The sequence below is a fragment of the Hylobates moloch genome, unplaced genomic scaffold, assembly GCF_009828535.3.
Source record: "Hylobates moloch isolate HMO894 unplaced genomic scaffold, HMol_V3 SCAFFOLD_10, whole genome shotgun sequence".
Taxonomy (NCBI): Eukaryota; Metazoa; Chordata; class Mammalia; order Primates; family Hylobatidae; genus Hylobates; species Hylobates moloch.
Window position 1 is genome coordinate 18941979 of NW_026652285.1, and position 70652 is coordinate 19012630.

A 70652-nucleotide genomic window follows, 5' to 3' on the forward strand; every position below is an offset into this window, starting at 1 on the left:
CGTCTCTACTAAAAATACAAAAATTAGCCAGGCGTGGTGGCACCTGCCTGTAATCTCAGTTACTCTGGTGGCTAAGGCAGGAGAATTGTTTGAACCTGGAAGGCAGAGGTTGCAGTAAGCTGAGATCGTACTTCTGCACTCCAGCCTGGCTGACAGAGCAAGACTCTGTCTCAAAAAAAAAAAAGAAGAGAGAGAGAGAGACCAGGAAAATGACTACCAGGTGGGTCTGTGGACCTAATGGACATACTGTGAAGCTGGTTATGGCTGGGACTATACTTATTACTTGACCCCATATTCCACCACCCTAACAAGGTGCCATGATGATGCTTCAGTTTCCTTGGTATCAATGTCAATTTGGACTCTATGTTCAACAGTTCTCAAAAGATCTGCATTCTTTCCCCAGTGTATGATTACTCAAGTTCTCCCCGTGGAAGGGCTGGTGGAACCTTATCCTGTCCATATGCCAGCTGATGCAGCATCCTTCTTCATTCAGTACATTCTAGATCTTAACTTAGGCTGGAAACTGGACAAGGAATCATGACTTTTTATTGGGTGGTTGATGTTTCAAAATAAGCTCTCGGGCCGGGCGTGGTGGCTCACGCCTGTAATCTCAACACTTTGGGAGGCTGAGGCGGGTGGATCACCTTAGGTCAGGAGTTCGAGACCAGCCTGACCAACAAGGAGAAGCCCCCATCTCTACTGAAAATACAAAATTAGCTAGGTTTGGTGGTGCATGCCTGTAATCCCAGCTACTTGGGAGGCTGAGGCAGGAGAATTGCTTGAACCCTGGAGGTGGAGGTTGTGGTGAGCCGAGATCGCACCGCTGCACTCCAGCCTGGGCAACAAGAGCGAAACTCTGTCTCAAAATAAATTAAAAAAATAAAATAAAATAAGCTGTCTTTGGCTGCCCATCTATCTTACCACTAGGAATATTATGTTCTATTAACCATTTCTGGCTTGGCATGGTAGCTCATACTTGTAATCCCAACACTTTGGGAGGCCAAGGCGGGCAGATCACTTGAGTGCAGGAGTTCAAGACCAGTCTGGGCAACATGGTGAAACCCCGTCTTTACTATTAAAAATACATCTTAAGAAAGAAAGAAAAAAAAAAACACTGTTTACTTAGTTCTCTGCAGCAGGACCTCTGGCTGCCTCCCTGACCTTGCTGCTCAGTATCAGAATCGTGCCCACCTTCCGACAGATAAGTGCCGCTATCAGAGGCGTTGAAACCAGAGCAACTCCATCTTGAATAGGGGCCGGGTAAAATGAGACCCACTGGGCTGCATTCCCAGACAGTTAGGCATTCTAAGTACAGGATGAGATGGGAGGTCGGCACAAGATATAGATCATAAAGACCTTGCTGATAAAACAGCTTGCAATAAAGAAGCTGGCTAAATCCCACCAAAACCAAGATGGTGATGAAAGTGACCTCTGGTGGTCCTCACTGCTACGCTTCCATCAGCGCCATGACAGTTTACAAATGCCGTGGCAATGTCAGGAAGTTACCCTACATGGTCTAAAAAGGGGAGGCATGAATAATCCACCCCCTGTTTAGCATATCATCAAGAAATAACCATAAGAATGGGCAACCAGCCGCCCTCGGGGCTGCTCTGTCTATGGAGTGGCCATTCTTTTATTCCTCTACTTTCTTAATAAACTTGCTTTCACCTTACTCTATGGACTCGCCCTGAATTCTTTCTTGCGTGAGATCCAAGTACCCTCTCTTGGGGTCTGGATCAGGACCCCTTTCCTGTAACACTGCCACTTGGCCTTGATTTTGGGCTCCTCTTATCCCCATTACTATCAGCTCCCCCCACCCCCCAACCCCGCTCTGTAACAGCAGCTCCCACTCTCACGGCCTCCCCGAGGATGGCCAACGATAGACTTCTCGATGCTGCTGCTCCTCCTCCACCAGCACCTTCTTTATTGCTTTGGTAAGAGTGTTTTATGGGCTCTCCCAGGGAACATAGTCAGCTGGGGAATTTGCAGGCCCAACGCAGGCTGATCCGGTTGAGCAATCCCTCTCCTTTGATCCATTTGATCCCTTCTGCCATCTGCCATACTGTTTGAACTTTTCTCCTTAACTTAGTTTGGGCCAGTGCTGTTTCTAGGCTTCCAAGAGCCATTCTAGCACCTTCTCCTGGGGTCCTTGCCAGGGGATAAAATCCTGCATCACAGGAGCACACTCCTATTCAATATTCTTTCCTATCAAGCTTTATGTTTTGATCCTCATCCTCAGAATCCAGTCCCATCTCTACTCTCCTGAATCCTGCCAGCACATGTTGGCAAGTTCCTGCAGCTCCTCCAGGGTACAGTCTCATTCCTTCCTCAGCAGCAGGTCCAGCGCATCCCTGGCCGGTTTTGTTGTGACTTGATAGCTATTTGTCTGGTGGCCAGGAGGGAGGTGCATATCATCTTGCAAAGCAGAGGCCCTGCACCATCTTCAAGCATGAGAGGAGTTTTAGTCCTTAACAGTGGGCAGGGGGCCACTTCTGCAGGCCCAATGGGTTCAGTGGAATCTGGAGATTCAAGATTTTTTTAGTGCATTGACCCAGATGTGCCATCCCAAGTCTCTGAGTTCTGGTCTTTCTCTACTGGGGTATGACCTGACAGAGCAGACGCACTCTGACTGAGAATCCAACCTCTCTGAAGCTGTATTACCCTTATAATGAAGTTTTGGGCTGACCCTTAGCTTTTTCTGCCCTCCAGCTACAGAGTCTCTATATGCTGCCAAGAGACTTTCACACTTTGTCTCAAACTGATGATTAAGTACTCTCAAACTTTCACTGTCTTCCTTTAAGCATTGCTAGTCCCAGAGCCATCTGATTTCACAGCCCTTATATTACTAATTCACTCAAACCTCTCAAATGCCTGGGAATTTGCTTCCACCAGTGCCTCCCTTCCATCAGTTTCCCATCATTCCTGTACATCACCAGTGAAAGTTTAAACAAGTACACCATGCTAGAATGCCAGGGGCAATTAGCGCTCCACCTTCCAGCTCCAAACACCTATTTTAGAATCTGCTTCCTAAAAATTACTCTTGGCCTCAGCTGCCTCATGTCTGGGTCCCTCCTTGCCAACAGATATGTGATGGATATTTACATGCCAGAAGTTTACCAGGCCATGGTCTCAGAAACAATACTTGTAATGGAGTGAATGAAGCAGGTTGAGCAGAGGGAGAAGTGGAACTGGGTTGCAGTTGCAGCAGAGCCTCAACTGATGCTAAAGGGAGCTTTGGACCTGAGGTGGCCCTTCGGAGCTGTCTCAGATCTAGGCAGGAGGACTACGCTTTTGTACTTCTGCACTGACCAATCATTGGCAGATCACATGAAGCTTGGGCTAGGCAGAGGATAGTCTTTGGATGGGAATAAATAAAGCCTGGGCATTTACGAACATGAAACAATGCCTGGAGGCTCAGCTGCGAGGGCTGTGAGCCGTCAGCAGCCAATCTTCCCTACAGCTGGAGAATGAGTGGTCTTGTTTCGAAGGGGAGAGAGAGAGGTAGTGCACTCTAGGAGCCACTGACCTGAGGAAGGGGTTGACCCAGCAGAAGACAGAGAGGAAGGGCATAAAGACACCAGGTTCTTGGTGACATCCTTTGAGCTGCAGGATGAAATCCTGCCTGAAGCCACATTTCAAGTTATACGTTTCAGGTAAGCATGTAGGCAAGTTCTCTTTGTTTAAGCCACGTGAGTTGGGATTTCTGCTGCTGGATAAAATCTTGCCTGAAGCGGCATTTTATTTGCACTTTTCTCTAAAGCATGCAGCAAATTCTCCTTGTTTAAACCATGTGAATTGGACTTTCTATCACTTGCAACATAAAGACTCTCCATGGGCTGGGCATGGTGACTCAGGCCTGTTATCCCAACACTTTGGGAGGCCGACAAGGGAGGATTGCTTGAGCTCAGGAGTTCAAGACCAACCTGGGCAACATAGCGAGACCTCATCTCTACTACAAATTTTTAAAAATCAGCTGGACATAATGGTGCATGCCTGTAGTCCCCGCTACTTGGGAGACTGAGGTGGAAGGATCACTTGAGCCCAGGAGATCAAAGCTTCGGTGAGCCATGATTGTACTACTGCACGCCAGCCTGGGTGACAGAGTGAGACCCTGTGTCAGAAAAAAAAAAAATAAAAAGGGTATATCCATGAGTCCAAGTACAAACTTTAACAGTTTATTGCCTTTTTAAAAATCAAAAGCTGGCCGGGCGCGGTGGCTCACGCTTGTAATCCCAGCACTTTGGGAGGCCGAGGCGGGCGGATCACGAGGTCAGGAGATCGAGACCACGGTGAAACCCCGTCTCTACTAAAAAATACAAAAAATTAGCTGGGCGTGGTGGTGGGCGCCTGTAGTCCCAGCTACTCGGAGAGGCTGAGGCAGGAGAATGGCGTGAACCCGGGAGGCGGAGCTTGCAGTGAGCCGAGATCGCGCCACTGCACTCCAGCCTGGGCGACAGAGCAAGACTCCGTCTCAAAAAAAAATAAAAAAATAAAAATAATAAAAAAAAAAATAAAAATCAAAAGCTAAAATTAAATTTGTGATTTGGAAAATTTATTAGTAAAAAAGATTTCTGCATAAATTAATGATGGTTCTTTTCTTGCTCCATAGTGCCACCTGAATACGGAGTGAAAATTACTTATGGAAATATTTACAAGCTTATACTGCAGTATAATTGGTGCTTGTTTGAGTGCTTCATTAATATTTAATTTTGCATCATTTCTTGAACTAATTTATTGGCACATTTTCAGCATTCCACTGAAAGACTTAACATAAATCACATTAATAATAAATGGCATGAGAGCTTTTTGTATTTCTTTTCTGAGCTATCATGTAAAGATAATTTTCTATGACAGGGAATTCTAAATGTACTATTAAAGATAAGACTTAATGTCTACTTCAGCAACCAACAGGAAATACAATGTGATTTTAATTATATTTATGTCTTGGGTTTTGACACAGTGCTTTCTGTTATTAACTCTTGTGAAGTGTACGTCTTCATAAAGTGTTTTCAGCCATCCATGAAAAGACAGACTTGCTCAGACAAGTACTTGAAACTAAAATGAAACTATACAAGCAAGTCCATGACATGAAGCAAGACAGATGTTTCTTTGTGGGAACTGGGGCCGGTCATGCTTGTCCGAGTGGCAAGGACCTAAATTCTTCAGGTGGCCAATATTTCTGTAGTCAGACGGTCTCCCCAAAGCCAGAAAGAGTGGAACCCACAAATTCCCTTGTCTCAGAAGAGAACATCAGCTTAGCTTGGCAGGGCTGTCTTAGGAGCCTGTCTCTGCAGGCTCACCATGCTCATTTCTAAATGTACACCTGCAAAAGCATGAAATTAACACTTTAAACAAGTCACATTTGCCAATAAATAATTCAAAAGTTTTATGTGGAAAAGAGAAAATATGATAAACCACTGAAAGCATATCTTTAAAATGCATGTCATAATTAAGAATTAACCACCAAAATTAAAAAAAAAAAAACCTTAAAATAGTTTAAAATTCTTTTTTTTTTTTTTTTTTTTGAGATGGAGTCTTGCTATGTCACCCAGGCTGGAGTGCAGTGGCGCAATCTCAGCTCACTGCAAGCTCCACCTCCTGGGTTCACGCCATTCTCCTGCCTCAGCCTCCCCAGCAGCTGAGACTATAGGGGCCCGCCACCACGCCAGGCTAATTTTTTGTATTTTTAGTAGAGACGGGGTTTCACCATGTTAGCCAGGATGGTCTCAAACTCCTGACTTCGTGATCCGCCCGCCTCGGCCTCCCAAAGTGCTGGGATTACAGGCGTGAGCCACCGCGCCTGGCCAAAATAGTTTAAAATTCTTAAAAAACATTTATGGCAAAGCACATGGATACTGAAATTAAATGCAAAAATGATTCCCCCCCCCATATTGCTTCTAGAACAGTCAGGATTCTTTTGATTGCGAGTGACAGAAATCCAGTATAGAAGGCAATAGCAGATTAAAATGACCAAAAATGCCTGTTTTGTTACAAAGTAAGAATAGCGGCCGGGCATTATGGCTCACACCTGTAATCCCAGCACTTTGGGAGGCCAAGGCAGGCAGATCACTTGAGTCCAGGAGTTCAAGACAGCCTGAGCAACCCCGTCTCTACGAAAATAAAAAAATTAGCCGGGTGTGGTGGTGAGTGCCTGTAGTCCCAGAGACTTAGGAGGCTGAGGTGGGCAGATCAATTGAGCCTGGGAGGTCGCACCACTGCACTCCAGCCTGGGAGACAGAGCAAGACCCTGTCTCAAAAAAAAAAGATGAAATTCTTCCTCCCCTCCCCTACATCTCATCCCCACTTCCAAGGGGATCCTAGAGGGCTGTCATGGTTATTGGTTTTGTGTGCTCATCAGCCTTCTTCTGGTATTAGCACCCCTGTTTTGGAGCAAGTGCACCCACCTCCCTGGAGTCCTGGTGAGGGTGCTGTTAATCACAGTGCCCACTGGCTTCTTCTCCAGTGTGGACATGTGACTCAGGCTGAGCTAGCTCCTAGCAACTGCTTTCCTGTTCTGACAGTTGCCACCTCCCCACTCCCCATGACTTGAATTTGTGGAGTCACAGCTAATCCCTGAAGCCAGAAAGAGTAGAACTCACAAATTCTCTGATGTCAGAAGAGAACATCAGCTTAGCTTGGCAGGGCTGTCTTAAGAGCCTGTCTCTGAGGGCTCACCGGGCTGGTTTCTAAATGTGCACCCACCATCTGTTGGATGATTCATACCCGGCTGGATACAAAGTCGGGGCTCCATTCGGGTCTTTGGACTTGAATTCGTTCCAAAATCAAAGGTGTCAAGATTGGTGGCTTAAAATTCTAGAATCATTTTGGGAAATGAGGACGGCATTTGCCCTTGTACAATCTCTTGATGTGTCTCCCATTTTTATAAAAATGAAAAGGAAGTTCTGAGAGGCTCCCTGAGGCAACTCCTTCCCCTTCTGGGATTGTGCCCAGACCAGAGACTGAGGGCCCCTGAGGGGCTCCCACCCCCATTCCTCTCCCCCTAGACATGCTGGACAGGGCTGATGGGCTATCTTCCCTCTTCCTTCCTCCCTTCCTTTTCTTTCCCCACTGTTTTTAAACTTCAGGTGCAGACATTTGAGTTAGTTAATCATATTCCTTAGTTCATGGCACTTTCTCATCACTAGTCCATGTAAGTCCCTTCTCTTGTTTGCAATTATTCTCTTTTATCCACATATCCTATCCCAGTCTCCAGCCCCTCCCCATCATAGGCACATGTTCTTTTTTTTTGTTTTTGAGGCAGGGTCTTGCTCTGTTGCCCAGGCTGGAGTTCAGTGGCATGATCACGGCTCCTGCAATCTCTGCCTCCCAGGCTCAAGTGATCCTCTGGCCTCAGCCTCCCAAGTAGCTGGGACTACAGGCACATTCCACCAATGCTAGCTAATTTTTGTATTGTTTTGTAGAGACAGAGTTTTGCCATGTTGGCGAGGATGGTCTCAAATTCCTGGGCGCAAAGTGATCCGCCTGCCTCGACCTCCCAAAGTGCTGGGATTACAGGCATGAGCCACCGCGCCTGGCCATAGGCTTATATTCTGTGAGTCTTTCATTTGCATGTATTCTTGTAAAGGGAGTATTGATGTTGTGTATTTTTTCTAGGCATACATTTTAAACATTCACAAATGCTATCAGGTTATATATCTCATTTTGTTGCTTGTTTGTTTCACCCATTCTTTTATTTCTGAGATCTATCCATGTGGCCCTGGGTGCATCTAACCCATTGCTTCTAACTTTCCAAAGTACTCCATGGTGTGTATGCTGAGTAATCTTCATCTGCCACCAGGGCCCATTTCCCACCTTCCAGTTGGGTTTGATCTTTGAAAGGCACCATCAGGAGATCAGAGGGTAGGCAGAAGTAAGGTGGGATATTGATTTAAGTAGACAGGCTGGGCATAGCAGTGGTGGCATTATTCTCCCAAGAGCCACAGCTCCTGCCCAGAGGCTCTCTCCTACAGCCTGGGGACCGCCTCCTGCCCTTACCCTCAGGCATGGTGGAGGCAAGAGTGCCCCATGGATGCTGGTCTGAGGGTGCTTCCCTGCCCCTTGTTGATATCCCTAAATGCCACCCATACCATATACATTATTCCATCATGGAACTCTTCTCGGTCGTCCTGCGGAGTCAGACTTATTCAGCACGGATTTGCCACGTGTTCCTCTTTGCCCACCTGGTGGTAGACTCCTGCATTGCCACTAACTCCCTGCCACCACACCTATCTCCAGGAGAAACAGCTTCACTCTTCTTTTCACCTCTGGTCCTTTCTTTTCCAGGTAGAGTGCATTCCCCTGACTCCTGCAGCTGTGGCATCTAGGAGAGGGGCCCATCCTTGTCTTTCTAATCCCCTGACCCAGCGGTTCTCAACCAGGTGTCATGTCAGCCCCATGGGACATTTGGCAATGTCTAGGGACATTTTGCTGGTCATGACTGGGAGATGGGGGTGGTGAGATGCTATGGGCATCCAGTGGGTAGAGGCCAGGGATGCTGCTCAATCCATTCCTCCAAAGCATAGGACAGCCCCTCCATGGCAAAGACGTATCTGGTACTGAATGTCAGCGGCACTGAAGTGGAGCAGCTCTGAGTTAACGCAAAACCACTTGGACTTTAGATTTAATCCTTTCCTGGGCTTTTGATTAGTTCTTGGGGAGGTGGCAGGAGATCTCCTGAGATCTTGCTTCATGCTGCCTGTAAAAGCAGCTTTGTTAGGCTAAGCTCCTGGCCTCACTCCGCCCTCTCCCTCATTCCTCTCCATGGCAGGAGGTGTGACATCTGATTCTCAAGTTTCTGAGTTTCCACGGAGGAGCCAGGCAGGCCCTCCCAACTCATTCCTTCTGGGTGGGAGCTGGGTGCCCATGGGAAGCCCACATTTAGCGTAGTAAGCTACAGAGGAACATTTGCCCAGCACTGCCTGTGACCAGGGGACAGGTCAGCCTGGTTCCGGGTTACAATGCTGGGAAATCTGTTGTTGTTGCTCAGCTAAGCCATGCTCTCTTCCAGCTGTGACAGTAATAAAGCTGACTTTATTAAAAAATACATTTTTTTTTTTTTTTAGAGATAGACTCTTGCTCTGTCACCCAGGCTGGAGTGCAGTGGCATGATTGTAGCTCACTGTAACCTCAAACTCCTGGGCTTAAGCAGATCTCCCACTTCAGCCTCCCAAGTAGCTGGGACTACAGGTGTGCACCACCATGCCTAGCTACTTTTTAAAATTTTTCATAGAGATGGGATCTTGCTATGTTGCCCAGGCTGGTCTCAAACTCCTGGCCTCGAGTGATCCTTCTGCCCTCAACCTCCCAAAGCACTAGGAATATAACAGCCAAAGCTGACATTTTGATTGTCATCTACCTAGCTTCTTTGCCAATCTCTCATCTGGTTCAGAGCTGCAGGAGAGAACATCATAAAGTGTAATTCACTGGGACTCTTCAATGCCAACAGTCACTTTAATATCACTGAAACCTCCCTCTCTGCCTCAGGCCAGTCCAGGCAAACACGCAGTAGGGCACCAGGATTAGGAGCACTGGCCCATTGTTAGTGCATGGGGATTCTCCATTGACACCTGATAGGAGAAAATGGCCCTAGCCAGGTTAGGTGGAAGCAGCAGAGTGTTAGCTCAGGTGTCTGACCAGCATAGGTAGTGCTGAACACAGGGGCTCAGATGATTCGCTCAGGACCAGTTCCTCTCTTCCCATTGCTTGGCTTCTTTCTTCTGTGTTGACCATACCCTCAGGCAGGCTCTCCCCTTAGAGTGGCTGCCAGCAGCAACCAGACTTTATATTACAAGTTCAAATCCTACTGAGAATAGCAGGAAGTCTTTTTTTCTGAGCATCCCAGCAGTGCTGTGATTCTGTGGCCTGGGATGTGTCTGTCTCCTGAACCAATGATTAATCAGAACCAAAACCATCTTCCCCACACTTGTCCCGGACACTGAGAATGGAAATCATACCTCACAGTCTCGTGTAACATGACCCGGTTATGCCACTGTCTTCATTTGCATTTCTCTACTCTTCTGGGACTGTCCTGCCGAAGCAAATGGTTCCATCATTCATTGCAGCAGCTTCCAGGAAGACCTATCAGCTCTTCAGTGGAAAGCATCAACAGTTTGAACCCTAAGATTCTTTAAATGTTGTGGTTCAAAATCCTAGCCTGCTTTTCCCACCAGTCCGGGACCGTTGTATTGTGATCTCTGCCCTGTCTGAAGCAAGCCAACTCTCCCTCCCGCAAAGACTCGCTTTAAACCAAACTTCCAGTTCTCTGTACATCCTGACCTTATCTTTCACCTCTGCTGGAAGCAATAGGCTCAACTTTGTCTTATCAGCTGGTCGTGATGGTAATGTCTGGGGAGCCCACTTCTGACACTAAGATGGTAGAATCCCCCAATGGGAAGGGGGCTGAGCCCACGAATAACTCTTGTAAGTGCCAATGAGAGGGTCAGCTTCAAATATGTCCCAAGTCCAGAGGGCACAGAGGCTGGGGCTGCATGACAGCATCAGTGAAGTAAGAGCTTTCCTGCCTCTCTTTCTATCATCTCTGTCCTTGAACTTCAGCCCTGGATGAGTCAGAATCCTCTGTTAACAGAAAAGGAGAGGAGTGAAAGGCTGGGAGGGCTTCACAGTTGGGCTTCTCTGGAAGTAGATGCAGAGGTGGAGTTTGGCCTTCAGGAGGCTTATTTCTTAGGAAACAATACCTGAGTAAGGGAAGAGGATGGAGCAGGTGTGGGCAGGGGCAAGGTGAGGTGTGATGGCTTGTGGGGAGCCTAGTTAAAGGATAAACTCTGGCATATTAAAATGTTAATGAGGCCAGGCGCAGTGGCTCACACCTGAAATCCCAGCACTTTGGGAGGCCGAGGTGGGTGGACCACCTGAGGTCACCTGAGGTCAGGAGTTCGAGACCAGCCTGGCCAACATGGTGAAACCCCATTTCTATTAAAAATACAAAAAAATGCTGGGCACGGTGGCTCACACCTATAATCCCAGCACTGGGAGGCCAAGGCGGGTGGATCATGAGGTCAGGGGATTGAGACCATCCTGGCTATCATGGTGAAACCCCATCTCTACTAAAAATACAAAAAATTAGCCAGGCATGGTGGCGGGCACCTGTAGTCACAGCTACTCAGGAGGCTGAGGCAGGAGAATGGCGTGAACCCAGAAGGTGGAGCTTGCAGTGAGCCGAGATCGCACCACTGCAGTCTGGCCTGAGTGAAAGAGCGAGACTGTGTCTCAAAAAAAAAAAAAAAAATTAGCTGGGCGTGGTGGCGCATGCCTGTAACCCCAGCTACTCGAGAAGCTTAGACAGGAGAATCCCTTGAACCTGGGAGGCAGAGGTTTCAGTGAGCCAAGATCATGTCACTGCACTCCAGCCTGGGTGACAGAGCGAGACTCCAACTCAAAAAAATAATTTTTTTAAATGAGTTTATTTGACCATTCAACAATTCATGAATTAGGCAGCACCAGACCACAAGTGGTTCAGTGCTCCCCAGAGCAGGCAGGAAAGAGACTTTTATAATGTGGCTGCAGAAAGATAAATAAGACAAATAACAAATAACATTGTTATTTGTTAGTAACAATTAACAAATAAGACAAATAACAAGTAACATTTGATGCTTTCCATTGAAGAGCTGATAAGGTCTTTCTGGAAATTCTGCAATGAACAGTCAAACCATTTGCTTGGGCACGACAGTCCCAGAAGAGTAGAGAAATGTTAATGAAGGCAAAGACAAATAACATTTTCCATTGGTTAAAGTAGGAGGTCCCTAGTTAGAATTTAGTTAGTGCTTTTTCATTGGTAAAAACTCTAGTTTGAGGTTAGTTGGCAGTTACTGATTGTTTAAGCTTGAGTTTATGTTGAGTTGAGTTTCAGTTTGCTTACATAGAAAACCAAGGCACCGGAACTGTTCCAGCCTAATAGCCTCCCAGATAATTATTTTAATAACTTAAATGGCCAGCCCTTCAACCCCTACCTCTATCAGTCATTGTACATGGACCCCCCACGAAACAAAAGGCATGCTGTTGGGTGAGGCAGCACTTTGCAGCTGAGGCGAACCCTGAAGAAGATTCAGCCCTCCTGGAGCTGGGATAAGTCCTTGCTTGGAGGAGCATGGGGTGACACTTTTCTGTCCCACCACTGAGCAGAAAGCAAGCAAAACTGATGGCCCTGCTTCTCTCCAGACAACGGCTTCTCCCTGACACGGGTCCTAACTTGGACAGAAGTGTTTGTAGGGGAGGAAAAAAAAAATTTTCCTTCTACTCATCTTAGGCTTATTAGCTGGGGCTCCTATGCCAAAAAACAGATTAACAAGAGAAAAAAAACAGATTATTAACATGCATATCTCAGATAAACATGGGAAATGCCCAGGAAATGAGTAAATTCCACAGAAGGGACTTTCAGCATCTTCAACAAAGAACAGTACATTTTTAATTTAATTTTATTTTTTATTTTTATTTATTATTATTATTTTGAGATGGTGTCTCGCTCTGTTGCTCAGGCTGGAGTGCCATGGTGTGATCTCAGCTCACTGCAGCCTCTGCCTCCCAGGTTCAAGCGATTCTTGTGCCTCAGCCTCCAGAGTAGCTGGGACTACAGGTGCCCATCATCACACCAGGCTAATTTTTGTATTTTTAGTAGAGATGAGGTTTCTCATGTTGGCCAGGCTGGTCTTGAACTCCTGACTTTAAGTGATCCACCCACCTCGGCCTCCCAAAGTGCTGGGATTACTGGCATGAGCCACCACACCCAGTCACAATAAATTTTTAGACAAATAACAAGACCAGGGGAAAGGACTTGGAATCTCTGGGGGTGGCAGTTTGTGAGAACGCAAACAAATTGTATATAGAGGCTAGCTTGTAAGGTTTGTTATGGAGATTCTTCTGTTGCTGATAAGGGTCTAAAGCTGTCCCTGATGGCCAACCTTTGACCTTCCTGGTAGATAGGGGGAGGGTGCCTTTGTAAGTTTATGTCCTACTTGTAGGCAAATAGCGGGAGAGCAGAGGCCTCCTTATATCTGCTTCATCTCAATTGTCTTAAACTCAAAATAATCCTTGTGCCAAAGGGGCACAGTTTGAGGCAGCATATTCTGGTCTCCTACATCTCTCTGCAAGGGGAATTGATGTTTTCACTCTTTTGCAGACTGAGACCTTTTAATGACTAACTTGACACTGTTCTGTGACTTGAAGGGACTGGAGAAAAGATGGCCAGAGTTGTCAGGGGCCTGCCTGGGTTTCCAGCCACAGAGGGGAAGAACTAGCCTGGCAGGATTGAGAGGCAGTTAACCGTCTCCCTGCAGCAAGTGTGGGGGGTCAAACTCACCCTCTTTACAAGTCAACTCAACTGCCCGAGTTGGGCAACTTCACAAAGATGAGGTAAGTGAACTGGACCTTTAACAAGGAAAGGCACAAAAGGCCGGAGGAGAAGGAAATAGCCTGGCTTTCTATTTGTGCACCTGGGGAGATATGCAGCCCTCCTAGATTAAGACCAAACCCCTCAAACAATGAAAGAGATTAAAGGCCCTGGCACAACGAAACAAATAAAAGGGCCAGATGCGGTGGCTCACACCTGAAATCCCAGCACTCAGGGAGGCTGAGGCAGGTGGACTGCTTGAGCTCAGGAGTTCAAGACCAGCCTGGGCAACATTGTGAGACCCCCATCTCTACCAAAAATACAAAAATTGGCTGGGCATGGTGGCATGTGCCTGTGGTCCCAGCTACTCCAGAGGCTGAGGTGGGAGGATGGCCTGAGCCCAGGAAGTCAAAGCTGCAGTGAGCCTTGATGGTACCACTGCACTCCATCCTGGGTGACAGAGCAAGAATCTGTCTCAAAACAAACAAAGAAAAAAGATAAAAGGCATTGTCATCTCTATCATCTCATCAGGATAAAAAGACCCAATCCCAGCCCTTTGAAGCAGCATGATGGCTTGAGCCCAGGAGCCCAGGAGTTCGAGACCAGCCCGGGCACCAAAGCGAGAGTGAGACCCAGGCTTTATTTAAAAAAAAAAAAAAAAAGATGCAGGGGTCCTTTGGAGATTGATGCTAACCCAGCCCCACTAGACACCATGGAGACTTTACCTTGTGCAGGGCCAGTTCTGAGTAGTGTCTTTGTTATGGTATTTAAATTTCTCCTGCTAAGTTAGTCTGAGTTGGGTTTCTTCTTTTTTTTTTTTTTTAGATGGAGTCTCACTCTGTTGCCCAGGCTGGAGTGCAATGACTCAATCTTGGCTCACTGCAACCTCTGCCTCCCGGGTTCAAGCAGTTCTCCTGCCTCAGCCTCCTAAATAGCTGGGATTACAGGCATGCACCATCACACCCAGCTAATTTTTTGTGTCTTTAGTAGAGACAGGGTTTCACCATGTTGGCCAGGCTGGTCTCAAACTCCTGACCTCGTGATCCGCCCGCCTCAGCCTCCCAAAGTGCTAGGATTACAGGCGTGAGCCACCGCACCCGGCCTGAGTTGGGTTTCTGTTGCTTCTGACTGAGAGTGATACCTGTATGTGGATGAGTGGAAGGAAAACCACCCAGGACTCCTGAGCTGGGACCATGGGAAGCAACCTCCCATTACAATGTCAGGGGACAGTCATGTAAACATCTCAATTCCTAAAGGGCTTGTCATGTCAAATTGAGGTGCTGAGCATCTCTTTGCCATCCCTTTGGAGGTTGTCAGTGAGGAATCATTTTGACCAGCTTCTTAGAATATGTGTGTGGGAGAGCAGTGCCGGGCAAGGTGGAAATGTGGCTGGGAAGGATGCAACAGAACTTCTACTTTCTAAAAGAAAGTGGAAGGGAAAAACACTAAAATCTAAATCTTCCTTTGAAAAAGCTATTAATAACAGGTGCGGTACAGGAAATGTTTAGGGCAGTGAAACTCTTCTATATGATACTATAATGGTGGATACATGTCATTATGTTTGTCAAAAGCTATAGAATGTACAATGTGAAGAGTGAACCCTCATGTAAATGATAGACTTTGATTAATAATAATGCATCAATATTGGCTCAGTTGTAACAAATACACGACCCTAATGCAAGATATTAATATAGGAGAAACCGTGGGCATAGGGGGTAGAGAAATACGAGGGACTGTCTGTACTTCCCACTCAATGTTTCCATAAGCCTAAAACTACTCTCAAAAGAGTCTACCAATTAATTAAAACAAAGCTAACAATATAAGGTCGTATTTCTAGTCTCATCCAATAAAAAATTATAGTGCGGGGTTACAACTGTATTTTCTTCAAAGAAAACCATTCAGGCCAGGCGCAGTGGCTCACGCCTGTAATCCCAGCACTTTGGGAGGCTGAGGAGGGTGGATCACTTGAGGTCAGGAGTTTGAGACCAGCTTGGCCAACATGGTGAAACCCTATCTCTACCAGACAGGCCAACATAGTGAAACCCTTTCTCTACTAAAAATACTAAAATTAGCCAGGCATGGTGGCGGGCACCTATAATCCCAGCTACTCAGGAGGCCGAGGCAGGAGAATTGCTTGAACCCAAGAGGCAGAAGTTACAGTGAGCCAAGATCAGGCCACTGCACTCCAGCTTGGGAGACAGGAGCAAGACTCCATCTCAAAAACAAAACAAACAAACAAACAAAAAAACCGTTCAACACACAGAAAAAATGATGGAAGCCCCAATTTTGTCACACTTCAAGTCAGTTACGTGTACACAAACTTTAACTGACACAGACCCCCCAGATTCATACACTAAGAGTCTTCCCAAGTTTTCACTATGTTCATTTTCACAGTTTCAACAATTCAATTATTTATCTTAGAAAAATACCGGAGCCTTGCACAGATAAGCTATATCTAGAACTCTAAGAAACGAATTCATCTACATGTTTTCCACCTCTGGGCAGTCTCCCTCCCCAAGGACAACATTCTTTGCCAGATAAGTCTTGATTCCAACTTGGAAGGGAGGAAGTTTATAAACACACAGGCACAGAAACACACAAAGGCTTCCTGGAGTCTCACAGTTCAGTGAATGAGTCTGTGGCGCTCGCCACTGTTCCCAGATCGCTACCTGAGCGCTTCACCACATTCCTTTCCCACTCACTTGTCTCCAGCCCACATTTCGGGGTTCCCCTCCTCCAGGCAGGCAGCCCGGGGCCTGCCGCAAGGGGAGGTGGCCCCTCTCTGTTCTTTGTGAGGACTGGATGCCCGTGCCTCTCGCAGCCTAGATGGGCACCTTGCCCTGTATACTCCTTGGGGACAGCCTCCCTCTGCCAGCTGTCACACAGCAGACAACCCAACAGCCTTCCTCTCATGTAACAGCATGTAATATCATGTAACATCAGCGTGCAACCGTGCACATAATAGTATGTAACATCAGCATGTAACACTGCATGTAAGATGATGTAACATTATGTAACATCAGCATGGAACATTGTATGTAATGTTGCATGTAACTGCATGTAACATCACATATAACAGCATATGACATTGTGTGTGACAGCATGTAACATCAGCCTTCTTCCCATATTTCTTAACAGCTACCATGCCAGGGTTTCCCCAGTTCTGTCCGTATGTGGCCAGCCGGCTCCTGCCATTCATTTGCAGCCTACACAGCCCTAATGCTACTGAAATCATTCTCTTCCAGCCCTGCAACAGGACAGAGGAGATATTTATAAGAAATCCCTGCCAAGCGGCATCCCAGCATCCCCATGAAGCCCTTCCTTTTCTGAATCAAAGTCTCAGAAGTCACATTCCTTCCTGAGAGATATCTGATATTGAGTTCCCAATCTTGCCTCGTGTGCATCCACTTCTGGTCCTCAGACGTGTTCCTTCCTCCACCACGATCTGGGAGACCACAGGGCATTGCAGTTCCTCGCATGGCCACAGACGCAGGCAATCTGGGTCTGAATCCTGGACTTTTACAGTTATAGCTAAGCGACTTGGGGCAAACCTCTTTAAGCATCCCATTCTTATCTGTAAAGTGGGGATAAGAGTCACGCCTTATGATTCAAAAAACATGATATTTTGGAGGCTGGCTGAGGTAGGCCGATCACTTGAGGTCAGGAGTTTGAGACCAGCCTGGCCAACATAGTGAAACCCTGTCTCTACTAAAAACACAAAAATTGGTTGGGCGCGGCGGCTCATGCCTGTAATCCCAGCACTTTGGGAGGCTGAGGCGGGAGGATCACAAGGTCAGGAGTTTGAGACCAGCCTGACCAATATGGTGAAATCCCATATCTAATAAAAATACAAAAATTAGCTGGGCATGGTGGCGGGCACCTGTAGTTCCAACTACTTAGGAGGCTGAAGCAGGAGAACTGCTGAACCCAGGAGGCGGAGGTTGCAGCGAGCCGAGATAGCACCACTGCACTGCAGCCTGGGCTACAGAGTGAGACTATCTCAAAAAAAAAAAAAAAAAAAAAAGAAAAAAATAAAAGATTTAAAAAAATTTGTTTTTAAGTTCTAAAAAAAGAAAATAAAGAGCCACACCCACCATCTAAGGTTATACACAAGGGAAATGCTTGTTCAGCACAAGGCCTGGCTTCTGCTTAAATGCCCACAATTGGGAGTCATAGCGTTGTCATTTATTCTCACTTGTCTCCAGCAGGCAGTGAGAGACCCTCTCCCAACATCACCTTGCTGGACTAAGGACTGGGGAGGCCTGAACAGCAGTTTGATTGATTTATCCACCCCATGAGGTTAAATGCCCTACCCTACCCCTAAGTGGCTGTAGGTTACAGGTTTTTTTTCTTGTTGTTGTTGTTTTGAGACAGGGTATTATTACTCTGTCATCCAGGCTGGAGTGCAGTGGCTTGATCTCGGCTCACTGAAACCTTTGCCGCCCAAGTTCAAGCAATTTTCCTGCCTCAGCCTCCTGCGTAGCTGGGATTACGGTAGTGCACCACCACACCCAGCTAATTTTTACATTTTTGATAGAGATAGGATTTTGCCATGTTGGCCAGGCTGGTCTCAAACTCCTGGCCTCAAGTGATCCGCCAGCTTCGGCCACCCAAAGTGCTGGGATTACAGGTGGGAGCCACTAAACTCAGCCGCTTACAGGTATTTTTGAACATCAAATGGCTGCCCCTTCTCAGAGCCAAGGATAGAACAATCAGCCACAAAGCCACAGGACGCCTGTTGACAAGGGCTTCACCTGGGACAACTGCTGTGTTGTACTAACGGCTTTGCCTTAACTCTTGCAGCAGCGTGTGGAGAGCCATGGTGGCTGTAGTCTAAAAGCAGTCTGGTCCTGTCCTCTATGGCAGCTGGGGCTGGGCTGAGACCCTCAAGAACGTGGCCACACATCATGGTCAATAACGTCCTCTCCTTGTCTTGCCTCAAAACCTCTCTTTGAGTTTTGAATGAGAGAGCTGGCGATTGCAGCCTCCTTTGGGATTTAATGAGGACCATCTGAGTATATCCCACCTTGGACTCCTCACAGATATTTTTCCCTCTGTCTGGAATCCCTGCCAGACACACACACACACACACACACACACACACACACACACACACACATACATACACACACACAGCCTGCACATAATAAACTACTGCTCTGTTCTTTGATTATTACTTTTAAAGTCAGTTTCCCAGCCTGGACAACACAGCAAGATTCCACCTCTGCAAAAAATAAAAAAATTAGCCAGGTGGCACACACCTATAGTCCTAGCTACCTGGAAGGCTGAAGTGGGAGGATTGCTTGAGCCCAGGAGTTGGAGGCTACAATGAGCTATGATTGGGTCACTGTACTCCAGCCTGGGTGACAGAGGAAGACCCTGTCTCAAAAAAAAAAGTCAGTTCCCCAGTGCTTAACACAATGCCTAGCAAACAGTGGGCTCTGATCTGCTTTTCCTTAACATGTACCAGGGTGTTAATACTTTCCTGACCCATTAAGGAGGTGGTGAGCACCATGAGGAAAATGCTAGACCAAGAATGCCACGCCCAAGACATGCTAACCCCATATCGCCATTGCACCTGGTATTGCCACACAACTCCCTCCGTCAGCTTCCACCAAGGTTATCAGCTTCCTGTTCCTTCTGATTCGAATCCCTCAAACTTGGGCCCTTGCTCAGGCACCAGCCCTTATGAAACCTCTGAAACTTTCTGTGTGTAAAGCAACAGAGAAACCCCAAAAGAGAGATTGGATGATTTGACGACATCAAAATGTAAAACTTCTAAAGGTTAAAGAAACAATAAATTTAAGGGCAAGCCATAATCTAGGGAAACTGTTTGCCATGAATGTGAGGAATAAAAGATAGTCTGCTCAGCAAATATTTATTGAGGGCCTACCCTTCACAGGGCACTGGGAACAGAACTGAAGGCTGAAGTAAAGCAGTTTGTTCAGTACCCTCGTGTATGCCCATGCCCAGTCACGAAAATGTGCTCATGGGAAGGGTTCCAGCCAGAGGAACCAGTATCTGTGAGGACCTCCAGGTGGGACAGAGCTTGGCACATGGAAGGGGCTGAGAGAATGATGATGTGGCTGGATACAAAGAGTGAGAGGACAAGGCTGGGAGGTGAGGGTGCGGGTGTCAGGAGACGCCAGACCATCCCCAAACTTGGATACCTTTTTAAAAATTATTTTATTTGAAGAGATATGGGAATATGTGGATGGATTTTAAGAGAGGGCTGGCTGGGCGCAGTGGCTCACGCCTGTAATCCCAACATTTTGGGAGGCCAAAATGGGCAGATCACCCAAGGTCAGGAGTTCGAGACCAGCCTGGCCAACATGGTGAAACACTGTTTCTGCTAAAAATATAAAAATTAGCTGACTGTGGTGGCACACACCTATAATCCCAGCTACTCAAGAGGCTGAGGCATGAGAATTGCTTGAACTTAGGAGGCGGACGTTGCAGTGAGCGGAGATCGCACCACTGCATTCCAGCAGCCTGGGTAAGAGAGTGAGACTCTGTCTCAAAAAAACAAAACAACAACAAAAAACATTGGAAGGGCGTGGCCTCTGCTCACTACAGAGGCACTCACTGCCTCTGTGGTCTCCCCACTCCTGGCATTGAACTCACATGTACTATGACAGGCATTCCACTGCATTGTACTAACTGGTCTCCTTGCTTCTAGGCTGTGAGCAACTGTGACAGAATTTCTGTCTTCACCATCTCTGTGGACCCAGGGTCAGAACAGTACCTGGCACGTTAGTAGTTCTCTGTCCATGTTTAGTAAACCATGAAGTCACCCTACAGCACCACCTCCCTGCTTGTGTTTGGAATATGTGCTGTTATGTGCTGTTCAGTGTGGCCTGTCTGGAAAGAGGCAAAGACACATGGAAACTTGAGGGTGTTACAAGCTGGAGCAAGCAGGGGCACACCCATGCCAGCCTCCACACCACCACCAAGGAGCTAGCTACCATTCCAGAGAGTGCTTTCTTTTTTCTTCTCCTCTCTTTCTTTCTTTCTATTTCTTTCTTTCTTTCTTTCTTTCTTCTTCCTTCTCTCTTCTTTCTTTCTTTCCTCTCTTTCTCCTTTTTTTTTTTTTCTGTTGCCCAGGCTGGAATACAGTGGAGTGATCTCGGTTCACTGCAACTCCTGCCTCCCAGGTTGAAGCAATTCTCCTGCCTCAGCCTCCCAAGCAGGTGGGACTGCAGGCGCATGCCATCACACCTGGCTAATTTTTTGTATTTAAGTAGAGAGGAGATTTCACCATGTTGGCCAGGCTGGTCTCAAACTCCTGACCTCAGGTGATCTGCCCACCTCAGCCCCCCAAAGTGCTGGAATTACAAGCGTGAGCCGCCACGCCCAGCCTGCAGAGTGCTTTCTGTGTACCAGACCCTGGGGTGAGCTCTTTCTGGTGCTCTAATCAGAAAATCCCTCTCTGCAATAGTGTTGCCGAGAGGCAGTGCCCCGAAAGAGCACTTCAGTTCCCCAGTAGCTCTGAATCTGAGCTTAATTGACATGATCAAGTAGAAACCCAAGCCGAGTGTGCACTGAGGACCTGCAACATCCATCCCTTCACTTCATCCTGTCACAAGCATGTTCTGAGCATCTGCTATGTGCCAGGCCCTGTACAAAGTGTGAGGCACAGAGAGGTCCCTAAGCCCAGAGATACACAAGCCCTGCTTTCATGGACAAGAATGACATAAACAAACTCTTACTCAAGTGGAAACTTCATGAATTTGTGATAAATGTCTCCAAAGGAGAAAAGAAAGGGCACTAGAGGAGTGAATACCAAGGGGATCCAGCCTCAGTGTTCCCAGGCCTCCCCAGCAGCTGACATTTCAGGCCAAGCCTAAATGCGGATGGGAATTACTGGGTGAGGGTGGAAAGAGGGGTGGAGTGGGTGAGCAGAGGAGCATTCCAGGCAAGGGCTCCTGCGTGACCCAAGCAGCTGCAGTTGCATGAGTCTCTACTAAAAATACAAACAAACAGAAACAAAAACAAACCAAAACAAACAAACAAACCCAATTAGCCAGGCGTGTTGTCGTGCACCTGTGATCCCAGCTACTCAGGAGGCTGAGGCAGGAGAATCACTTGACCCAGGAAGCAGAGGTTGCAGTGAGACGAGATTGCACCACTGCACTCCAGCCTGAGCGACAGAGCAAAGACTCTGTCTCAAAAAAAAAAAAAAAAAAAGAGAAATCACATCCAAGGCTGGCCAGGTGTGGTGGCTCATGCCAGAAATCCCATCACTTTGGGAGGTCAGGGTGGGAGGATCACTTGAGCCCAGGGGTTCAAGACTAACCTAGGCAACATAGTGAGACCCTGATCTCCACAAAATAAAAAATATATACATATATATACAATGTATATATGTATATATATTTATATGTGTGTGTATATGTACACACATGTATACATATTGTATATATGTATACACACACACCCCCCCGGTAGTCCCTGCTACTTGGGACCCTGAGATAGGAGGATTGCTTGAGCCCAGGAGGTTGAATCTGCAGTGAGCTGTGATCATGCCACTGCACTCCAGCCTGGGCAACAAGCAAGATCCTGTCTCGGGAAAAAAAAAAAAGAAAAGAAAGAAAAGGCAACAAGACAATATGGAGGATACACACATAATCTGATTTTTGTAAAAATGTTGTGGGCCAGGCACGGTGGCTCACGCTTATAATCCTAGTACTTTGGGAGGCCAAGGTGGGCAGATCATCTGAAGTCAGGAGTTCAAGACCAGCCTGGCCAACATGGAGAAACCCTGTCTCTACTAAAAATACAAAAATTAGCCGGGTGTGGTGGTGCACGCCTGTAATCCCAGCTACTTGGAAGGGTGAGGCAGGAGATTTGCTTGAACTCAGGAAGCAGAAGTTGCAGTGAGCCGAGATCACGCCACTGCATTCCAGCCTGGGCAACAGAGCGAGACTCTATCTAAAAAAAAAAAAAAAAGTGTGTGTGTATAGAAAATGTCCAGAAGGCTATTTACACAACACAATATTTATTGCTTTCTTCTTTAAATTATCCTATATTGTCTGAATTTTTTTTATAGTGAGCATGTAGAACTATTATAACCAAAAATAAACAATGCTGGCCGGGGGCAGTGGCTCATGCCTGTAATCCCAGCACTTTGGGAGGCTGAGGTGGGCAGCTCACCTGAGGCCAGGAGTTCGAGACCAGCCTGGCCAACATGGTGAAACCTCGTCTCTACTTAAAAAAAAAAAAAACGGGTCCATATTCCACTACTGGGGATGAGGCAAATAACCTTGAACCTGGGGGGGAGGTTGAAAAAAAATTACACCACTGCACTCCGGATTTCCTGGGGGATCTGGTAAAGTGCGGAGTCTGGGTCCGTAGGTTGCCAGTGGGGTCTGCAATCCTGTATTTCTAACGAGCTCCCAGCTGACCTGAGGCTGCTGGTCCAAGGACAACACTTTGAGTGGCGCTGTAAAGCAACCCTGGAATCAGGCCTTGGGGCCTGCCTTCGAATGCGACTTTGTCACTAAGCCACATCCTGCCTTGGGAAGCAGTGTAGCTCTGCCTTGGGAAAAACACTCCACCGCAATGCAGGGCTCTTAGTTTCCTCTTTTGTAGGAGAAGGTGAGACTAGAGCTATAGTCGTTAAAACTCCCCGCTTTGTCATTGAGCCTTCTTGGCCACTAATGTGCCAGGAAACCAGCTTTTCTTCTCTTTTTTTTTTTTTTTTTTGGAGACAGGGTCTCGATGTCAATGTCACGCAGGCTAGAATGCAGTGGCTCAAACACAGCTCTGCAACCTCAACCTCCTGGACACAGGCGATCCTCCTGCCTCAGCCTTTCACATAGCTAGGATCAAAGGCACACACCACTATGCCTGGCTAATTTTTAGTAGAGATGGTGGGCTTGCTTTGTTGCCCAGGCTGGTCAACTACTGGGCTCAAGCGATCCTCCCACCTCAGTCCCCCAAAGTGCTGGGATTACAGGCGTGATCTACCATGTTCAGCCAGGCAACCAGCCTTTCAAGTCACTTCACCTGCCTTTTCATGAGAGGTGAGCCACTGGCCTCCCCAGGGTGGCCTTAGTTGCCCCAGGGGGCTGAGCCCCTGCTGCTCCCACCTTTGTGGGCCTCTATCCCTCTGTGTCCCTGCAGTCTCTCTTGCCTCCAGGCGATGGCAGCAGAAGACAAGGAGTCCCAGAGGGCGGCCACCCACCGACTTCGGGTGACAGGTAGGCGCTTGTAAACGTTTCCAGCGTCCATTTAATCAGTTACAAGATGAACCATACCAATTCAGATTCACATTCTTATTTCTTTAGGATTTCAACTCCAGCTTTTTTCTCCCCAAGAATTGAAGCCCTACGCTATATGGGAGAATTCAGGATAAAAAATACATCAGAGGCCAGGCACGGTGGCTCACTCCTGTAATCTCAACACTTTGGGAGGCTGAGGCGGGTGGATCATGAGGTCAAGAGATCAAGACCACCCTGGCCAACATGGTGAAACCCTGTCTCTACTAAAAATACAAAAATTAGCTGGGCTTGGTGGCACGCGCCTGTAGTCCCGGCTACTCGGGAGGCTGAGGCAGTAGAATCACTTGAACCCAGGAGGTGGAGGTTGTAGTGAGCTGAGATCGTGCCACTGCACTCCAGCCTGGTGACATAGCGAGACACTGTCTCAAAAAAAAAAGAAAAGAAAAGAAAAGAAAAGTTACATCAGAAACTATGCAAAGATTTTACCTGCCACCTGAGCTGACCCTCAGGTGCTAAATGTATAGTCTCAAGACAATGAAGGTCAAAGGAGAAGTACACTGGGCATTCAGGCCCAAGAAGGGAGGCAGTGGCTGTGGACTGAGCTGGCCTGAGAGTCAGACTTGGGCTGGGGGCTGAATGTTTATTTTGCATTCTATGCTCACATCCCTGTGGGGGTCTCACCTCATTTTCCATACATGGGAACAGATTCAGTGAGGCTGGCACAGTGACCACTGTCACTCAGCTTGTTGAGTGGCAGAGCTGGGACTCTAAGCCTGAATTCTTTCCCCTATGCTTCTCCCTCCCCTGGGAGAAAATTTTCATTTTCTGACCCAGCTGCCCTACTCCTATTTACATTGAGATGGGTTTGTTTTTGTTTTTCTTGAGATTAAACTCAGAGTAGTTGAAAATGGCCTGAGACCATAGTGGTCAATAGTTTCCAGGACAGTTGTCCACAGATGGGTTTATGCTAAACTGTATTAAAGGTGGAGGAAAACTGGAAATTTGAAATTCATTGAGGCCAAGATAAACTGATTCAAGTCCTGTTTGTCTTCTTTAATTTACTTGTTTCGGGACAGGGTTTCACTCTGTTGCCCAGGCTGGAGTGCAGTGGTGTGTGATCTTGGCTCACTGCAACCTCTGCCTTCTAGGTTCAAGCAATCCTCCCACCTCAGCCTCTTGAGTAGCTGGGACTACAGGTGCACGCCACCATACCGGCTAATTTTTCTATTTTTTGTAGAGTTGACGTTTCACTGTTGCCCAAGCTGGTCTTGAACTCCTGGGCTCAAGCAATCCACTCACCTCAGCCTCCCAAAGTGCTGGGATTACAGGTGTGAGCCACCGCACCAGGCCCTGTTTGACTTCTTACAATTCACTCCAGACACACTGGCTTCCACATTCTTCCAACACACCAGACGAGCTGCTGCCTCTGGCTTCCTTCCATACCTGCTGTTGCTCTGCCTAGATGCGTTTCCTCCATATCTTCAAGGCTCACTTCATCTACTGCCTTCAAGTCTACTCTCAGACAACTTTTCAAGGGGATTATCCTGACCTCCTGTTTACAACTGTATCCACTCTGCCTGCTGCTCTTTTTGTTTCTTTTAAATTTTCACAAGGGCACTGTAATATATTTCCCACGCCTCTGACCTCCCTTGTTTTTCCCCCATTTTTTTCCATGGCACTCACCACCTTCTGATATACTATATAATTTGTTTATTATGCTTGTTGATTTATTTCTGTGTTTACTATATTGTTTCGTTTTGTTTTGAGACAGAAGTCTCACTCTGTCGTCCAGGCTGGAATGCAGTGGCATGATCTCGGCTCACTGCAACCTCCACCTCCCAGGTTCAAGTGATCGTCCCACCTCAGCCTCCCAAGTAGCTGGGACCACAGACGCACACCACCACGCCCGGTTACTTTTTTGTATTTTTGGTAGAGACAGGGTTTTGCCACGTTGCCCAGGCTGGCCTCAAACTCCTGAACTCAAGCAATCTGCCTACCTCAGCCTCCCAAAGTGTGGGATTACTGGCCTCTACTATATTGTTATTGTTACTACATTTATTGTCTTGAATGTAGGCTCTGTGGAGACAGTATTTTTGTCTGTTTTATTCACTGTTGTATCCACAGAGCCTAAAACAGTGCCACATACTAGGAACTCAATAATAAATGAAAGAATGAATGGATACATGAGTTAACTTGATGGTTACATGTCAAAAACATGCAGGACCTATGACAGCAATATTACCCCATGGATAAATAAAATACACATGGAATTCATATGCGAACATACAGCTGACATGTGGGGGACATGTGGTAGGCACTGGACAGAAACACGGCAGAGCTTTGAGGGGAACATGTAATGGCACATGTAGACACACACAGACTAATTGACAGGATGTCCCAGACATGCCATGGGGAATGTGAAGGCACAAGGTGAGTCCACTGACAGACACATGATGGACCCAGGCAGGACAGGTGGCAGGCACATGGAAAGCCAGGCTCGTCACAACTCCTTACGAATGCTTAGACTTTCAGGGCCCTCTGCATCACAATGCAGAGGTCTGGTCCCACAAACCAATGCCTCTCCCAGACAAATCACTTTTGCTTTCCTTGGTTAGTCTAGCTTAGAATGTGTCCATTTTGTTTACTGTTTCAAACACGCAACTTGGCCAGGCCCAGTGGTTCATGCCTGTAATCTCAGCACTTTGAGAGGCCAAGGTGAGCAGATCACTTGAGGTCAGGAGTTTGAGACCAGCCTGGCCAACATGGCGACACCTTGTCTCTACTAAAAATACAAAAATTAGCTGGACATAGTGGCAGGTGCCTGTAATCCCAGCTACTTGGGAGGCTGAGGCAGGAGAATCCCTTGAACCCAGAAGGCGGAGGTTGCAGTGAGCCGAAATTGTACCACTGCACTCTTTTTTTTGAGACTCCGTCACAGAAAACAAAACCAACTCAGTTTCCTTGATCTTTTCTGGTCTTTATTTCTGCTCTGATCTTTATTATTTACTTACTTCTGCTTCCATTTGTTTCTCTTTTTTTCTTTTCTTTTTTCTGAGAGGGAGTCTTGTGCTCTGTCACCCAGGCTGGAGTGTAGTGGCATGATTGCAGGCACGAGCCACTGTGCCTGACCTGTTTTTCATTTTCTAGTTTTCTAGTTTCTTGAAGCATGATATTACGATGTTTGAGATCCTTTTTCTTTTGTGATACAGACATTTATAGCTATAAACTTCTCTCTCTGAACTGCTTTTGCCGCATCCCGTTTTAGTATCTTGTGGGTCCATTTCATTCGTCTCAAGATATTTTTACATTTCTTCTTTAACCCACTGGTGGTTCAGGATCCAGTTGTATAATTTCCGTATGTTTGTGAATTTCCTGAAATTTCTCTCGTTATTGATTTCTAGCTTCATACCATTGTGGTTGAGAAGATACTTGATATGATATTAATCTTAAATTTGATAAGACGCGTCATGTGCCTAACGTGTAATCTATCCTGGAGAATGTTCTATGTGCTCTTGAGAAGAATGTGCATTCTGCTGCTGTCAGATGGAATGTTCTGTATTTGTCTGTTAGGTCTGTTTGGTCTAAAGTGTAGTTTCAGTCTAATGTTTTCTTATTGATTGTCTGCCTGGACCATCTGTCTGTTGCTGAAAGTGAGGTGTTAAAGTCCTTTGCTATTATTGTATTAGTCTATCCCTCCCTTAAGATCTATTAATATTTGCTTTATATATGTAGGTGATGTGATGTTGGGTGCATATAATTTATAATTGTTACAGCCTCTTGATGAATTGACTCTTTTATAATTACATAATGACCTTCTTGTCACTTTTTACCATTTTTGACTTAAAATAAATTTCATCTAAGTCTAGCTATTCCTGACCCCTTTTGGCTTCTATTTGCATGGAATATCTTTTCTATCCCTTAACTTTCACTCTATGTGTCTCTTTAAAGGTGGAGCGAGTCTCTTGTAGGCAGCACGTAATTGCATGTTCTTTTTTACTCCTTCAGCCTTGCTTTTCTTGAAAAAAAAAAAAAAAAGCAGTGGATTTCCTCCTCATAATATTCTTATGCCTGGAGCCTCTCCCCGGATTACAAGAATACTTAATTATTTAAATTTTTATTTATTTGTTTTGCCCTGGACTCCTTTGGCAAGCTGGTGAAACCTATGGACCCCTTCTCAGAATAATGCCTAAACACATTTTTATTTATTTATTTTGGAGACAGAGTCTCGCTCTATCCCCAGGCTGGAGTGCAGTGGCACAATCTTGGCTCACTGCAAACTCCACCTCCCGGGTTCGAGCGATTCTCATGCCTCAGCCTCCAGAGTAGCTGGGGTTACAGGTGCCTGCCACCACACCGAGCTAATTTTTGAATTTTTAGTAGAGACTGGGTTTCGCCATGTTGGCCAGGCTGGTCTCTAACTCCTGACCTCAACCAATCTACCCGTCTTGGCCTCCCAAAGTGCTGGGATTACAGGTGTGAGCCACCGCACCCAGCCGAGTTTGGAGTGTGAGTAATATTTTAAGATACTTCCAACAACCATAAGGTGACAAAAAAAATCTGTGGTTTTGCTGGGTGTAGTGATTTGCACCTATAATCCCAGCTACTCAAGAGGCTGAAGTGGGAGGATCACTTGAGCCCAGGAGTTTGAGGCGGCTGTGAGCTATGATCACACCGCCATACTCCAGCCTGAGTGACAGAGCAAAACCTCATCTCTAAAAAATAATAATATAAACAATTGTTTAAAGTAGCTGTGGTTTCTATGTGATAAATCCACAGTCACTGCTAACATTGCTATGGCTTGTTGCTTACCCTTATACTGAAGGAAATGATAAATTTCAGTTAGAGGTTTGTGAAAATCAAGATGTAATGTTTTTTCCATTTCAGTTCATAGCTCCCTGAATTCTATCCAGGAAGCTATTGGGGCCCATGGACCTCACATTTAGACTGTGCCCTTAAGCCACACTCTAGAACTGCAGGCAGGGTTATGAAAATAGTGTGTGCTGGCTACAGGAATTCAGCTTTTTTTGTTTTTTTTCTCAAGAGATGAGGTCTCCTTCTCTCACCCAGGCTGGAATGCAGTGGAATGCTCAAACGCTCCTCCTGACTCAGTCTCCCAAATAGCTAGGAGTGGAGGGTCTTGCTATGTTCCCCAGGCTGGTCTCAAACCCCTGGCCTCGAGTGATTCTCTCGCCTCAGCCTCCCAAAGTGTTGGGATTATAGATGTGAACCACCATGCCCAGCCCAGCAATTAAGCTTTAAGACTCTTTTTCATCAAAGGCGTAAATGTGTTTTTGTTTGTTTTGAGACAGGGTCTTGTTCTGTCCCTCAGGCTGGAGTGCACTGCCGCAATCTCAGCTCACTGCAACCTCCACCTCCCAGGTTCAAGCGATCCTCCCGCCTCAGCCTCCCTAGTAGCTGGGACTACAGGTGTGCGCCACCACACTTGTCTAATCCTTTTTTTTTTTTTTAATTTTTGGTAGAGACAGGATTTCACCATGTTGCCCAGGCTAGCCTCGAACTCATGCGCCCAAGTGATCCTCCCACCTCAGCCTCCCAAAGTGCTGAGATTACAGGTGTGAACCACCGCTCCCGGCCAAAGGCATAAAATGTTGAAATCTTAGTAAAGCTCCCAGGGAAGTTGAGCTGGAGTCCTCCACGAGCCCTGTGCATCCTTTATAGAGGGCCTGGTGGAACAGGAACCAAATGGGAGCTAAAAAGGAGGGACACTGTGTAAAGGAATGGTGGTGGGTCACTGGGTTTGTGTCTAGAGAGTTCAACCTCCTGGGAGGAGGCATTGGCTCAGGCTGTCTCTGAGGAAGCTGTTTGGAGCAGCTAATTGTCAGAGTGGCTGCTAGGAATTCTTACAATTACCTGGGTGCAGTGGCTCATGCCTGTAATTCCAGCACTTTGGGAGGCTGAGGCGGAAGGATCACTGGAGCCCAGGAGTTCAGGACCACCCTAGGCAACAGAGCAAGACACTGTCTCTACAAAAAACGAAAATCAAAACCAAACAAACAGAAAACTAGCCAGGAATGGTGGCGTGTGCCTGTAGTTCTAGCTAATTGGGAGGCTGAGGCAGGAGGATTTCTTGAGCCCAGAAGGTCAAGGCTGCAGTAAGCCGTGATTGCACCACTGCACTCCAGCCTGAGCGACAAAGCAAGACCCTGCCAAAAAAAAAAAAAAAAATTTGTGAAATTAAACCCCTCTAGTTCTCATGGCTTATTCCTAGGATTTTAAAGACTCCCCAGGGCTTGTCCTGTAACTGAGACTCTGAGAAGCTACTCTGAAGAACTCTGATGCTTTCCAGGTAAAAAAGTCAAGGAAGGGATCCATTTCAATGTCAGTGGTACATATAAGGAAAATAGATTTGGCAACAGTACATCCTGGATTTTCTAGGATATGAGAACTACAGTAATTATATGTATGAATCAGGTTCATGTTTTGGAGATGGGGGAATATTTCTCACTATTTAATAACTTTTGCTAGGGTTTGTGAATTGCATTTGTTGGTCCAGAATCAAACAGAATTGCTTTTAGAGAGCTAATTACTCTTTGGGTTAGAAAAAGCACCTTGATAAACATGTTTGTTCATAGAAGGCCAGACCTCCTGAAAATGGAAAGTCTTAGATAAAAAGCATTAAACTGCTCTTCAGAGTGGGCTGCAGGCTGTTTGGTGTTGTTTTGGGGACATAAGGAGAGGAAGGGAACCCTAGTCACAGGCAGGGCCAGGGAAGCATCAGGTGAGGATACCCGAGCAGGGTCAGGGATAAGCAGCACACAACACGTATGTGTTTTGAGATGTCACCTTCTCGGCAGGTTCTGCAGAGAATGGGGTTTGAAGCTGCCTAGAAGCTGCCCTCTGCCCCAGGACCCCTAATGAAATACCATTTGGCCGTGGAGGTTCAGGGGACACTAGAAGCCAATGGGCTGGATGATGTCAGTGATTGTGGCTCTCTGGGCCCCCCAAGGAGGGTTCCTGGGAGTGGGGGCCAAAAGCTTCTGCCTGTCCTGGATGAAGCTCTGGCAAGTCTTAGGTAGCTCAAAGGGAGGCTCACCAAGCCACTTGCCCCTCAACCACTTCTTCCTGAAACCCCAGCATAAGTGCCTCATGGGGTTGTAAAACCTGCCTGTAGCAAGCCACTGGGAACTAACAAACACTGTGGTTCTGGGGACAAGTTCTTGGGTGGCTCCAGACACCATCTTGCTACACATTTCCAGGATGTTGAGTCATCTGTTCAGCAGGGACCAGTCTGATTCAGGCTCACTCTGTTAGCCTCATATATTACGTGGCCCAGGAGGAACCAAAACTCCTGAAAACCTGCCAGGGCCCATCACGCCCCTCTCTGTTACCCTGAAACTGCAGGAAAAGTCAGATCCACACAGCAGCTTGATTAGCAGTGCTTGTCGGGGGTGGGCGGAACAGGAAGAATGCTGTGTCTAGGCTGGGGGGAGAGGATGGGAAGAGAATGTCAGCTGTAGGAGCCAAGGGGACTGGCAAGGAGCTGTGCAACCATGCAGGAAAAGCATCTGGATCCTCCCTTGAGCCACCCAACTTTATATTAAAGGTAAGGGTGACCTCGGAAGGCTGGGAGTTTTGGGGATTCACAGGCAGCCAACACTGGAGTAGGTCTCTGATCTCTTTTTAGCCTCGGTTAGGAGGATATTTTTTGGCTCAGTTTAATCTGAATCCTGCATGAGAGTTTTGCAAAGAGATGAAGACTTCCTTTGATCCTGTCTTCCTTGTGTGAGAGCTCAGCACAAATAGAGTGTAGGGTCCTTTCAGTTTTTACCTTTAACAAATGTGACTTTGTTCTCCCCATTCTCAGCTTCCTGCACCAATCCCCCAGGTCCCAGATCTCCAGTTATATTTCAGGGGTCTTCTATTTTTATCCTTTCCCCTTTGTTTTGTGGATAAGAGGACGTTCAGGTGCATTTCCCTCCAACTGAGGACTTTGGAAATGTTGTCAGGCTTTGGAAATGTCACATGGCGTGGCAGGAGGAGCGGCTATGCAAAAACAAATGAGTGTTCCCATCAGGATGTTTGCGATTTAATTCTAGCTTAGCTACTCACTGACCTCAACCTTAGGGATGTCATGGACTTTCTCGGAATCCATTTCTTCATCTATAAAGTGAGGGAGTTGGTCTATAGGCTACTTTAGGCTCTTTGGATTGCAAGTGATGATAAACCAACTCAAACTACCTTGAGCAAAATGAGAGATGTCGCTGGGTGCTGTGGCCCACACCTGTAATCCCAGCACTTTGGAGGGTGAGGAAGGAGGATTGCTTGAGCCCAGGAGTTCTAGGCCAGTCAGCAACATAGTGAGACCTCATCTCTACAAAAACTTTTAAAAATTAGCCAGGCTTGGTGGCATGTGTCTGTCATCCCAGCTACTGGGGAGGCTGAGGCAGGAGGTTCACTTGAGCCTGGGAGGTCGATGCTGCAGTGAGCTGTGTTCACACCACTGCACTCCAGCCTAGGTGACAGAGAAAGACCCTGTCTGAAACAATGAAAACTAAGACAAAACAAAACAAAACAACACCCCGCAGCCCAAATGAGAGATGTGTTAGCTTTTTGGTTGCCAAGGAAGGGAGGAGTAGCCAGGCCATACTGGCAGCTGGATTTCAGAAACAGAAACAGGCACCGCAAGGTTAACAGGACTTTCTCTCTGTCTCCTGTCTTTACTTTCCTTTGAATGTTGGCTTCATTCCTTCTCACTCAACCAGGTTTTTTCACATAAGGGGCTAACATGGCCACCAGTGGCCCCATCTCCATCTCACACTTTTACTACCTGAGCAATCTAGGATTGGACAGATTCCCTGAGCTCCAAATAGAAAAATTCTCAGGGAAGGGCTCTGATTGCCCCAGATTGGATCAGTGCCCACCCCTGAACCAGTCAACCGTAGCCAGAGAAGCAGAATCACATTGTATGAAATGGAAATGGCTGCCCCCAGTTCCACAGTCATTATGTGAATGAAGGTGGGGGTGGGGGCAGGTGGAGACAATTCCAAGAGAAGCCAGGTGGCTGGGCATGTGGCAAAAATGTGTGCAGCATAACCTGTTCTAAATCTAATTGTTGATGAAAGTTCTGCTATTGCTGTGTCAAAACACAAAATTGTCTTCCTGAGCCTCCAAAGTGATCACACCTCACTGCAGTCTTGACCTCCCAGGCTCAAGTGATCCTCTTGCCTCAGCTTCCCAAGTAGCTGGGACTACAGGTGTGTGCCACTATGCCTAGCTAATTTTTGTATTTTTAGTACAGATAGGGTTTCACCATGTTGGCCAGGCTGGTCTCGAAATCCTGGCCTCAGGTAATCTGCCTGCCTCAACCTCCCAAAGTGCTGGGATTACAGGCGTGAGCCACTGCACCCAGCCCATAAACTGTGCTTTTTATTGGGTACTAGAAGCATATGAATAGCAGAGCATAAACCTAAATTTGATCTAATGACCTTTGACAGTGTTAAAAGCTCTGGAACCTGGAGGCAGGAAACCAGTTTTTCATACTTTTTGTTTTGAAATTATTATAGATTCACAGGAAGTTGCAAAGATAGTACAAAGAGGTCCCAATTTTCTTTGCCAAATTTCTCTCAATTTTTTTTTTTTTTCCAAACAGGTCCTTGCTCTGTTGCCCAGGCTGCTGTGCAGTGGCATGATCATAGTTCACTGCAACCTCGAACTCCTGAGCTTCAGCGATCCTCCCACCTCACCCTCCCAAGTAGTCCCATAGTCCCAGCCCCTAAGCTGGGACTACAGGTATGTGCCACCATGCCTAGCTAATTTTTTATAGAGATGAGGTTTCACTATATTGCGCAGACTGGCCTTGAACTCCTGGGCTGAAGCAACCCTCCTGCTTCAGCCTCCCAAAGCACTGGGATTACAGGCATGAGGCACCTGACCTCCAAGGGTTACAGGGTTACACCTCTTTTTTTTTTTTTTTGAGACGGAGTTTTGTCTCTTTTTCTTTTTTTTTTGAGACAGAGTTTTGTTCCTGTCCCCGAGGCTAGAATGCAGTGGTGTGATCTCAGCTCACTGCAAACTCTGCCCCCTGGGTTTCAGCAATTCTCTTGCTTCACCCTCTGGAGTAGCTGGCACTGGGCGCGCCACCACTCCTGGTTATTTTTGTATTTTTAGTAGAGACAGGATCTCACTATGTTGGCCAGGCTGGTCCCAAACTCCTGACCTCAGGTGATCTGCCCACCTCAGCCTCCCAAAATGCTGGGATTACAGGGGTAAGCCACCATGCCAGGCCCTCCAAGGGTTACATCTTATGTAAAGTATCAAAGCCAGGAAACTGACATGGGTATAATGTGTGTGCCTAGTTCTGTGTTGTTTTATCACATGCAAATTTGTGTAACTACTACCACTTCAAGTAAAATGCAGAACTGCTCCCTCACCAAACAGATCTCTCTGGTGAGACCTCTGTGTAGCCACACCCACTCTCTCCCCATCAACAACTAATGTGTCTCCATCGCTATCATTTTGAGGAGGCTGAGTTTTAAATCAACTTCCGACCCTCTCAGCAGTGTGCCCTTGGATGAGTCACTTGTCCTTTTCTGGATGTTGATTTTCTCAGCTAAAGACAGACAAGGTTGGGTCACATCAACATTCCTCTTGAATTTCCACAGGCTGATGTGATCTGAAAATGCTACAGAGATTATGAGAAAGAAAATGGGGTTTTATGGTGAAGTAAACTAGGGAAATGATGCTTTACATAAATACATAATGCTTCTTTACCGTGAATTCTCAGCCCTTTAATACACTAATGTGAACTGTGAATCTTCTAGTGTGGGAGGTATATGCAGCATTTTCCAAATTTATCTGAACACAGAATACTCCCCCCACCCTTAAAAAAATCCTCTAGAAAAAAAAATCACTTAGAACTAGTTTTTCAGGGAATATGCTTAGAGATCTGCTTTTTCAGGTGATCTCTGAGGTCCTCCTGCCTCAGCGATCCCACCCAGATTAAAAGCCTAGAAATATATCCTCTCTCGTGGGTTAAATTATGTTTCTTCAGCCAAAACCTAAGCGTGTGACCTTATTTGAAATAAGGGCCTTTTCAGGTGTAATTAAGATAAGGATCTTGAGATGAGATCATTCTAGATTAGGGTGAAGTCTAAATCCAATGAAGAGTGTCCTTATCAGAGATGGAAAAGGGGGATACGCATAGACACAGAAGAAAATGATAGGCTGGGCATGATGGCTTACACCTGTAATCCCAGCGCTTTGGGAGGCTGAGGCAGGAGGATTGCTCAAGCCCAGGAGTTCCAGGCTGCAGTGAGCTATAATCACCCCACTGCACTCCAGCCTGGGTGACAAAAGCGACACCCTGTCTCTGAAAAAAGAAAGAAGGAAGGAAGGAAAGAAAAAGAAACAAAGAGAAAGAAAGAGAGAAAGAGAAAAAGAAAGAGAGAAAGAAAAAAGAAAAGAGAGAGAAAGAGAGAGAGGGAGAGAGGAAGAAAGGGAAGGGAGGGGAAGGAAGGAAGGAAGGAAGGAAGGAAGGGAGGGAATGCTCTGTGCTGTAGAGGCAGAATCTGGAGGGCAGCCATAAGCCAACGGCCATCCAGGGTTGCCAGCAGCGGCCAGAAGATAGGCAAGGGCAACCCTAGCCATGCTTGGATTTCAGACTTCTGCCCTCCAGAACTGAGAGATAATAAATTTCTGTTCTTTTAAGCCACCCACTCTGTGGTTCTTTGTTACAGCAGCCTGAGGAAACACATAACCCTCTTTTCAGACTCTTGGGGTATTTTATTTTTAGTAGAGATGGGGTTTCACCTTGTTGCCCAGGCTAGTCTCGAACTTCTGGGCTCAAGCTACCCTCCTGCCTAGACCTCCCAAAGTGCTGGGATTACAGGCCTGAGCCACCGCGCCCCGACAAGGGGTTTTTATTTTTTAAAACAGCAGTGGCTGTTCACAAGTGCAGTCATGGTGTACTGCAACCTTGAACTCCTGGGCTCACTTGATCCTCCCGCTTCAGCCTGCGGAGCAGCTGGGACTACAGGTACATGCCACTGAACCCTGCAGAATCTTAGCGGGTTTTGAAGGAAGGAAGGGTCTCGTTTAAGTTTCTCCAGCCCCCAAGCTCCTTCCCTCCTCAGGCCTTTGCACATGCTGGCCCCTCTGGGAACCTGAATGGTGAAAATACAGCAGCCCTGTGAAGACTGGGAGGAGGGAGTTGGGAGGGAAGGAAGTTCCAAGCAGAAAAGCCCTCAAAGGCCCTGGGCCAGGCCAAGATTTGGGATAGTCAAGTCCCAGAGAGAAGGCAATGTGGCTACCATGCAGTGAGAAGGGAGGAGAAGTAGGAGAAGACGCTTGAGGGCAAGGGAGGGGCCACACCGCCTAAGTCCTGCCAGCTACGATCAGGGGTTTGAAGTTTATTCCAAGTGCAATGGGCAACTTTTTTTTATTATTTTTTTTTTTGAATAGGGTCTCGCTCTGTCACCCAGGCTGGAGTGCAGTGGTGCGATCACAGCTCACTGCAGCTTCAACCTCTTGATCTCTTAAGCAATCCTCCCACCTCAGCCTCCCCCTGCCCCACCTCCCCCCTACCCCGCCCTGCCATTGGTTAGCTGGGACCACAGACTTGCACCACCATGAGTGAAGCCAAAAAATACAAACATACTTTTTGTATTTTTTGTAGAGACGGGGGTCTCTCTATGTTGCCCAGGCTGATCTCGAACTCCTGGGCTCAAGCGATGCTCCCTCCCACCTTGGCCTCCCTAAGTGCTGGTATTACAGGAGTGAGCCACGGCGCCCAGCCCATTGGAGGATTTTTTTTTTTTTTTTGAGACGGAGTCTCGCTCTGTCACCCAGGCTGGAGTGCAGTGGCACGATCTCAGCTCACTGCAACCTCCGCCTCAGTGGAGGATTTTAAGCATGGGAATAACAAGTCTTGTTTGTGCTTTAGAAAGATCTCCCTAAGTGCAGTGTGTGGGATAAACTGCAGGGGGCGAGATGGAGACAAGCCTGGAGGCAGAAATCAGGTAGGTCATTAGGATAGGCTGGGCTAGGGATGAAGGTGGCTTGGTCGAGGGCTGTAACCGTGAAATGGTATAAGTGGGCTTAGGTCTATTTTGGAGGCAGCACTGTCAGGATGATGGGGTGAGGGAAAGAGAAATCACAATAACTTCTTAGTGTTTTAGCCTACACAGCTGGGCGAATGGGGAGCGCCATCTATTTATGATAGGAGACCTTGGGAAGGACTGGATTTGAGGGGGTGGTGGAGGGAAATTCGAACCTGCTTTTGGCTGGGAGATGCTCATTAGGCATCCAAGAGGAGGCGTGAGGTAGTTAAATATATGAGTCTGAGTCCCAGGAAGAAGTCTCGGCGGGAGATTAAGTCTTGAGATTCATCAGACCGGAGATGGTCTGTGAAGCCGCAGATCAGGATGATAGCCACTACGGGAATGAACAAAGATGAAGACCGGAGACCCCAAGACAGACCTCCGGGGCAGCCATCACTGAGAGAGGGCGGAGGAGGGGGAAGTGAAGGCTCCTGAGGAGAAAGCCGTGTGGAGCAGGGAAACCAGGGGAAGGTGGAGTCGGAGACATCGGAAAAACAGGTAAGGAAGCCATGGCCAAGCATGTCAAATGCCACTGAGAGATAGGCAGGGGAAGGGACCTTTGGCCTTGGTGACATGTAGGTCACTGATGATCTGGACGAGAGTCATCTCCTGTAACGGTGGGGACAAACGGCTGCTTGGAGCAGCACAGAATGAAAGAGGGGAGGGGGGAGGAGGGGGGAGGAGGGAGGGGGGAGGGGGGGGGGGGGGGGGGGGAGGTGGAACAGCAGATGCCAGAGGGGCTGGGGGCCTCCAGGGAGAGTTTCTAAAGGATGGAGGGCGGGGCATGTTATAAGCGGATGATAATGATCCAGGGAAGGGGAGAAAGGCTCTGCAGAGACAACTGAGGGGCCAGACCCCAAGGAGCAGGAGGGCTGGGGCCCAGTGCAGGCTGGAGGAGCGCGACACGGCTTCCACTGTGCTCTGGCGGGGGCAGGGGGCACACGTGGATACTGGGTGGCAGGTGTGGGGCGCGGAAGCGAGGTGTGCTGGTGTGGGCGCATCCATTCTTTCTCTGAAGTGTGTGGTGGCATTGCCAGCTGAAATTGAGGTTGGGGGTGTCGGAGATTTGAAATAAGTCATTTCAAGAGCAAGGAAGTGAAGCTGTGAAAGCATGTTAGAGGAACCGAGGGCCTGCGCGAGAAGTGTGGTTTTGATTTGGAAATGAGTCTGGTCACACAGGGGTGCTGGTTCTTGAGCCATAGTTGGATCCAACTGGAGTTTCTCCGGGTGAGCACAGTGAATGGGGAAAAGGAGTAAAGGATGCAGGGTAGTGACTGTAAGGATGGTTTAAGGACATGGTGATGGCACTGCCAACAGGCAAAGACCGCTGGCTCAGAGGGCTGGGTGGGCTCAGAGAATTGCTGGCATGGTGTGGTGGCGACACAGGACCTACCTGAGCTGGCGGTACAGGAGGTGATGTTCAGAGTGGGAGGCTTGAGGTGATCAGGGCTGACAAGATAAGGTATGTCCACTTGAGAGTGTGGCCAAGGTAGAGTGGAGGGAAGCCTGTTGGTGTTAAGGAGCGTCTCTGAATATTCTCACTTGGCCCTTCCCAACTTTGTTTTTTGTTTGTTTGTTTTTGAGACGGAGTCTCGCTCTGTCGCCCAGGCTGGAGTACAGTGGCATGATCTCAGGTCACTGCGACCTCCGCCACCCAGGTTCAAGCGATTCTCGTGCCTTACCCTCCCAAGTAGCTGGGATTACAGGTGCCCACCACCACGCCCAGCTAATTTTTGTGTTTTTAGTAGACAGGGTTTCACCATGTTGGCCAGGCTGGTCTCGAATTCCTGACCTCAAGTGATCTACCCGCCTCAGCCTCCTAAAGTGCTGGGATTACAGGCATGAGCCACTGTGCCAGGCCCCTTCCCAACTTTGGATTCAGAGCTACATCCTACCAGAGCCAGAAGGGGCCACCTCTTCACTGTACAGATGGGCACACCAAAGCCTGAAGATGTTGGATGCAGAAGGCGAAATGTCAGAAGCTGGAGTTCTGCATCTCAGCTGGAGGGTGAGGTAAGATTCCTGCTGGTGTTTATCCCTCTCCTCACTTCCCTCAGCAGCAGCCCCTTTCTCCTCCCCTCCTGCATCCCTGGCGCAAGTGCCTTAAGGCCCTCCCGCTTCAACATGCCCCCACCCTACAGCCTTTCCTGCATTTCCCAGTCCTCTGGGGAGTCCCTGCAGATAGAAATTCAAGTGCACAGCCACGAGGAACATCTCCTTGATGTTAACTAGACTGTGTTTCTTTACAGATATCTGGTGGCAGATCTCCTCATTCATTCATTCATTCATGCACTCATTTAATCTTCATTCATTCATTCCATCTTTCATTATTCACTCACTGGGTTTGAGCAACTAAACCAGCCACGAGGGATGAAATTCTCCATCACCGTGAAACTGCTCATTCACCCAACCAACCAGCTCACTGTTTCTCTCATTCATTATACACCTCGTAAGTCCTGCACAGGTCTGAGATGTGGGCTTTGTGTATGTCTGGCAGGCGCCCGGGCTTTCCCATCATGTGTCTATCCCCCGGGTCACATCCATGTCAGGTGGGTACCGCAGTCTAAAGTCCTTGTATTCTCTTCCACATACCAGGGCTGATAATTTATCAGTTGCCATTGATCAAAGTTCACAAGGCGAATCTTCATAAACTTCTAAAGCTGCCTACAGTTTCCAGTAAACAAATCTCTTCAAATTTACAAAAGCAATGCTTGCTGATTGTAAAAAACACGCAGTGCCAAAGCATACAAAGGAAGGAGACCCGCTTGCAATTCGCTACCTACCTCCCACTCCTGGGGCCAACAACTATTGGAAGTGTGGTGAGTGATTGGTTTATATCCTTCTAGATCTTATCTACATATTTGCAAAGAAAAAATATACATACATAAAATAAAATATGTGTGGCTTATATCCTTACAAACTGAGATCATAGGCAGTTCCGCAACTTGCCTTTTCTCTGTAACAATAAGTGATGGACGCTTTGCAGGGTTGGTGCTACAGATCCTATTTATTCTTTTAAAAGGCTGCATAGGGAACTCTGGTGGCACAATGAGTTAGTGCATGGTACTTAGTGAGCTCTTTTGTATGAGCACTTCTGAAGGCTCATTTCTAGAAGTGGAATGGCCAGGTCACGTGCATTTTACATTTTAATAGATACCCAGTGCCAGGCATAGTGTTTCCTACATAGCAGGAGCTTTGTAAAGATCTGTGGCATGATTACGTGGTGCCAGATGGCCCTCTAGAAAGGTGATACCATTTCCACTCCCACCAAGGATGACCAGAAAAGCCACAGAGGTTTCCATTTCTGTCACCAGGTCACAGCAACACTAGGATGGCCACTTTCCCTTGGGCCACTCTGCTACTCCCTAGGAGTTAAAGGCCCTGTGATGAAAGGAAGGCAACGTCCAGGCTGAGGGTAACTTCTCCTCCAGGTCTCCCAAGCCCATTTCTCAACATCTTTCTGCTATCATGGTGAGGGCAACATCAGCTCCAGGACTTCTCTAATTGGAACTAGCCACATCTACACAAAGAACCCACATGTTTTCTGCCACCCCTGACCAATCCCTGAAAGTAAAAGGAAACTTCCACTTACGCTTGGGCTCATTCTCCTATGGCCAACCCTGGCACTATCTTGTCAGTAACTGCTGCACTCCTTCCTGGGCCCTATCTCCACTGGGAACCCACACCTGGACAGTCCCTGTTCCTGGCATCTTTGGGGCTGCCTGTGCCATCAAGCTGCCCCCAGCTCTGCCACCTGCCTGTGTCCTGATGCCCCCAGGATGGGCATTATTGGGACAGCACTAAAGGAGGCACCCCTGTTGGCACACCAGGGTCAGTTCTACCTCCAACCCTCCTGGGAGCTTTGGCCAGCATTGACACGGGGTCCTCTGCCTGGAGAAGGAGGCTGGCATTGAGTGGGCTGTGGGGGCGCAGTGCAAAGGCAAAAATCAGGGTGGAGGCACCCAGCCCTGTCTGAGTCCCTAGGCACTGGCACTGTCCTGCCCCATTCTGCATGACTATGCCAGGCCCCCATGGGTTGAACCCCAGTGAAGACTCTTTTCCCCTAGGGGGGTTAACTCCCACGAGCGAGCGGGGCTGGTAGAGAAGGGTGGAACCTGCCACCTCCTCCCCTTCCTGTAGGAGATTCCAGGGTGGGGCCGTTCAAGGTCTCCTAAAGCCCCACTCCACAGATGCCCAGCCCCACCCACTGCTCTCCTGGGCTTTTCCCCACCCCCATCATCTCCCAGCAGGTGGTTTCCTGCTATCAACAGCAGAATGGGCTGTCCCAGGGCTGCTTCCTGGGGCAACTTCTCACCAACTCACGGTAAGACAGCTAGAGAGCTGGGCTCCATGTGTCCCAGGAAAGCCGTGGGCGGAAGGGATTGGGAAACCCACACAAGGGACATGTGCACCCCATTTCCAGGCTCTTTGGCACACAGAGATATCAAAAAACAGACAGCCAATGCATCTAGAATAAGCCTCTCCCCAAGAGCGGCCCATGGATGGACTGTCCTCCTAGACCTCCCAGATGGCTCATCAGTGGTGGGATTGGGGCGCAGCAACTCCATCACCACACCCCCCAGCAGTGCCTGGGCTCACCTCTCCACCCCCTCCCCACACAGCCAGAGGCACGCCCTCAGCCGCAATCAGTAACATTCAGTGAGGACATGTGTTTATCATGTGTTGCGGGTGGGTACAGTGAGCTCTCTATTCAGGTAGGAGTGGAAGCTGGCTCAGGGCTCATCCAGTCCAATGTCCCACAGGTACAGAAGTGCTCTGATAAAATCTCAGAGCTGGCTGTCCAGTCAAGATTTGCAGCCTCCAGAAATGGGGCTTTTACTACTCCTCACAGTAGCCCATTCTACTGTTGGGCACTTCCAACGGTCGGCATATTCTTTCCGGCAGCCTCTTTCTTGGGTTGGGGGGTGGGCAGATACTGTCACTCCAGCCTAACCCTCAGGACAAGAGAGGCAGCTGGGGTGGAAACAGAGGCAGAAAAAGTAATAAGTTAAATCCAAGAATGAACAGAGACATGGCAGGATGGGCAGGGACATTCCTGGGGTGCCAGCAGTCTCTAGCTTGATCCAGGAGGCACTGGGGAGGAGGTTGCTGATGGCAAGATTCCAGGCAGGAGGTGACTCAGAAGGCCGGGTTGTCAATGCCCCTCTGATCCCTGGTATATTCTTCAGGCCTGAAGCTGTAGGGAGGGGGTGGCTCTGTGGGAGTTGGGCCCAGGCTGGGCTTCAGAATCACCTGCAGGGAAAAGAGGGAATTCAGTCTTCTGGGCCCTGGCCCCGGCCACCACTCCCCCATGCCAGCTGAGGTGTGGTTACCAGGGAGGGGGTGACCCAATGCTGGGTGCAGAGTGCCCTCCAGGATCGAAGGGCCCTCCACTGTCCCTGCTGCACAGCCGGCCAGAGGCAAGGTAGGGATGGGGATGAGACACCCACCTCACTGTAGGGGGGTGGGGGCACAGAGGGGGATACTCTGACCCTCTCTGGGGGGATGATGGAGGGCAGTTCCAGGGGCCCCCGGCAATCCATTGGGGTGTCTGGCTCCGGCTCTCTGCAGTTGCGACAGAAGCACTTAGCCAGGCCACAGATGCAAAAGAGGGACAGGATGACCAGGAAGATGATGACGAAGATCCTGGGGTGGGGACCACCAAGAGCATCCTGAGTCCCCAGGCCACCCTGGGGACTCCCCACACCTCCCCGCTCCCGCCGCCCACACTGCCCCCTCGGCAGGTGCCTGGCCTTGTCCACACAGGACCAGGCCCCTCCAAGGACTGCGCCCAAAGGAGCTGGCCCTGGGCTCACCTCACGGGGCCAGGGAAGAGCTCATTCTCCTGGCAGCAGCTGTCACCACAGCATTTGAATCCTTTGGGGCAGGCGCTGGTCAGAGGTCACAGAAAAGGGCAAGGAGAAGTTGGCACCAGAATGGAGAGGCAGAAGGATCCCAGCCTCCCCAAAATACACCCAAGATGCTCATGGCACAAGCCACCCCTTAGTGGGGTGGGGGGTACGGCCCCCGCTCTGAGCTCAGTAGGAGGACTCTGGGGAAGGGCGTGTGCACTTGCGCCCAGTATGGCTCCCTGTTGGGCCCCACGCCCCTCATCTGTAACACGGGTAGAAGAAGTATCCTGTTGACCTCAGCAGGCAGATGTGGAGATGGGGCATTGCAGCGGCCATGACACTCCTCATCCAACTCTAAGGAGGTGCGGGGAAAGAGGCCACATGGCATGTCCAGGAAGAGCCAGTCCTCGCTGGCGCCCATGGAGTATGAGGGGTCAGAGAACAGGTGCTTTCAGAACACCCAGGGCGGACATAATGGAAACACTTTTCTGCCCAGTTACCCTTACCCAAGCTCCACCTTGTGCTCAGGCTTCTGGGATTTCTCTATTAGGGTTAGCCCCCTGCCTCTGACCCAGGGGACCCTCAGAGGGGAGATGGCCTGGCACTGCAATAAGAAGGACCGGGATCCAGCTGCAGACCTGCCCGCAAGTGTGGAAGTCCCCAAGTTTGTTGGTGGAGGGAGAGGGTGGGGTCTCCCTCTTTGGCTGGGAAAGTGGGGGGGACAGTTTCTGGCTGGATTGGGACTAAGGACGGATGGAGTTTCTGGCCCCCACACCCCCCAAGGCATGCAGGGCATGATTTAGGTTGCTCCTCCCCCCTCCCCAGATTGGAAGTTATGGCCTCCAGACTTACAAGATGAGACCACATTTGGCTGCAACCTGTGGAAGAAAAGAGAGGTCGGGGTCATAAACTGGGGATAGTGGGGGTGGGGTCTCCACTCAGATGCTGCCCAGGTACCTCACAGGCAGCAAGTCCCCAGTAGACTCAGCCTCTTCCTGCAAGCCACTCCCCATCCCACTCCACCATGTTCCCAGGTCAGTGCTTGGAGCCCAGCTGACCCCTGGCTGGCCCCAGCTCCCCTTCCTCTCTCAGCACATTCCATCACCCCTAGGTTTGTAAGCTCATCCCTTCTGACCACCCTTCCAACCTGCCTTCCGCTGGGACACCCATGGCTCAGGGCACTAGTGGCTTTCCTTATCCCACCTTCAGTCACTGCAGACACTGTGGGCAGGAGGACTCTTCCTATAATGCAAATCTCATCACTAAAGAATCTTGCTGGAAGCCCCCTTCGGTGGCTCCCTGGGGTAGAGACTCCCCCAGTGAGCAGCTGCACTCCCTCTGCTTTTGCTTCCCCTAATTCTTTCTCTTCCTCTCACACACACCCGCGGGGAGTTCCCTGAACATACCTGGCTGTTTTACACCTGTCCGAGCCTCCATTCATCCTTCAGATCCCTGCCTAGGGATTCCATGCTCTGCAAAGCTGCTAGGACCCCGCCTCCCAAATCAGCTTCCCCCTCTTCTATACTAGGTCTGCAGGGCACCCAGGGCATCTTACGGAATTTCACTCCATTGATAACAATTGTGTGTCAAAGCCGCACTGTCTTGGAACACTCTTCTAAGGCTGGCTCCAGCCCCTCCCTCTCTGGTTACCTTATTCAAAATTACAACCACCCTTTCCCCTTAGTGTCCTTAACTTTTCTCCACATGTCTTGTCAACATCTAACATACTATATATTTACTTTATCTTGTTAATTTCCCTTCAGTTGTGTAAAAGGCAAACTCCGTGAGGGCAGGGATTTTTGCTGCATCATTGTTGAAAACCCAATAGTCAAAATATTTGCAGAATAAATGAACGTGCATTCATCAATTACCTGGTTTCATGTCATCCTGGCTGCTCCCAGACTGTGGGGGAGAGGTGTAGGTGCCAGAACACAGGAAATGGGTGGTGGGGAAGGGCATCTGTCACCCCACCCTAGCCTCCTGGGACAAACAACCAAGGCTAAAAAATAGGAAGCCAGCTCTGGCAAAACCACCATTATCTTTATCTTTATACCTTTACGAAATATTTCAATCGCAAATCACAACACTAAAGATAAGAATACCAGTGATAGCCAATAAGAGTTGGGGTAATTCCCCTTTTCCATGCTCAGTCCCAGGCTGAGTACCATCTCACAGGCTTTGTCCCCTTGTGGGGTCAGGAACAGGAAGGAACCCCTGCAGGTTGGCCCAGAAAGGGTGAGTCTGTGAATCCAAATCACACAGCACACAGGAATGACTATAGAATTGGAGACAGGCTGGGTGCAGTGCCTCATCCCTGTAATCCTAAGTACTTTGGGAGGCTGAGGTGGGTGGATTGCTTGAGGCCAGGAGTTTAAGACCAACCTGGCCAACATAGTGAGACCCTGTCACTATTCTTTTTTCTTTTTCTTTTTTTTTTTGGAGATGGAATCTCGCTCTGTTGCCCAGGCTGGAGTGCAGTAGTGCAATCTCAGCTCACTGCAACCTCCGCCTGCCAGGTTCAAGTGATACTCCTTCCTCAGCCTCCCAAGTAGCTGGGATTACAGGCACGTGCCACCACGCCTGGCTAATTTTTGTATTATTAGTAGAGATGGGGTTGTTGGTCAGGCTGGTCTCAAACTCCTGACCTCATGATCTGCCTGCCTCGGCCTCATAAAGTGCTGGGATTACAGGCATGAGCCACTGCACCTGGCCTCTATTATTTAAATTAAAAATATATATATATACAGAGAGAGAACTTGGAGACAGATCAAGGGGTCCATCCAGGCACTCAGCAGCACCCCTTCCCCCTCAGACCCCACACTGGCCTTTGTCATTTTCCTGGACCCCAACTAATAAGTAATGGATAATTAACAGGTTTAGTAAATTAGTCTCAAGTTCCAGTTTGGGAGGGGGAGGAGCTCTTCTCCCAGATTGTCTCCCCACATTTTAACCAGGGGGTAGTCTTGTCTGGGGTGGTTCAGAGGCTGAGTTTTATGGAGCGTCAGGGTGGTCTTGGGCTGGGAGTAAGTAAATCTCAGCTTACTTAACTCCAGAATTGAAGGCATTAACAGCACCCCACCCCTGGGGTTGGTGGGAGGAGTAAACCAGAGGATGCCCAGCCCAGCATTGACACAAACTGACCGCCCAGTGATTTAGAAGGAACACCTTGCTCACTAACCCGGGTCCACGGAAGGGTTTTGGCAGAGCCACTCTGAAAGCTCAGCCCAGATGTGTGAAGGTGCCCTGTTCTGAAATCCTGATTATGGAAGACCCTGACTTCCCTCTGGTTCTTAAATGGAAAGAAGTCACAAATGCATGTTCTAGACCCGTCTCTGTTCCCAGGATAAACACCCATCCCAGGACCGGATAGCCTTCCCCCATCACCTGTAGAGTTTACTTGGGAGGAACAGAAGGGCTGAGGGAACACTCAAACCCTACACCTCCCTCTCAAAATCACAGATTTCAGAGGTCACCCCAGCCTTGGTCAGGCAGCCAGGTTAAATCCCACCACAGGCTGGGATTACTTACCTCTAGAAGGGGACAAAAGAGCCTTCTCTCCCCTAGGGAACAAGCAGAGACACAGTCCCAAAGAGGGTGGGGGACATCCCAGGGTCCCCCAGCACTGAAGGAACAGAGCTGGGGCTACGTGCTGGCCCAGGTGTCCAGACCTCAGGCGGGAAGGAGCTGGAAGGATAAGCTGAGGCTAATACAGGGTCCAAAGTCCCTATTCACAGAGACGTGCTAGGTGTCAGATAAGGTGGTGGGTGGTGGCCACTGCCCACCACAGGATCCCCCTCAGAAGTGGGAGAACCCAGGCTCTCCCAAAGCCTCCTCCGCTGCCCCCACCTCCACCTCCACAGCAAAGAGAGAAAGGAAGTAGCTAATTGTGTGTGGTCAGGAGGAAATCCTGATTAAGGAAGGTGGCGACCAGGCTCCAGAAGCAGGCTCCTGACCTACAAGGGTAGGGCCCAAAAGTTCAACAACCTTACCTCCCAGTCTCACCTTTTGGGGGCCAGCCAGCAGGCTGAACAGCAAGGTGGGCACGAGGCCGGGGACCCAAGCTTGGGACATCCTGGCTTGGGGGCCACTGAGCTTTCCTGTGTAGAGAAGGCGGGGCTGCGACCTCTCCCACTTCTCTCCACATATGGGGCCCCGCCTCGGGATGGGGGCGGAGCTGCACCGGGAGAGGCGGACTCCGGGCAGGCAGGGGCTGGGAGGAGGAAGGGAGGAAGGGAGGCGCAGAGGTATCGGTTGGGTTTTGGGATTTGGGAGGTAGAAGAGATTAACAGATTTTTTAAAAAGCGGTCCCGGGCGCGGTGGCTCACGCCTGTAATACAGCACTTTGGGAGGATCACTTCAGGTCAGGAGTTCGAGACCAGCTTGGCCTACATGGTGAGACCCCCCGTCTCCACTAGAAATACAAAATTTAGCCGGGCGTGGTGGCAGCTGCCTGTAATCTCAGCTATTCAGGAGCCTGAGGCAGGAGAATCGCTTGAACCCGGGAAGCAGAGGTTGCAGTGAGCCGAGATCACGCCAGTGCACTCCAGCCTGGGCGACGGAATGAGACTCCGTCTCTAAATAAATAAATAACCTAAATTTAAAAAGAGGTGGGGTCAACTCCACACCGCTGAGCTGGGCCTTCCTAACCCCCAACTCCTGCACTCCTAAGTGCCCCAGACTCCAGGGAGGGGTGCCGGGACCGGCGAGAGTGGGAGGGGGACGTGGAAGCCCCTTCTTATCTGGACCTCTGGGTCTGGCGAGAAGTCAAATGAGGGCAGAGGTTGAGGGAGGGGAAGGCGAAGGTTCTAGGGTACATTTTGAGGGGTTATGTTTGAGGGGTTATGGTTGGGGGATATCTCCCCATTGTGTTTTGGCCAAAAAGGGAGGGACGGGGCAGCCTGGCTGATTTCAGAGTGACCTGAGATTTCCAGGTCGAGGAAGCAAGACCAGGAGCACAACGTGGGTACCTTCGTGTCCCCTCCCCTCTTGAAATCCTACGGGAGGTGTTGGTGCATTTTCTCCCATTGACAAAACGGGAAATCAAGGCCTCAGGGTTTAGACTGCCCCGGGGTCCGCAGCTGGGGCTGGTCCTCTGCCAGGCCCGCCGGGGCGCGGGCGAGCAGGCCCATCCAGATTCCTGGAAAGACTCCGCAGAGGCCGCCCCAGTGCGGCGGGGCCTGATTCCGAGCCCCCTGCAGCCGCCGCCTCCAGCACTCCAAGCGCGGAGCTCCCGGGAGCGGCCGGCAGGTGGCAGCGTCGCCCAGCGCGGGTGCCCCCGGGAGCCGGGAGGGGCGCGGCCGGGGCTGGTGGGCTGGGGGCGCTGGGCGAGGGCGAGGCAGGAGCAGCGCAGCCAGAACCGCGGGAGAGGGCGAGGGGGCGATGGAGAGTGGGGCGCTGCTCCCTGGCCCGGCGAAGGGGGACCCTGAGAGGCTCAACGTCATGTCCTTGGGCGCCTCCTGCTGTGTCGCCAATCTGTCCTGACCCCTGAAAAACACCCCCGACGTCGGGGACGTTTCTTCTCTTTCCTTGTTCTCTGCCTCTGACCCTTCTCCCTCATCTCTCCCAGTCATGTTCTCTGTCTTATGTTTAACCCCTCTGTGTCTCTCTGCGTTTCTCCCAGCCTCTGTTTTTCTGTTTCGGTTTCTTCCCATCTGTCTGCACCCAGTTTCTCTCGAGTTCCCAGCCTTTCCCTCTGTTCTCCCGTCTGTTTCTCCTCTCTCTGTTCACCTCTGTCTGCCTCGGCGGAGGCGTCTGTTTTTCTCGGTTTCTCTGGTCCCTTCTCCTTGTCTCTGGTTTGGTCCTGCACCCCCAGTCTCGGTCTGTTTCTTATGCTGTCTCCCTGCTCTCTCTCTCCCTTTCCCTGTCTCTATTTCCCATTACCTCCTAGCCCTTTTTGGCCCTTAAGAAGATAATCTTCCAGTTTCCTGATCCGATGGGTACTGGGATCTGGCCCCTCTGTATTTGAAGTGACTGTGAGCTTGGAGAAGGGAAGGGACCGCCCTCTCCCCTCCTCTCCTGCAGGTGGACCTTGGCAGGGGGACCTAGTCCTGAGAGTGCTGGGGCCTCCACCTCTTGAGTCGTTGCCAACTTGGGCTTCCAGGGTTCTTCTTGTCCCCACCCAGGCCCCACTGGACCAGCAAGGCCTGGGGTCTCTACCCCACACTCCCTGCTATCCTGCCCAGGCTGGGAGCCCTACAGAGGTGTGGCCCTTAGGGGAGAGGAAAATGGGAAAATGGTTGAGCTTACAGGAGGAAGATACCCTGGGGGGTGAAATGAGGGTGCTGAGAAGGGCATGTGGGAACTCAAGGGACAGATGTGGGGGGTCAGCAGGAGTGGGGGTGAGGGAACTAGGCGGGCACCAGTGCCCTGAAGAGGGGCAGGAGGAGGGGGAGGAGGCTGGCATAGTTGCTCTCTGGGTCTCTGGCATCAACCTGACCCAGATCTAGGGTTGCCGGACAAAAGACAGGAGGCCTAGGTAAATCCAAATTTCAGATAAACAATGAATAATTTCATTTTAGTATAATTATGTCCCATGCAATATATATATATATATATTTTTTTTTTTTTTTGGAGAACCAAGACTGGAGTGGAGTGGTGTGAGCTCACTGCAACCTCCACCTGCCAGATTCAAGCAATTCTCATGCTTCAGCCTTCCAAGTAGCTGGGATTACAGGCATGTGCCACTATGTCCAGCTAATTTTTTGTATTTTTAGTAGAGACAGGGTTTTACCTTGTTGGCCAGGCTGGTCTCCAACTCCTGGCCTCAAGTGATATGCCCACCTCGGCCTCCCGAAGTGTTGGGATTGCAGGGGTGAGCCACCACACCTGGGCCCATGCAATATTTGAGACATACTTATGCTAAAATTTGCTTTTCTATCTGAAATTCACATTTAATGGGATGTTCTGTATTTTTCTTTGTTAAAACTGGCAACCAGGCCAGGCACAGTGGCTCACGCCTATAACCCCAGCACTTGGAGAGGCCGAGGTAGGAAGATCACTTGAGCCCAGGAGTTTGAGACCAGCCTGGGCAACATAGCAAGACCCTGTCTCTGCAAACAAAGAAAAGAAAAGCAATTAAGCTGGTGTGGTGGCATGTACCTGTAGTCCCAGTTACTCTGGAAGTTGAGGTGGGAGGATCACTTGAGCCTAGGAGTTCAAGGCTGCAGTGAGCTGAGATCACACCACTACACTCCAGCCTGGGTGACAGAGCACCACCCTCGCTCTAAAAAGAAAAACAAAACAAAACAAAATCTGGCAATGCTATCCACATCCCTACAATGTCCTAGGAACAAACTCCACCCCCACTCCACGTCTTCCAATGAAGAAGTGAGGTCTCTAGCACTTGACTCACCAGGCAGAGTCTGAAGGGCTCTTGAGCCCCTCGGCTGGGCCCCCAGTTCCTTCCATGACACCAAACTGCCCTATGTTCCTTCCTGCAGATGGGGACAAGACGAGGAGCCTGGAAGTGGGTGGTCCCAGGCCAGGCCAAGAACACCAGGGCCTGTTAGCATTCATCATGACCCCAGGGCCCTAGGATTTTTGGTGGGTGAGGTCAGAAGGGGGCAGGAGCACCATGGACCCCCTCCCAGACTGAGCAGAGAGCGGCTGTTCTAGAGGAAGGAGGGTCCTGGACAAGGCCAGCCTCTTCTGTTCGGCGCGTCACCTGGCACCAGGAGGGCAGCGTGTGCAGGTGCTCAGGCATACACCAGCACAGAAACCCAGAGGCCTCATGCAGTCAGCGGCCCCCTAGATTCAACGCCAAATTCCATCTGGGGTTTCCCAAGAGCAGCCACTTCGAAATGTCTTCATAAACGCTCGCTGGGCCCCCCAGTGCATTCACTAAAGAATGAGCTGATTGTGCATCTTGCCGGGGCCCAGCTGGAAGGAGGGGCCTCCGAGGCCAGCCGGCCCACTTACGCCCTTCTCAGAGGAGGCAACCGGGGCCCGGAGGGCGGGAAGGCCAGGTCGCACAGGACATGAGGTGCTGAGTCAGGATCAGAACCATGCAGCGCTTGAGACGCCACACCCAGCACAGGTGGCACTCACCTCGGGCCCGGGGAGCCCTGCTCCACTGCTCTGGATGGAGGATCACTCAGGGTGGGTGGCCTCGCCTAGCCTGGCTCAGCCCAGCCCAGGGGGCCAGGCCTGGGTGAAGGGGAAGAGCCAGGCTGAATTCTGTTTTACTTGGCAGTCCCCCCCACCCCCATACTTTGGTGGACGCTAATATCTGTAATGGCTGATAGCGCCGGGCTGGGATTTCTTTTCAAAGCCCGCGGAATGCTCTGCTCTAGCCCGGCTCTGCCTGTAGGGGCAGTATTGTGTCGTGTTAGTCAGTGTGCCAGTGAATATGTTGTGCTGTGTGACCTTAGACGAGAAATGGAAATTCTCTGGGCCTCTCTCAACAGGGAGGAGAGGGAGGAGTTGGATAACAGTACCTCCCTCATCATATAGGCCATGATGAGGATGAAACAGGCCGCTCAGAGTCTGGCATACAGTAATGGCAAATAAATGCTAGCTGTCATTCCTGGCAGAGACAAGGGGCCCATACTTCCTTCTCTGCATTTCACATGGAGGCAGAGTGGGGTGCCAAGGAGTGCAGGGTCTCGCTGCTGTCACCTCCCTGGATGGGCTGCAGCATCCAACCCTAGTTTCCCCAGGACGCCTTGCTCACTAAACCCCTCTGCTGTCCACTGGGCCCCACTTAAGGGCCAGTGAGGCCTGGGAAGGTGGGGCTGGTGACAGATCCCAGATGATGCCCAGGTGCTGACCACTCCTGAACGTGGTCTGGGACAGGAGATGCGATTCCCTCCACTCCCAGTTTGTTCCCCCTTTCTACTCCCACATGGCCCACTGAGCACTGCCTGGGTCTACTTCACAGAGGAGGCCCGCCTCTCCACATGGCTGAGAGCACATGGAAACTGGAGGCTGTGCCTGTCACAGGTGTCCTCTCCCTTTATCCCCACTGCCATCGGCCCCCCACCCCGTGCAGCCTGGTTCGTCAGGACTCTCATAGCCATATTCAACAAGGCCTCTAGCTTGGTCTCCTCATTGCCAAGGAGGGACAGGCCACGTTGGGGCACATCGCTCTCTTGCTCCCTAATCTTCGGAGGCTCCCTACTGCCACCGGAGTAAAGTCCCATCTCAGAGAGACCTTCAGAGTCTCCCATAACCAGTCCCCACCTGACCCCCACCCCCCACCACGTTCTCCAGCCCCTCCTCTTACTCTTTCTGCTTCTCTCCTTGCCTCTGTCCAGGCAGTTTTTTCCACCTAGTTTCTTCCCCAAATCCCTCCCAGAAACCGAACACATTCTTCCCCATCCTTTAAAGCTCAGCCCAAATGCCACCTCCTCCAGAAAGCCTACCTGGACTTGGATATTCCTTCAACAAGTGATTGTCTGCTCCCTGCTCGCCCTCACCCAGCCCTCTTCTCTGGGCCTCTCTGACAGCCCTTGGCCGTTTTCCCTTGAAGACGTGTGGACATGTCCTAATGCTCCCACCCGGCTGCGGGGGCTGGCCAGCTCTGATTCAGCATGCATTTCCCCCTGGTGCTTTGTTCCAAGTAAACACTGGCTCTGTTGTCATTGAATCCAAGCTGGTTAGGGGCCTTCCTGGGTCAGGGGCCAGATTTATCTAAGCGGGTAGGGAATTCATTTCCAAAGTCCTTGGTGAAGGACTCATGGTTGGGGTGGGAGGAGTCCAGACTGACTGGGCTCCCCACCACACTGGCTGTGTGGTTTGGGGAATCCACCTCTTCTGCTTCCTGCACCCCCTCCAAAGGGTGTGCTCAAATTTGTGACTCCCCCCTCAGCAAGTGAGGAAGATGGCTCCCTAGGGATTGAGCGACTCCTAAGGGAGTGTAGAAAGGAATGCTTGGCTTACCGTCTGCCTTCCTGGAGGGGGCAGAGTCCAAGGATAGGACTTCTTGGCCATGGGATGGGGACCTCAGGCCCCTTTCCAACATTTTTTTGGAAATTGAAGCCCACCAGCCCCTTTCTCATTCTTGGGGTGATGGGCATGGGGGTGGGGGAGATCACTTCTGGAGTCAGCTGCAAGTTTGAGCCATGAACCTGTGGGCCCGGAGGGTGGAAGGAGGGCAAACCACCTGAGAATTAACAGTGCAGGGCACTTATTATCCCAATGAGCAGGTTGGAGGGACTCACTGATGCTCACTTTCCTGGAGGCTTAGCAGAGACAAAAACGCCATTTGGGAGCCATTATCCTTCCAAAGTGTAGGTTTCTGGGGCACAGGCCGGGGTGGAAAGGAAAACACCTCAAAGAGCCTGGATGGGTGTCGGGTGGGGAGGGTCAGGGGAAGGTTGAGCTGAGGAGCTTTGGCTTCTGGGATGGCAGATGGAGCAGAGCCATGAAGGCTTGGGCAGGAGAGACTGAGCTAAGACTAGCGTGAGGGTCTTGAGAGCCCCCATGCCTGGCCTCCTTTCTCTGGGGCCCCCTCCTTCAGTCTACTCTCTGTGACCGGATCCTGTAGCCAGAGGGAAGAAAGGAATCTGGGATCCTCACTTTCTAGCTCTGTTCTTGTTGGCTCCTGAAAAGAGGGTTCTACTGCACCCTGTTTGTGGGTTCCTTTGTTTCTGACCCAAATGTTACTGGGGCTGTAGTTAGACCTAGAAGAACTTTTCAGATCCAAAGGAGCCACGGATTCAGGACAACCATGGGAAGGGGAGCCTGGGGCTAAGACTAGAGTGGGGCGCAGGCCCAGCCTGAAGCTGTAAAGGCAGAGAATGAGTGTGAGCAGTGGGTGAGGGATTCAGGCTGGCAGAGATCACATTCTTCCTCAAATCATAGCTCCTCTAAGCAGCCACATCATCTGGCTCCCAGCTGAGGACAGACCTGGCTTTGGTCATGTGGGAGCTGCATGTGTGCATGTATGTACATTATGTGCACATGTGTGTATGCAGAGCATCCCAGCCTCCTGTGTTGATTGGCAGCTCCCACTCACACCCGTTACCCCACCGCCAGTGCCTGGCTTCCTTATCTGCGGGCCAGCCTTTAGGGGGCTGGCTTCAGGATCCCCTCACCCCAGTGGCCCTGTTAGCACCTCCTCTCTCCCTTGTTAGCGCCTCACAACCCCTCTTCCTCCTCCCACCCCAACTGTCCCCCCAGAGAGAGGCCCTGTGGCTTGCAGCCCAGTTCTCGCCTTCTGATTCCACTTCAGCTTCTACTTTTTGAAGCTTGGTTTTTCTCCCAACACCTAACCCCCCTGCCCTCTCCATTTCCTTCTTGTCCATGTGGAGGGGTCTTCTGAAGGACATCAGAGCCTGGGGGAGGAAGCTGGATTCCCCCCACAACTGAGCACGACTTCTCTTCCAGGCTAGGGCTGAAAGGCTGGCGCACAGACAAAGTGAGTCCCTCCCCATCAGCCTTCCCTGCCTGGAGGGTGGGAGGGGGGCAGGTTGGGAGGGACCCCTGTACTAGGGGCTAAAGCTAAATCTGGTGCCAACTCTGCTCCTTCATGGGGACAAAACCCCACTCTGTGGCAGCACTGAACGAGTGGGGTGAGGGGGCAGGGCCCCTGGGTAGAAATGTCCTTTTCTGCCTGTCCCCTCCAGGCAGCTGTGCCCAACCTGAGCCTGGGTTGCCGAGTGGGACAGGGTGGTCCTGTGCCCAGAGTCAGGTTGTCAGGCCTCCAGGACTGTAGGTTTCCTCTACGGAAGGGCCCCTTCCCTGAGGGCTTTGATGTGTCTGCGAGGTTCGTGGAGGATGTTTGGCTTCAGGGCCCGGTGCCAGGGTAAACTCCCTCTGCCTGCTGGGCCAAACCACTGCCTCCTCCCTGCCTGGCTCTCCTGCCTCCCCCAGCCTTGGGCCTGGCCTCCTCCAAGGCTAGCACTGCCCTGCCTGCTTACTGCGGTGGGCACCAAGATGCCACTGTTATTGCTACCGGGGAGAGGCCTGTGGGCAATCCTGGTCCCCAAGGCTGGCCCGGCAGTGCCTGCTGCTAGGTGACCGAGGTCCTGCTCCAGGTGGGGCATGCTGGACCCCAACTGCTAGCAGGGATGGGGATGAGATGGAGCAGGGGGGAGGGGGTGTCTACGTGGAGCTGCTTGCACAGGCTTCAGCTCTTCCAGATGTGCAGAGGTTCCAGATGTGGGGATGACTCAGGCCGGAATGAGAAGGGGTGGGCGGTACATGGGGGGATGGCGAGCAGGGGGATGTGAGGCCCTGAGCAGCTGCCAGCTGCTGCTTCCTGTCCTCCGGAACCTGCAGCCCCTCAAAACCCCAGAGGCGGGCAAAGTGGTATTTAATAGCTGCTGGGAGCGACCCATATGTGTGGCCCTCAAGTGTCCCGCCATGTGTGCTGGGAAAGAGACCTCAGGGCCAGGGGCTCAGCTAGGAGAGAGAGAAAGGGAGAAAGTGGAAGGCGGGCAGAGGAGGTGGGAGGAGGACCGAGAGTGGCAGGGAGGACGGAGAGTGGGAGGGGTAGGGAGAAGCCCAGGACTAAAATGGTGGCCCCTACTTGGGCCCACTTTCAAGTGTGGCACTGGGAGGAGAGTGTATTGGTTCAGAGGACTGTGTGTGTGTGTGTGTGTGTGTGCGTGTGCGTGTGTGCGTGTGTGTGTATGTGTGCGTGTGTGCGCGTGTGCAAGCAAATGTGACCTCACTGCTGGAGTGGAGGTTATACGGGTGGAGAAGGAGCTGTGTTGGGTGAGCATTGTGTGTCTGGTGTGTGTATGCTGTGTTTGTGAGCTGGGTGCTGGATGATGTGTATGTTGGGTGTGGCAGGGTGCAGGAGCATATTCTATATCATCTGTGTGATAGAGAAGGACTGTGGGTACAGCGACTGTGTAGTGATGGGCTGGGATGGGGAAAGGGTGATGTTTATGCCAAGTTACATGTGCCTTTGGATGCAGAAGGTGGGTCCCACAAACCTGAGGAGTTGAGTGGCATCTGGGCCTATCAGACTAGGACCCCAAAGACCTGGGGCTTCCTTTAGCCTCCCCTGGGGGGCCTTGGGGACCAGTGTCCAGCATCCTGGAGCTGTGGTTTCTCCTGCTGGGCCCTGAGCCATATGGTCTCCCTTGCAGGGCAGCTGGGAGACCCCTGAGCTTCAGAGGCTAGCACCCTGCAAACTGCAGTGCAGGGTGTGCAGCGGGCAAGGTGCCTCCCTCCCCATCCTGGAAAGCTGCTGTCCTTGCCTCCTCTCTGGCCTTCAGGGGGGTCTGCTGGCAGGGCCACCAGCTGCTCCCTGGAGAGGCCCACCTGTGCCAGCCACCCTTGCCAGGGTAAACAGGGCACTAAGTGTCTGGGCTGGTGCCTGCCTCAGGCTGGGCATTGCTTCTCCACACAGGGCTCAGCTCCCAGTTGTGGCTTGGGTTGCCTCCTCCAGCTAAATGACAGGCCTGATGCCCCAGGCCCCATAAACAGTGTTTTCTTGGGAGGTGGGGATCATGGGGGCTGCTGAGCAGAGAGATAATCAAGTTGGATTGGGAAGACAGCATGTTGCCTCCTGTAAGGCGGGGAAGGCTTTTGTGACCCTCTCTCAGTGCTGCGGGGTCCTTGCCCCTCTTGGGTGACACTGGTTGAATCCTCTGTTGTTTTCCCAACACACACTCACACACACACACACACACACACACACACTCACACACACCACCAGCCCTCCGCTCCAGGTTGTCGGCATCAATTTACTTGTGAGTGCAAACAAGCGGTGGCTGGGATCTGGTCAGCTGGTCTTGTGCTGTGCGTCCCCTCTGTTCACAATCCCAGGCTGAAGCCCACAGAGGTTGGGCCCCGTCTCTAAATCGCCGCACGACGGTGTGCGCTTGGATGTGTACCTGGCCCTCCAGACACTGCAATGCTGCCACCCAGCCCTACCCCATTCCCCGGACATCTCTGTGGCCGGCTCTTTCTCGGTCCACCTCCTTGCCGCCCCCTCTGCCCTCTCCTCCCTGTGGCTGACTCAGAGTTCCTCAGCCCTGCCTCTGACTCCCTCCAGGCTCCTACCCCCAGGGCAACCTCACAGGGAGGAGGAGCCCTAGCTCCATCCCCCTGAAGCAAAGCCCCCTCAAGGGGACGGGAGGAGCGGGCAGGTAGAGGCTGCACCTGGGGGAGCCAGGTCTGCTGGCCGAGGAGCAGGCTTCCAGGGAGGGCACTGAGCCGGGGCCAGGCTGCCTGAAATAGACGGGCGTGCAAGGGATGGCAGGGAGCAGGAGGACACTCTGCAGACACCTGGGCCCACCAGCAGCCGGGGAGCAGACATCTGGGCCCAGCCACCCACTGCTAGTCTTGAGGAGGGAGGCAGTGGAGGAGCGGAGGGTGTCCTCCTGGGCGGCCAGCAAAGGCCCTGACCCCACTTCACTGTGGTGGGGTGGAGAGCAGAGAGAGCAGTACGGAGCCCACAGGGCTACCACAGCGGGACCTGTGGGTAGGAAGGGGGTGCTGCCATCCTGGGGCTCTGGAAGCACCCCCTCCCCACTCTCCCTCCCTCTGTCATTGCCCACCTCTGTTTCTGTCTCTGTCCTTCACTCTGCCGCTTCTTTGTGTGTGCCTGTCTTTCTCTATCTCCCACTCTCTTCTCCCTTTTCTCCTCTCCTGCTGTTTCCCTCCCCCTCTCTCTTTTCCCTGAGGGGAGCAGCTCCAGTATCTGGGGCCAGCTTCCCAGAATGGAAGGTGGTTTTGTCCAGGGAGAGGGAGGCCCCTGACCCAAGCCTGTGGTCTCAAAACAGCCACATCCGGCTCCCCACTTATTTGCCCAGACCCTCCTGCAGGACCTCTCTGTGTCTGGGAGTCCTCGAAGCCAGAGGCCATTCTGCCTTGCCAGGTGGTATGGGAGCCCCAGTGATCCCATATTCAGAACTGCTTGTCTCAGCAACAGGGATGAAGGCAGATCTCTCTCTCTTCTCTCTCTTTCTCTCTCTTTCTTTCTCTATCTCTCTCATCCCCAAGAAGGCAATGCTCTGGGTGGCTGAGAGGCTCGAGTCTGAGCCCCATCGCTGGGTGACCAGATACCCCGTGTGCCCAGGACAGTTCAGATCTATGTCATTGCCTGGGTGTAACTGCTACGAGCACCCCAAAGTATCCTAGTTTGGACTAAAAATTATATCCCCCATGGCCAGTAAGACCCTGGCAAAGCTCACAGCCTCTCCCACTCCCTTTACCCTCCCAGGAAAGCTGTATAGCCTGCTTGGGCCTCACTCCAGGACAACAGGGCCAGAGAGCGAACAGGGGAGCAGTAGCTGTATAAATAGCCCATTTTGGGGGAGCCCCCCCCGCATGATGTCAGGTGAGTCTGCTTGCTGGAGAGGGAGGAAGGAGAATTGTGGTTGCCCCCAAGCAGCATGTAATTTAGGATTTATTTTGGGGCACTCTCTCTAGCTTGGGGTGGAGCTGAAGTTAATTTAAAGGTTTAATGGGGTCGGAGGCTGGATGGGGAGGAGGAGAGGGAAGCCCTCCCACATTTGGCCTGGCTGGGAAGGGGGTCCTTCCCCGGTTGCCTGCCAATTTCTATCCCTGGGTCCGTTCCCGGGAGGTTTCTAGGACACCTCAGCTGTTGTTCCCAGATGCTCCATGCCTCTCCCTGAGTCTCAGGGTGCTTCCAGCCTGATGGAGAAGCTGGTTCTACCTTTGTCTGATAGAGGAGGCACAGGCTCTGCCCTCAGGGAGCCCTCAGTCTGAGGGGAGACAGGACACAAGCCCGGCCTTCAGAGTGGCCAGTCATGATGGCAGCTCCCATCGTGATTTTAATTTTTAGTCTTTACTTGTTCACGACTCTATGTGTCTCTTCGTGGAACTTAAGATCCGTGACAGCAGGGACTTCTGCCTCTCACAGCGTCTTCGGCACTTGTCTAGCACCAAGCAAGCAATATTTCCTGAATGAATGAATGAATGAATGAATGAATGAATGAAGAATGAACTGGGAAACAGCACCAGATCTGAAAGCCCCACGTCTAGAGGCAGCAGTGGATAAACTCTAAAGTCCTTCCGCATTCCAGCCTGTGTGATGTGGCCCTCCACCTTGCCGCCTCCGACCCCTCTGGCCACACTCTTTAGCCACCAGCCGCTGTGAGCACTGGCTGCCCTGGTGTCAGCCCCAGTTCCCACCTCCACCCCTTTCCTCACCACACTCCCTCCTCCTGCAACTGCCTTTGCTTCCATTGCCACATGACTAAATCCTGCCAGTCCTTCAAGGCCCTACGCAGAGTCACCTCCAGGAAGCCCACTCAGATCCTTCCACTGGATCTAAACGTCCATAGCTTTTTCTCTGGGCCTCTTCTCTCACTCTGTCTGCATAGGCCTGCTGGGGTCATGGCTTCTCTCCCTTTTAGGCCATAAGGCCCTGGGGGCCAGGATTGCCTGCAGTTGCCCTGGAGGCTGGTACCTTGTGGGGGCTCCATTGGAGGAAGTGTGAGCTGCTCGGTAGACAGGTGGTCGTTTGTGCTCCTCTTTGCCCCAGCTTCTGGAAGCGCTGGGTGAGTCTCTGGTGAAAGGTGTATGTGGTGGTTGTTGGGGGTATGGGGGGTGATTTCAGAAGCCAGGGAGGGCAACAAGGACCGCAGTGGGGTGGGGGTAGCACGAAGTTTCCCTTAGAAAGATGTCGAGCCTTCTGGTCTGAGAGACGAGGAGGAGATCGAGAGGAAGAGTACTATAGGAGAAAGACCAGGGGAGGGGGCGTAGAGGGGTGGGCAAGGGCTGGGAGACAGACAGAAGGAAAGGCTGGGGGACAGGGAGAGGCCTCTGGGTCCCTAGAACACATGTCCCTTCTTGGGCCTCACCTGCTTCATCTCTTGCCATTGGCACTGTTGGCTGTGCCTTGTCTGAGACCTCCTCCTGTGAGGCTTCAGGGGCTCTGGCCACTCATTCTCTGGCCTCTTTGAAGGCTGTGCCGGCTTTCTCTCTCTCCACCTTCTCCAGGGCACCTCCATGCGTCCAGCCATCTCATGGGCACCTCCACTTGGATGCCCTGCAGGTGTACCAAATGCAAGTGCAGCAGCAAACTCCCCAGCCCGACGATCAAGCTGAAACCTGGGGCTTTCAGATCTGGTGCTGTTTCCCAGTTCGTTTGTTCATTCATTCATTCATTCTTCAGAAGCCCAAGAACCAGCCTGAGCAGATCACTGGCCCCCATCCTTGTGCTCATCAGTCACCAAGTCCTCTGGCTTCTGCCTTTTAAATCTCTTATCAGTCTGGCCACCTCTTTCCACCTGGCTGCCACTGGCCTGGGCCTGGCCACCATCACTTCTCACCTGGGCCTCTGTGGCAGCCTTCTAAGAGGTCACTCCACCTCCGTTCTGAGCACCTTCCAACCCATCCTCCACAGCCTGCCCAGAAATCTTCCTAAGATGCACCCTAACAGCTCGCGCAGCTCCCAGGACCCTGGCCGCTCCCTCCAGGCTGGATGCTCCCATGGGCCCTGCCCTAGGCACTCTCTTACCTCTGGGCCTTGCAGATGCTGCTCCGTCTGCCCTCCATGCTCTTCCTCCCGGGCTCCTCCTGGTCACTCCTCACTCTGGAAAGCCTTCTCTATGCTCTTCACACTCGACGTTGGGTCAGGAGTCCCCTTCCAGGAGCTGCTGTCACATTAATCTCCTCCATCACAGCACCCAGTATGGTAAATAGCGCCTTACCCTCTTCATCCAGAAGTTCCACCAGAGCAGAGGCCATAGCAAGGCCTGGGGCAGAGTTTGCTGATGGAACATGCATTCGGGGAGACTGGGAGGGCAAGAGAGAAGAAAACTGAGGGCTTCCTCGAGGGGCTGGGCCTCTAAGGCAGCGTGGCGGGGGAGCTCCCAGAAGATGGAGAGGAAGCCTCAGTTGGGGTGGTTGGGGTGCTGGCCCTGGGCTCACAGTCAAGATTGCCCTGCGCCTGCACTGTCCGTGGAGGCAGCCCCCACCCCCACACAGGCTGCTTGTCCTGTGGAGGTTTCTCTCCCCAGGAGACGGAGAGAGTAGGCAGGACTCCCACTGTAGGCCTTAGAGGGAAGAAGGCCTCTGCGTCCTGGGGTGGGCCAAGGCTGCCTGCCAGCACCCAGCACCCAGCACCAACTGGCATCTTCCGCAGCAGCTTTGGGTCTGCACAAACTGGCTACAAACACATATGACTGCGTCTCACTCCAGTCCACAGCCATGCCAAGGAGAAGGATGCTACTCCCTGGGGCCTGCCTGCAGAAAGCCCCACGAGATCTTCCTTGAGGATTTGTTTTCTACCTTGAACATTCACAGGCATTTTACTTCCTACCCCATGCTATGTCCTTGTATGTTTTAGTATCAAAATAATGCTTTCCATCAGTTACCATTGGAAAAACAATGGACACTTGAAGAGATAAGGCAAATTATCAGGGCTGAGCTGTTCTTGCCCCTCTTCCTGGGTTTGGAAAGAGTGCAGAACCAGGAGCGATAGGCCTGGGCCCAGGCTTGGCCCTGCAGACGACAATGGCTAAGTCATCCATAGAATGGGCTGGTGGGCCCGCCGTGCCTCGCCTTAGGATGGTGGCCACCACTAAACAGAGCAGTGGGTGTGAAGACTAATGATTCACACATGGAACTTGAGGTGTCAGCTGGCTGCCTGGGGGCTGGGCCCCTCTCCAGGCCCCTCTGAGACTGGAGAAGCTGGAGGGAGCCTGAGGCCGACACCCCCAGCATGGCCCCCACCCAGATTCCCCCGAGCAGGCCGGGGACTGGGGGTCCAGGCAGCAGCTGCCCCTCCCAGGCTAGAGGAAAGGGTGAGCTCACCCCCTGGCCCAGGCAGAGTGAGGGGGGTAGGAGACATAATTAAAATGCCAGAGGTTAGGAGGTGAAGTTACAATGGAAAGAATGAAGCCCCAGCCCTGCTGCCGCTGCTTCTCCCATCCCGCTGCCTTTGCCAAGCCCACATTTGATTTTTATTTCGGGAGCCGCCAGCACAGCACTTGGGAGGGAGTGGAGAAACCTCACTCCGGCTTGCCTTGCCACGTCTGGAGCTGGGGCCACGGAGTGGGGAGGAGGCTCCTGGGACCCAGAGGAAGAGCCCAGAGGCCCCCACCCCAGGACCCAACGTCCTCAGGGATCAGGTGCCAGGGAAGGGTGGCACTTGGGGCAGGGAGTGGGCTTGGGGCGCCAGGAAGAGAGACTTCAAAACAATGAAGGCATTCCTTGATGTTTGCATCAGACTTTGCGCCTTCACTTTACTCTGGAGGCTGACCCCGGCCTCTTTCCCACTCCCAGTGCTAACTCTGCCTGCCCCCAACACTGGAGACTTTCAGTGCCCACTGGCATGTGCATATTTGTGAAAGGGTTTGCTGTGTGGCCCTGGGGAAGTTAGTACCCCTCTCTGGACCTCAGTCTTCGCTCTGTGAAATGGGCAGGTTGGCAAGATTAGCAGGTTCAAACTGGGCTGTGCAGGGGTGTTGGAGGCCTGGGCCCTGCCCTTTCCTGGCCACCCTTTCCTGAGCACATCTCTTATCTGCCCCTTCTAGGGACTGGGGAGGTGGAGGCAGTGGTTGGTCCATCCCCTGAGCCCCCGCCACCCCCCTGCAGACGGGAGCTGCTGGGGCCAACTCACATTTTCCTGCTCTCGGCTTTCTCCTCTGCCCATAATGCACTCCAGATGGTCTCCATCGGAGAGCCGAGGCAGCGGATTCCAGAGGGAAAGAGGTTGGGCTCCTCTTTCCACCGGGATGGAGAGGGCTGGGATGAGGGCCCTCTGAAAAAATGGGGTGGGGGTGGGTCCAACTCCACACAAGGAGGGTAGGTGGAGGGGAGATCTCCCGAGGCACCCCACTGTGCCACAGAGACAGGCCACAGCCCAAAGACCTCCTGGGTTCCCCCAAGGCTGTCTCCCTGTGGGGCAGCCCCACCCGGGAGCTGCTGAGGGGCTCCCGGGCCCTGGGGTGGAGGGGGAAAAGGCCTGCCTTTTCCAGTGTTCGGGAAAGAGCCAGACACAACTGGGTTCAAATCCCAGCCCTGCCACATAGAGGCTGTGTAGCCCCTTGAGTGGGGCACCTGACTTCATGGAGCCTCAAGTCCCTCACCTGTAAAATGGGATGGGGCCAGGCATGGTGGCTCACCCCTATAATCCCAGCACTTTGGGAGGCCGAGGTGGGTGGATCACTTGAGGCCAGGAATTTGAAACTAGCCTGGACAACATAATGAGGCCCTTCCTCAAAAAAAATAAATGAGTTAGGTGTGGTGGCTTGTGCCTGTAGTCTTAGGTACTTGGGAGGCTGAGGCAGGAGGATTGCTTGAGCCTAGGAGTTAGAGGATGCCTTCAGTTATGACTGTGCCGCTGCATTGGAACCTGGGCAACAGAGCAAAACCCTGTGTATTAAAAAAAATTTTCTAAATGGGATGGCTAATACTGACCTTGGGGTGTCTGTGAGGGCCACATGGGATGATGTACAGAAAAGGCTTCTCATGTCCCTGGATGTTCAGGAAATATCCAGCAGTTGCCTGTGGAACCCTCCCCTCCTAGTACGCAGCTCACCTCCCACTTAGGCAAAGTCTGAATGCTGAGAAAGCCTGTCCCAGGTCCGACTTGGCCTCCTCCTGCTGCAGCTTGACAGCACTTCCTTGGAGGACCCTCGGGGGATTTTAAATCACCCTTGGGAGACTGCTCTAGAGACAGGCCCGGGGAAGGAAGGTGCTACGAGCCTGAGGCTGAACCCAAGCCCAGTCCGACCTCCTCCCTGTCCTGGCCCCTCCACTTCAGCTGAGGCAGGACTTCCCACTGGGCCTAGAGAGCCACGTCGAAGCAAGAGGGCTGGGAAGGGGGTTGTGAGCAGGGGGCAGCCTCTCCCCAGCCAGGCCCCGCCTGCCCCTGGACTTCCCTGCCAGGAAGGCCTCCCAGCCACGCTCACCCTCTCCGCCTCAGCAGTACCAGGGGGAGCGCTTCGATTTTTCCACCGGAGGAGCCAAGAGCAAATGAGAAACAAATCCAGCCCGACTGCCTGCCCCTGCAGTGCATGGAGGGAGGGGAGAGTGAGCCCCCAGCCCCTTCCCTGCCTCCATTCCTAGGCACCAGCACCCAGGGGCGAAAGTCTCAACCCCCTGGTTAGAGGGCGGGCAGTGGGTGCAGGACCTCCCTGGCCCACACCCACCATGAGGCGGAAAGTCTGGGGCCTGGGCTTATTGCTCCCCACCCCAGCCTTGGACAAGAACAAACACTGGAGGCTGCCCCCCGACTCCCCACTGAAGTCCTAGGCTGGGGCCTCCATGTTGCTGGGGAGGGACAGAGTTGGATGGGGGTGCAGTCACCGCTCTCAGATGGCCCCAGCTAGATAAAGAGATGGGGCCTCCATGACGCCTCCCGCTCTTCTCACTGAACTCTTTCCCCGCGGAGGGTCCCTCCCTTCGCTCTTCCCCACATTTGGCCCCCTCCTCCACCTGAGCCCCAGTCCCTCACTTCATCCCATCCCTTCTCCATCTGCCCATACCACCAGGGCTGCCCTGCCCCTCTCCAGCTTCTCCACAGGGAGGCAGGTGGAAACCTACCACAATCCTATACCCCCAACAAGCAAGCTTGCTGGCTTCCCCCCACCCCCACCCGCAACCCCTGCTTTCCCGCAGGCTCAGAGGGCCCTACCCTCCTGCTCTGCCACCCACAGTCCCCTGTTCTCCCTGGGCTGTCCCCACCTCCCATTTGATGAACTTCCTTCCCATCCACCCACAAATACACACTAGTGTCCCCCACCATCCTGCACTCTTGAGCCCCCAAATCACCTCTGGGCTCTCTCCTCCCCACCCCAGCCTCAATTTTTGTTACGAGCACGGTCTCTACTTCCATCAATGTGGCTTACAGGTGAGACCCTGGAAAGAGCCACACCCAGGAATAAGGGCAAACTGGACCTAGACCAGCTTCACTGCATCAAGATGACTTCCCTGTATGCTGTCTGGCTACCAGAAGGCAATCAAATTCTCCCTGAAAGAAGATGACATCAGCCACAGCCTCTACAATCTGTCACCCGCAACATCCATCATTCCACAAAATTTGGCCAAGCAGATCTCTTCCTCTTCCTCCTCCTCTTTCTTCCCCACCTTCTTCCTCCTCTCCTCCTTTGCTTCTCTATTTCTTCTTCCTTTTCCTTCTTCTTTCTCCTCCTCTTCTTCCCCGCCTCCTCCTCCTTTTTCTTCTTCCGTTTCTTTTCCTTTCCTTCCCTTCAAAAACAATTCAGTCTTCTGGTTGACTTTAAACACAACAAAACAAAAACAATTCAGTCCAGAAGACACTGGGGAGGCTGGAGCAAGCAGGGGTCCCCAGGGGTAGGGTGGACGGGAGATGCAGTGGCTCAGCAAATGGTTCTGGAGCTCAAGTTAAGTGAGGAGGGTATTTCCAATGTTGGGTTGTGGCCAGAGCAGGAGAAAGAGGGGCAAAGCGGAACATCCAAGTGGGAGGGCAGCCCAGTGTGGGATGTCAAAACCCAAGCAAGGTAAGGAGGATGTCCACTTGGGTCCCAGCTCAGCAAGGGAGAGTGAGTCATGAGAAAGGTGAAGAGGGCATCTGGCCAGGGTAGTGGCCAAGCCCCAAGAAGGGGAGTTCAAGGGGGATGAGAAGGACATTCCTGCAGGAGTGGGCAGGGCATCCAGGGGGAGCTCGATGTGGGACCTCAGAGCCTGAGTGGAGAAGCACGTCCATGTGGGGAGGTGGGGGTAGGGTGGTTCCAGGCAGAGTGTCAGAGCCCACGAAGGCTGAGGGTTGCTTCCGTGTGGGTAAAGATGTGGCATGCTGGAGTCTGAGGGACAAAGAGGCATCCATGTGGTGGGCTGGCCCAGGGCAGGGTGTCAGAGCCCAAGAGAGCTGAGGAGGGTCTGGGTGGGGTGGAGGCATGGGATATCAGTTGCCGTGGAGGCTAAAGCAAATCCATCTTGGATACTAATCTGCCATGTTGACTTCTGAGTAGCCCCAGTTCCAGGGATGCCTCTAAGAGATCTACTTTAACTACTGTTAGCTAAATCTTGCCCTTAGGCATATTCACATAGCATTCTTGCCTTTCCCCAAGGGGCCAATTTCAACTGTCCTAACATTGCCGCCCTGTGGTATACAAGCCCTGGGGTTGGGGGCAACAGTGTGGGGATCCACCATTTTGCTCGCTGATGTCAGATGTGACTTCTCTTTTTAATTCCTTGTTAAATGTTTCTTTCTGAGAAACTGGGTTTGCCAGCCTCTTTCTTTAGCCTCTCAGCTTCCTCACCTTTGGGGATAGCTTCCTTACCTTTGGGGATAGGTTTGCCTGGATCTGCCCACTGCAAAACAGTTATATTCAGTGGAACTGACCCAGTGAGAAAAAGCGAGCTAGGTTTCTCACTGTGGGCAAAGAGGATTATAATATGGAAAAGAAGCCTGGGTGCAGGGGCTTGTGCCTGTAATCCCAACACTCTGGGAGGCCAGGATGGGCAGATCATTTGAGCCTAAAAGTTCAAGACCAGCCTGGGCAATGTGGTGAGACCTTGTCTCTACAAACAATACAAACAATTTGCTGGACACAGGGGTACGTTCCTGTAGTCTCAGCTACTCAGAAGGCTGAGGTGGGAGGATTGCTTGAGCCCAAGAGGTCAAAGCTGAGGTGAGGCATGATCAGGCCACTGCATTCCAGCCTGGGTGACAGAGTGAGACCCTATCTCGAAAGAAAAGAAAGAAGAGAAGAGAAGAGAAGAGAAGAGAAGAGAAGAGAAGAGAAGAGAAGGGGGAAACAAGAATGAACTCTCTGATGTTCTCACTTGTAATCCTATACACCTGGATTGGAATTGGAGGTAATGGGAAGAACTCATTATTTCCAAAACACATGGAGAGATGTAGAGGCTGGGTGCAGCGGCTCATGCCTATAATCCCAACACTTTGGGAGGCCGAGGTGGGAGGATCACTTGAGGCCAGGCATTTGAGACCATCTTGGGTAACATAGTGAGATCCCATCTCTACAAAACAAGAATAAACAAAATAGCCAGGTGTAGAAATAAATATTGATGCAAATGCATGTATGTATGTGTTTATGTTGTGTGTGCATGCGTCAATGTATGTATACTTATGTGTATACGTACAGATATTTTCCAGCTTTATCCATTGAGAGGGCCTGGGAGTCATGACATATTAATAATAATGAGTGTAGCTAGCACCAAAGCCTTTTTGTTTTGTTTTGTTTTGTTTTGTTTTGTTTTTTGAGATGGAGTCTCACTTTGTCGCCAGGCTGGAGTGTGATGGCACAATCTCGGCTCACTGCAACCTCCACCTCCCTGGTTCAAGCGATTCTCCTGCCTCAGCCTCCCGAGTAGCTGGGATTACAGGAACCTGCCACCACGCCCGGCTAATTTTTGTATTTTTAGTAGATACGGGGTTTCACCATGTTGGCCAGGATGGTCTCTATCTCTTGATCCACCCGTGATCCACCCACCTCAGCCTCCCAAAGTGCTGGGATTACAGGCATGAGCCACCATGCCTGGCGCCTTTTTTTTTTTTTTTTAAATCAGCCTACATCATGCTTTGATAGCATCCAAGTCTTTTTTTTTTTTTTTTTTTTTTTTTTTGAGAAGGAGTTTCACTCTTGCTGCCCAGGTTGGAGTACAATGGCATGACCTTGGCTCACTTCAACCTCCGCCTCCCGGGTTCAAGTGATTCTCCTGCCTCAGCATCCTGAGTAGCTGGGATTACAGGCATGCGCCACCACGCCCAGCTAATTTTGTATGTTTAGTAGAGACGGGGTTTCAGCATGTTGGTCGGGCTGGTCTCGAACTCCCAACCTCAGGTGATCTGCCTGCCTCAGCCTCCCAAAGGGCTGGGATTATAGGCGTGAGCCACCGCACCCGCCGATAGCACCCAAGTCTTAATGTCTAAATGCCATTGTCCACTGGAAGAAACCAGGGCTCCTTGGCGAAATGGCTAATTACAGGGATAAGGCAGGGAAAGTACAAGATAAGCCTGAATCCTCTTGTGTCAGAAAATAAAGTGCTCAGAAATGATTAAACAGAGTTATCATAGGAACCAGCAATTCCATTCCTAAGGATACCCAAGAGAAATGAAAACATTTGTTTGTACAAAACTTGTGCAGGCTTACCTTGTTTTATTGCACTTCATTTTAGTGTGCTTCACAGATAATGCAGTTTTCACAAATCGAAGGTTAGTGCCAACACTGCACTGAGCAAGCCTATTGGCTTCATTTTTCCAACAGCATGTGCTCACTTTGTGTCTCTGTCACTTCTGGTAATTCTCAGAATATTTCGAACTTTTTCATTAGCACTGTATCTATCTGTTATGATGATCTGTGATCAGTGGTCTTTGATGTTACTATTCCAATTGTTTTGGAATTCCATGAACCATGCCCATAGAAGATGACCAGCTTAATCAATCAATGTTGTGTGTGTTCTGATTGCTCCATCAACCAGCCATTTCTCCATCTCTCTCCCTCTCTTTGGCCTCCCTATTCCCTGAGACACAATACAATTGAAGTCAGGCCAGTTAATAACCTTACAATAACCTCTAGATGTTCAAGTGAAAGGAAGAATCACACATCTCTCACTTTAAATCAAAGCTAAAAATTATTAAACTCATTAAGAAAGGCATGTTGAAAGCTGAGATAGGCCAAAAGCTAGGCCTCTTGTGCCAAATGGTTAGCTAAGTTGTGAATGCAAATAAGAGTTCTTGAAGAAAATTCAAAGTACTACTCCAGTGAACACACGAATGATAAGAAACTGAAATAGCCTTATGCTGCTGATATAGAGAAAGGTTTAGTGATAGAAGATCAAACAGTCACAACATTCCCTTAAGCCAAAGCCTAATCCAGGGCAAGGCCTCTTCAATTCTGTGATGGCTGAGAGAAGTGAGGAAGCTGCAGAAGAAAAGTTAGAAGTTACCAGAGGTTGGTTCATGAGGTTTAAGGAAATAAGCTGTCTCCAAAACATAAAGGTACAAGGTGAAGCAGCAACTGCTAATGGAGAAGCTGTAGCAAGTTATTCAGATCTAGCTAAGATCATTGATGAAGGTGGCTACACTAAACAACAGACTTCCTTTTTCTTTTTTTTTTTTTTGAGACGAAGTCTTGCTCTGTCACCAGGCTGGAGTACAGTGGTGTAGTGGCATGATCTCGGCTCACTGCAACCTCCGTCTCCTGGGTGCAAGCGATTCTCCTGCCTCAGCCTCCCGAGTAGCTGGGACTACAGGTGTACACCATTACACCCAGCTAATTTTTGTATTTTTGGTAGAGGTGGGGTTTCACCATGTTGGCCAGGATGGTCTCAATCTTTTGACGTCGTTATCCACCCACCTCGGCCTCCCAAGTGCCGGGATTACAGGCGTGAGCCACCGCGCCTGGTCCCCAGACTTTCAATGTAGATAAAACAGCCTTCTATTGGAAGAAGATGCCACCTAGGACTTTCATAGCTAGAGAGGAGAAGGCAATGCTTCGTTTCAAAGCTTCGAAAGACAGGCTGACTCTCTTGTTAGGGACTAATGCAGCTGATGACTTTAAGTTGAAGCCAATGCTAACTTACCATCGCAAAAACCCTAGGGTTGTTGGCTGGGTGCAGTGGCTCATGCCTGTAAACCCAGCACTTTGAAAGGCCAAGGCAAGTGGATTGCCTGAGGTTAGGAGTTCGAGACCAGCCTGGCCAGCATGGTGAAACCCCATCTCTACCAAAAAATACAAAAATTAGCTGGGTATGGTGGCCGGCACCTGTAGTCCCAGCTACTGGGGAGGTTGAGGTGGTAGGATCTCTTGAACCTGGGAGGCAGAAGTTGCAGTGAGCCGACATCACACCATTGTACACCAGCCTGGGCAATAGAGTAAGACCCTGTCCCGAAACAAAAAACAAAAAAACCCAAGCCCTAGGCTTGTTAAGAATGATGCTATATCTACTGTGCCTGTGGTCTAGGAATTGAACAACAAAGCCTGGATGACAGCACATCTGTTTACAGAAAGGTTTACTGAATATTTTAAGCCCAATTGTTGAGACCTACTGTTTAGAATAAGATTTCTTTCAAGATATTACTGCTCATTGACAATGTACCTGATCACCCAAGAGCTCCGATGGAGATGTACACGGAGATTAATGCTGTTTTCCCGCCTGCGAACACAGCAACCATCTTGCAGCCCACAAAACAAGGAGTAATTTTGACTTTTAAGTCTTATCATTGAAGGAATTTATCTCCTAAAGCTATAGGAAATGCCAGAGATAGTGATTCCTCTGCTGGATCTGGGCAAGGTAAATAGAAAAGCTTCTGGAAAGGATTCACCATTGTAGATACCACTGAGAACATTTATGATTCATGGGACGAGGTCAAAACACTAACATTAATAGGAGTTTGGAAAAAGTTGATTCCAATCCTAATGAATGACTTTGAGGGATTCAACACTTCAGTGGAGGAAGTAACTGCAGATGTGGTAGAAATAGCAAGGAACTAGAATTGGTAGTGGAGCCTGATGATGTGACTGAATTGCTGCAATTTCATGGTAAAACTTGAACAGATGAGGAAATGCTTCTTACGGATGAGCCAAGAAAGTGAGTTTTTGAGATGGAATCTATTCCTGGTGAAGATGCTGTGAACATTGTGGAACCAACAACAAAGGATTTAGAATATTTCATAAACTTAGCTGATAAAGCAGCAGCAGGGTTTGAGAGAATTGACTACAATTTTGAAAGTTCTACTGGTGTAAAATGCTTTCAAATAGTATCACATGTTACAGAAAAATCTTTCTCGAAAGAGTCAATCGATTTAGCAAACTTCACTGTTGTTTTATTTTAAGAAATTGCCAATTGCCACAGCCACCCCAAACTTCAGCAGCCACCACCCTGACCAGTCAGCAGCTATCACCATGGAGATAAGACCATTCATCAGCAAAAAGATTATGACTTGCTGAAGGCTCAGGTGATTGTTAACATTGTTAACTTTTTTTTTTTTTTTTAGCAATAATGTATTTTCTTTCTTTCTTTCTCTTCTTTCTTTCTTTCTTCTTTCTTTCTTTCTTCTTTCTCCTTCCTTCCTTCCTTCCTTCCTTCCTTCCTTGCTTCCTTCCTTCCTTCCTTTCTTCCTTCCTTTTAAATACAGATGAGTTCTCACTATGTTGCCCAGGATGGTCTTGATTTCCTGAGTTCAAGTGATCCTGCCACATTACTTTTTTTTTTTTTTTTGAGACAGAGTCTCACTCTGTCGCCCAGGCTGGAGTGCAGTGGCTCGATCTTGGCTCATTGCAATGTTCACCTTCTGACGTGAAGAGATTCTCCTGCCTCAGCCTCCTGGGTAGCTGGGATTATAGGTGCACATCAC

The 70652-nt window shown here is 50.4% G+C and overlaps 1 protein-coding gene and 1 long non-coding RNA gene across 2 annotated transcripts; one reads left to right on the plus strand and one right to left on the minus strand.

Moving 5' to 3' along the window:
* Nucleotides 1–36857: 36857 nt before the first annotated feature.
* LOC116474126 (uncharacterized) lies at nucleotides 36858–40065 on the plus strand. Its single transcript, XR_004249610.2, has 4 exons — nucleotides 36858–37121; nucleotides 38553–38636; nucleotides 39219–39442; nucleotides 39938–40065. It is a non-coding gene; the product is annotated as an uncharacterized LOC116474126 (long non-coding RNA).
* A 98-nt stretch (nucleotides 40066–40163) lies between these two features.
* On the minus strand, nucleotides 40164–49657 carry TMEM92 (transmembrane protein 92). Its single transcript, XM_032162600.2, has 6 exons — nucleotides 49574–49657; nucleotides 46478–46572; nucleotides 43328–43353; nucleotides 42440–42514; nucleotides 42074–42269; nucleotides 40164–41876 (listed from the first exon to the last, which is right to left on the minus strand). The coding sequence occupies exons 2-6, from the start codon at nucleotides 46544–46546 to the stop codon at nucleotides 41763–41765; spliced, it is 480 nt and encodes a 159-aa protein (XP_032018491.1). The 5' UTR covers nucleotides 46547–46572; nucleotides 49574–49657; the 3' UTR covers nucleotides 40164–41762.
* Nucleotides 49658–70652: the final 20995 nt, after the last annotated feature.

Coding starts and splice junctions, on each gene's coding strand:
- TMEM92 (XM_032162600.2), bottom strand. CDS start 46,546: ATGTCCCAAGCTTGGGTCCCCGGCCTCGTGCCCACCTTGCTGTTCAGC. Junction 42,270..42,439: donor CTCTTCCCTGGCCCCGTGAG/GTGAGCCCAGGG, acceptor TCCCCACCCCAG/GATCTTCGTCATCATCTTCC. Junction 41,877..42,073: donor CCCCACCCCCCTACAGTGAG/GTGGGTGTCTCA, acceptor TTTTCCCTGCAG/GTGATTCTGAAGCCCAGCCT.